The 71,274-nt window shown below is 44.6% G+C and overlaps 1 protein-coding gene and 1 pseudogene across 3 annotated transcripts; one reads left to right on the top strand and one right to left on the bottom strand.

Moving 5' to 3' along the window:
• Nucleotides 1–17,658: 17,658 nt before the first annotated feature.
• Nucleotides 17,659–44,230, top strand: HSPH1 (heat shock protein family H (Hsp110) member 1). 3 transcript variants are annotated; one of them, XM_019718529.2, is made up of 18 exons: nucleotides 17,659–18,508; nucleotides 21,009–21,066; nucleotides 22,223–22,363; nucleotides 23,088–23,210; nucleotides 24,676–24,775; nucleotides 25,867–26,000; nucleotides 26,394–26,638; nucleotides 27,233–27,461; nucleotides 28,824–28,930; nucleotides 29,182–29,315; nucleotides 31,389–31,591; nucleotides 33,235–33,366; nucleotides 35,976–36,113; nucleotides 37,401–37,526; nucleotides 38,725–38,832; nucleotides 38,929–39,048; nucleotides 42,484–42,645; nucleotides 43,364–44,230. In XM_019718529.2, exons 1-18 carry the CDS (start codon nucleotides 18,402–18,404, stop codon nucleotides 43,571–43,573), a joined length of 2,577 nt encoding a protein of 858 aa, XP_019574088.1. In that variant the 5' UTR covers nucleotides 17,659–18,401; the 3' UTR covers nucleotides 43,574–44,230. The 3 variants fall into 3 exon arrangements, with proteins under 3 accessions (XP_019574088.1, XP_019574090.1, XP_019574089.1); XM_019718531.2 differs by having other exon boundaries at nucleotides 17,856–18,066; XM_019718530.2 differs by lacking the exon at nucleotides 33,235–33,366 and having other exon boundaries at nucleotides 18,026–18,508.
• An 8,140-nt stretch (nucleotides 44,231–52,370) lies between these two features.
• Nucleotides 52,371–53,836, bottom strand: LOC141571254 (malate dehydrogenase, mitochondrial pseudogene; annotated as a pseudogene).
• Nucleotides 53,837–71,274: the final 17,438 nt, after the last annotated feature.

Here is a 71,274-nt window from a genome sequence, read left to right as displayed (position 1 = left end):
TGAATGTCATCAAAATGTCTTCCTTTCAGTATTTCCTTTATCTTCAGGTAAAAGAAAGAAGTCATTGGGAGCCAGATCAGGTGAGTAGGGAGGGTGTTCTAATACAGTGATTTGTTTACTGGCTAAAAACTCCCTCACAGACAGTGCCGTGTGAGCTGGTGCATTGTCATGATGCAAGAGCCATGAATTGTTGGTGAAAAGTTCAGGCCGTCTAACTTTTTCATGCAGCCTTTTCAGCACTTCCAAATAGTAAACTTGGTTACCTGTTTGTCCAGTTGGTACAAATTCATAATGAACAATCCCTCTAATATCACAAAAGGTTAGCAACATTGTTGCAACAAGTTCGCAAATTTAATTGTCAGACCTTGCGTGTGTGTGTGTGTGTGTGTGTGTGTGTGTGTGTGTGTAGACTATTAATCCCACTTACAGATTAGTAAACTGAGTCTCAAACAGGTCAAATACCAATAGCCAGAACTGCCTTTCACAGCAGTTTCTTTCCACAAAGCCAAGCCACAGCCACAGGAATAGAAGGGAAGGAAGGGATTGCCTAAAGGCAGGACAGAGGTCAGATCCATGGGGCTTGTTGGGGAGTAGATATTGGCTGGAGCACAGAAAGGCTGCAGGAGACTGACGGAGCAGTTAATGGAAATGGAAACGTACCTGAGGAATGGGTTCGGGGAGAAAAATGAAAGATTGTCATTACTGTTGTTATAAATTATAGCTCTACCCTCACAATAGCGATAGATTAATAGCTAACATTTCATAAACACTTGCTATATCCTAGGCATGCTACTATGTACTTTACATGCATTAGTTCTTGTTAAATAATATTTAATTCTCAAAACTGCTTTATTCCCACCTTTGGTTCAGGAGTGTGCCTGAGCTCAGTGAATCTCAGTGGGGTTCGCCATCCTCTTAGGGGTTCCCGAGACTCTTTCCGGTGCCCATGTTCACAAGGTTAAAACTTTTTATAACAACACTAAAACGTTATTTGCTTTTTGCCTCTCTGTTGAATTTCCACCAATGGAACAGAAGCAGCACAGGTAAGAGTGGTGTTGCCTTTGCACTAATCCAGGCAGTGGCAGCAGACTGTGTGCGGTGGCAACAACCGAGTGAAATTCACTTAAGGAGAGTCTGATGAAGCAGCACAAATTACTAATTGTTATTAAATGACACCCTTGAGCACACATCTTTTAGAAATTGTGTGTGGCAAAATGAGGTGTCGCATAAAAGTTCTTGCACTGTTTATCAAACCATGATGTCTCAAGGAACAGCAGTGGTGTGACTGCTTGAGTTACGACTTGAACTAGCTGGGTTTTTCACAGCACCCCATTTCTCAGGTGATAGGAACCCTGGCAGATAAACGGGTTATTCAGCATCATGACTGGGCAAATATTTTCTCAGAAGTAAACAAAGTAAACCTGTCTCTTCAAGGGAAACAACTGATGTTATGTGTTGCTAACAATAAAATTCAAGCTTTCACACGAAATTTGAATTTTGGAAAATTTGTATCTGCCATCGTGAGCTCAGTAGCTTCCCAACCCTTTTAAAAACTTTTAAAAACTTCTTGATGAGATCATGGTGTATTAACACATGTGATTTTTTTTTATCTTCTATAATGAAATGAGTCCAGATTTGGAAGAACTGTGTACTTTTGTGAAACAATATTTTCCAAATGGCCTATGTATGACATTACAAAACCGTGAATGGGTTAAAAAAAATTCCAGTCGAAGTAAAAGACCAATGGATTTTAACGTTGACACAGTACCAAAGTTCACTGACATGACTTCACATTCCACATTACAACTAACCTTTAAGAAACTCCCAATTGGGGGGAGGTGGGTGGTAGATGATGGTAAATGGGGCAAATATATGGTGATGGAAAGAGAACTTACTCTGGGTGATGAACACAGAATGTGATATATAGATGATGTATTACTGAATCATACACTTGAAACCTGTGTAACTTTGCTAATCATTGTCACCCAAAAAACTTTAATTTGAAAAAAAGAAAAGAAACTCGCAATTGTCTCGTGTTTTGGTGGAGTATCAAAGAATGTCCACAATTATGTGAAAAGATTATTACAATATCCCCCCATCTGTGTGGAGCTTGCTTGTCTTTACTTCATCTAAAACAACATATCCCAATAGATACAATGAAGGAAATGTGAGAATCTACCCATCTTCCATTAAAGCAGATAAAAAAATTTACAAAAATGTAAAATAATGACACTCTTCTCACTAATTTTTTCGTATGAAAAATATAGTATACTAACATGTGATAAGTTAATTATTATTGTGTTAAATGAATAAATAAACATGTTTCAATATCTTGGTCTTAATTATAATACAGCAAATATTCCTAGATATGACCCACTATATAAAAGTTCTTTAGGGTCCACAATAATTTTTAAGAGTATAAAGGGGTCTTGAGACCAAAGGATTTAAAAACTGCCAGCACAGGACCTAGAACTTGCAACTTGTAGGAACCGGTGTTCAAACTCTGATCAAATGCCTTCACTCTTACCCTGAATTGCTCCCTGTTTCATTTTAGAGTTATTTTTCAGGTACTAAATTTCCAAGAACCCTGTTTGGGGTCTCAGTCACCTAATGAAACCCCTAATCATCAGGGATTTAAAATAATAAGTGTCAGTGAGGTGGGCAAAGTTATGCTGCTTTAGATTACGAAGGCTTTCGTGGTCCAGCCGAGCCTGCTCCTGGCTCGGGCAAAACTCCAGGCCAGCTGTGGTGCATTGTCAGTGGCCTCCAGGCTGCCTGCCACCTCCACTCAAGATCTCCGCCTCATTACCGCAGGGGAGGGGCACGCTAGAGAGCCAAGCACCAGCAGTTAACGGCTTCCAGCTTCCAGCGACAATGACACTGTCACCTCTGCTGGGGTTTCAGTGCAGGATGGGGAAACAGCAGTCCTGCACAGCCAAGAGAGGAGAGTGGATATCCTTTCTCTGTGTCCCCACCCTGTAATACCCCATCATCTGCTCCAAAAAGCTGCTAGATGCCAGGAGGCATGCACAGGGTTGAGAAGCTAGCCTCGGCCCTTCAAGGACTCACAAATTATCTAGAAAGAAAAGATAAAACTGCAAGTGACATCATGTCACCTTTGTATAGCTCTACTGTTTTCTAAGCACTACATAAATAATTCTTAAACAACTTACCTAAAGGAGAAGTCCAGATGAATCAAACAGCTTTGAGGGTTCTTGGGAGAAAGAAAACCATGGCTTGGGTAATCGAAGATGGTTTCAGGGAGAAGGTGGGGATCAGAACAGAGGTCTTGAAATGGGGGAAGGACCCAAACTGGTAGAAATGGAAAAATGTATATAAAGACATAAAGTCAGTGAGGTAAGAGAGACGATGGCTAGACCACTATGGCTGCAGAAAAGGTATCGGATAGCACACAAGGTATCATCTGGGTGAGAAGGCAGGAAAGCTGTCTGGGGAGGAGAGGAGCCAGCCCAGGAGTGGGCGCTGGCCCTGGTGAGGGCTCGGGCCTGTGGGAGGACAGGACACAGCTGACCAGGTCCCCAGGAAAGGAGACCACAGGACCCTAAGGACTTCTCATTCATCGACAAGACAACTGTTAGGCTTTGGAATACAGACAGCATTTATTTTAATTGAAGAAGCTATATGATTTATGCCTCTCTTTTGCCTAAGAAAAAAATAAGAATGTATTTCCAACTTCAACATATATAAAATAGCTGTGGTGTGATCATGTCTTACACAAATAAAAATACAAGTTTCAGAAATATCATTTTCCAAGCTTTAAGTCAAGAGGGTGTTGGAGTTATCTTGCTTACGTTCAACTGCCAAGTTCTTTGGCTTGAGAGAGTAGACAAGTCCTGTTTTTGTGCTTCCCTGCTTTGTACACTGACATCGACTTTGGGAGAAGCAGAAGATAAAAGAGAAGAAAGAAGGAAACCCCAAACCTTGAGACACATGTTTTGCCTGTGCTCAGGGGAGTGGCCATGGCTCACAGAGATGCCCAGGGGTTGGTTGAGAATAAGGAGAAATGAAAGTGGGCAGAGGTGGTAATGGGAGAGAGAAACATTGCAGGCATAGCATTTAAAGGACCTCTGGGTGATTAGAACCAACATACTCTCCTTTCTATGACCCCTACAAGATTGTATCCCTCCCTTAGTCTGTTGAAATGTCTGAGGTTAAACCCTAGACTACATAATGCTAGAACAGAGTCAGGAAGCTGGGGCAAGACAACTGAGGCCTTACATACCAGGCTCTTCCAATAGTCAGTGGGGACCTACCATGTTGTTGAGAGGCCGACACTCATCAAAGTGGCTCATGAAGACTGGGGCAGAGCCCAGGATTCACTGAGAACATGTAGACAGAGGGCAGTGAGGCGGCTTGGAGCCTGTCGCAATAGTCCAGGCAGTAAGAGGCTGAGCTAGAACCTGGGCCGCAGAATTAGAAAAGACAGTGGATGCGAGAGTTATCATGAGGGACACATCAAGATGATTTAGGATTAACCAGAAGGAAGTAACACGGTTCTGGAGTCTGAGTGGCCGACAACTGTGGTTAGAGAAGTGCGCGAACCAACATTAGTTTAAAAGATTTTTGGGAGGTGGAAGGGTGGCTCAGTTCGTTAGAGCGCGAACTCTGAGCAATGCAGCTGCAGGTTTGATTCCCACATGGGCCAGCGAGCTGCGCTCTCTGCAACTAGAATGAAGTCAGTGAGCTGCCGCTCAGCTCCCAGGAGGCCAGATGGCACAGTTGGTTGGAACGCGGGCTCTCAACCACAAGGCTGCCAGTTCAACTCCTCAACTTCTGCAAGGGATGGTGGGCTCCCCCCCACCCTGCCCCCCGACCCCCCCACCCCCCCACCCCGACCCCCACCCCGCGCAACTAACAACAGCAACGGGACCTGGAGCTGAGCTGCACCCTCCACAACTGAAAATTGAAAGGACAACAACTTGACTTGGAAAAGCCCTGGAAGTACACACTGTTCCCCAATAAAGTGCTGTTCCCCCTTCCCCAATAAATCTTAAAAAAAAAAAAAAAAAAAAAAAGATTTTGGTGTTCTCTGCTAGACAAATTGCATCTGATGGGAGGGTGGCCCATCTAAACAGAAACGTTCAGTACAGACAAACACGAGAACCCAAACTGAGAGAAGGGTCAGTGACCGAAACACAGAATGGAAGTGAGCCCCTGAAGACCTGGAGTGAAAGTTCACAGGAGTCAGGAAGAAAGTGGCAAATGGCAGAATCCCAGGCACAGGGCGCCATCTTGGGGGCTGTTAAGATTGTACTGTTGACACGGAATAATTGGTGTCTTTCTCAACACCACTTCTCCAACTCCGTGACACCAGCATGATCTGAGGACTTACTCATGGCTTTCTGGCCTCCAGGCCTGGTTCCCTGCCCCTCCCCTGTGTCCACTCCTCGGTCCCTGCACCCCAGATTATTTCTGTTCTTTTCTCCTTAAATCATTCAGAGTGATTTCTGTTGCTCGCAACTAAGACCCTTGACGAGTACAGAAAGGCTGCTAAGGACGTCAAACCTTGCAGGTTGATCGAAAGGGCAATGGATTTCATGACTTGGTTATTCGTGGCTTTAGACAAATGGCTAATAATGGGCATAAAATGTTATTAGGAGTGGAAGAGAGGGAGTTCAAAAATAATGCTGACCTGACCACGTGCCTGAGACCAATACTGTGCTAACCAACAATAGGGATTTGGCTGTAGATTTCTGGAGGACTCATTATCATCCAGTTGGTAAAACTCTGAGGTCGTCTCTTGCTCAGGGCTACATTTTAGAAGTGATACAGGAGAGTTTTTGATTCTCATTCCTTCTTCCTCCAACAGAAGACGGTTATTCCACCACTCTCGGCACCGTAACTAGGAAGATTCCCACAGATTGACCCAGTGGGCAGGGGGAAGGTCCAATTGTCCAGAGACCACTGAGTCCCTTTGCCCCCTCCTCTCCTTCATATGGGGTAAAACAGGCTCATGAACTTGGCACACTAAGTCCCATCAGTGCCACTTCTCCCTTCCCCCATGTCCCCCCTGGGTGCAGGACTCTCTCGGCACTCCTTGTGTAGAAGAAGTGTCATATTTTTTCACACCTGTGAGAAAACACTGCCATCTTTTCCTTCTGACTGGCATGGTTCCCCGCTCTTCTGTCGGGCAAGATCACAGGTAAGACTCAGGACGAATGCTGCTCATTCGGGCAAGTTGTCCTGAGTCCTCTACGGCCCAGATCACATGATGCCTGCATCTGTTCGCCTTTAGCCGTGCTCTCTCAATGACTGGCTATGCACCACAGCTCCCTATATCATTTATAAATTATATGTGTGTCACTGTACCAATTATGCATATCTGAAAACACACAAAAATAGAAAACGTTAAAGTATGAGATAGAAAAATATAAAGACAAGTTCTAATGTTTTTTCTTGTCCCTATCTCCACCCCAGCCCAGCATGCACAATCCTTGCACGTAATTCTACCAGTGTTCGCAGCATCCATCACATCCATCACAATTCTGTTATAATTCTGTTTCTAAACCTGGTCTAATTTGCCTTTGTATCCATTCATACAGTGCCTGACAAAAAGTAGGTCCTTATAAATATCTGTTGAATTAACTTATGTAATATTAGAAATGGTTCTCTATAGTTTCAAGTTCCTGTAAATCCTCGGTAATGACAGATGGTAGCAATTGGTGTATTGACTCACTTATCTGAGCAACGCTATTTAAAAAGCAAGTGAATTACATTTTCATTTAAACTGTCCTGACACTTGTCTCAGTTAGGTTTTCCCTTCTGTCAGTCCTAGATTTATGCCTTAGGGCACCAATGAATGACAATCGAATTCCAGGCTTGGGGCTGATAAAAATCCCAGCTCTGGGCTGCTTTTTGATACAAAGTGTTTGGACATCTCCATCTCAGCTGGGACTGGGTCATTCATGTCACCGCAAAGAAGCCCAAAGTCCAGTGATTCGCACAAGTCTTGAATCAGAGATAAAAACAATAGGAATAGCCGCAATTCCCCTTTCTGAAAATTCTGTTCAGAGGCCATGCGAACGTGTTATGATGAAGTGAGGGAGTTCTGTGAAGAGGGCCTCGGGCAGCTGCCGGACGAGAACCACAGACACAATAGTACAGGTGAGCTGTTAGAACGCTGCTTTTTTTTTTTGGGGGGGGGGGCATCCTATGATAAGGAAATTGATGGCAGGCTGTGTGCTGTTAAAGGAGCTGTGTAGGGTTTGCGTTGGGTCTGGGGTAACAGACCCCCGTTCATCCTTTCCCCTGAGGGTTTATTCCACAATATCCTACAGCCGGGGACTGTAGCCCCGGCACTGCCTGAACAATGACCCCCATTGCTGGGCTGTCGTGAATCTGGGAGCGTGTGGCTGAGGCCATATTGGTGGTGAATGTGACTGAATATGGATTCCTCTCTCCCAGTGTAGTTGTTATTTATCAGCTGTTCCCAGTGGCTCTGCCTTCTCCCACAAGGAGCCAGGGTGGTGGTTCCGCAAGCAGTCCGCCATATGCCTTAAGGAGAAGTTGTCACTTCTCAGATGGCTCGTCCTTGGTGCGCTCTGGGCCTCAGTCCAGTCTGTTCTCACCGTTCTCTCTCAGCGGTACCATTGCAACAACGTCCCAAATGGTGACCCCGTTCCCACCCTCGCCCCCATGGCGTGCGCTGTACCACCCAGTGTGGTGACCACAGGCCACATAAGGCTGTTAAGCGCTTGCAATATGACTATTTCATATTAAGAGGAGCTGTCAAATAGACACCAGATTTCAAAGATTTAGTATAAAACAAGACATATAAACTACCTCAATAGTAATTTTTATATTGATTACATATTGTACTATTAAGAGTTTAAGTGTATTAGGTTAAATTAAATAGATTAAAATTATTTGCACCTGTTTCGTTTTACTTTTTAACGTGGAACATGTTTTTAGGTTATAGATACGACTCACATTTGTGGCTCACCTTCCATCTGCATTGGACCCCACACAGCATGTGGAGTGAACCTTTGAGCATCATGAATGTCAAGTCACTCCTTTAGTCAAAACTCCGGCGACTTCACACCTCACTCAGAGGCAAATGAAAGTTCCCACTGTGGCCTGTAGGGCCTTAGCTGGTCATAGACGATCCCGACGACTGCTCTGACCCTCCTCTGCCACTCCTGCCTTTGTTCACTGGCCTCCTTGCTACTCGCTGCACGTGCCAACCATGCTTCTACCCCAGGGCCTTTGCATGTCTTTTTCCCTCTGCTGAGAATCTGTCCACAGGATATTTGCGTCTTTTCTCACTTCCTGCAGGTCTCTGCTCATTTCTTACCACCTTATTTAAAGCAGGAATGCACACACACACACACACACACACACACACACACACACTACCCTGTGCCACCTGTTCCTTACTCTGCTTTAGTTTTCTTCATAATTCTTACCAGAAGCTGTCATTTTTATTTACTTATTTTGGTGGGAGGGAGGAGTTCAGTCTCCCTCTATTAGAATGTAAGCTCCATGAGGGCAAGGATTTGTGTGTGTTGTTCACTGCCGAAGACCGAATGCCGAGACTAGTGCCTGGCATGCTGTAGACACTCAGTGGGTGTTTGTTGAATGAATAAATGTCAGAGCAGTAAATGTGTGTGGATCCAGGAGGGAAAAGCCCAGATGGCCCTCAGATTGGCTGCTAGCCTAAGTAAAAGGATCTCCTCTACCACCAATGGACTTCTACACTGGGGTTTGAAGCAAAGCTTCATAGTAATGGAGTCTCTTTACCTGTTTTGTTCTCTATAGATATTCAAGGAGGTAGCTATGGCAGGACAGGACCTGGGGATGTGGGTGTCATCCAAATATTATCAACCTTAACAGCTCACAAAAATCTTTATGTGTGTGTGTGTCTTCTTCCTTCCTTCTTTCCTTCCTTCCTTCCTTGTTGGCATGACTAAAACAGAATACAGTATTTTTAAATTCTTAGGTAAAATCAAAAGCAAGCTACGAAATGCAAATAGCATAAAACCAGTCACTGTCAGGCTTGGGCTGTGATCCCACAATGTCTAGAATGACATCATGAGTTGATTAAAATTTCAGGAGGAAGGCCTGGCTTCCCCTGGCTCCAGCTTCCATCTGTCCCCATGTCACGTGTGCTCTGGACGTTACCTCATCTCCGGTTACCTAGATTGATCCTGAACAGTCTCCTCAACGCAAGGAGAACGTGGAATGTCAGCTTTTCCTATACAAACCCTCACTTTCTGGAGACATCTAGCTCACAGCTTATAGTCACTCTAATGCAGCCCTATGTCTTCCAGGCAGCCCCATCTCTGTGGGCTGTGCTCCCCCCCCCCCCACACACACACACACAGACACACATTGGACTCAAGACGGCCCCTGTGGGAAGATTCAGCAGCTTGGGCTCAACCAACAGGGAAACACAGTACCTGCAGCCTGAAGGCCCCTCTGGGGAGCCCCATAGGGGAGCCCGTTGGAACTCAGCCTGGCCCTCTGAGAGCAGCCTACAGACCCTCATGCCGCTGCTTCCCCAGCGGAGGGTTAGGACCTGCTCTCTGCGAGGTCAGACGGGGACTGTCCCCACCTCCAGTCCTGAAGCCTCACCAGGACTGGCCAGCATCAGATGCTAACCAGTGCCTCCACTGGAACAAAAATTCTGTTCTGTTCTTTGGGACTTACCCGTTAGGGATTTGTGGCTCAGGCTGTGCTTGAAGAAAGGAAAGGAGCTACTTAAAAGCACTTTGTTCGATCCCCTGGCTTTGCCAGCTCCCACACCCACTACCTCTGCCACTCCCAGCCACTGCCCCTGCCTTTCCCCTCCGCCCCTGTGACCAAGGCCTGGATTTTGGAATTTCACACCTGGCTGCACCACTTACCAGTGTCCTCAGGGAATTCCTGAATCCAGCTGAGCTTTCCTCCCACTTGTAAAATGAGGAAGACATAGAAGACCCCTACCTCAGAGGGACCTTGAGGGGCTTTCCTGGAAAGCATGCGTGCTGCCCACTTGCTCTCCTCTTTCCGGTGGTTGAGTACTGTGTCCACTTAGAGCTACAGGGCCCGACACTGCCCATGCCAGGATGGCCCACGCCAGAAAGAAAGCGCTCAGCTGAGGTGGACAGACAGACAGCAAGTCCTGACGAGCCCAGGGGAGCCCCTGGATGTGGCTGAGCCTAAACCGGAAGCACCCCAAAACTTCCAAGCCATGTGAATCGATGCATTCCCTTTCGTTTGTTTCTTGGTTGTTTGGGTTTTTTGTTGCCTGCGAATGCCAAAGCCCAAACTAAAACACTGCTTGTCCTGTGCTCCAGCTCTTCACTTTGGCGGCTCTGTGTAAGATTTTCCTGAGTGTCTGGCTCCCCTGGCTGGCAAGGAGGGTAAGTTCATGTTTCTAGGATCCTAGTTCTCTGCACGAGCACGCTCATTTCTGCACTTCACTGACACTTCGACTCCTCCTGTCTCCGATGTACTTGGCTTTGCTCTCAGCCCACACACGCTTGGACAGAGATTCCTTTCGCGTTGCCTGCCTGCTCGCCCGGCTGTGATGGTGCCATGTGTGCAGTGGGCCAGTCGAATCCCCTTACCGGTCCTGTTTGGGGTGGCCACTGGGTTTGTGTCAGTGGTATAGTGAGCGCCCAGATCCAGGGGGGCAGTGGGTCACCCTTCTTTAGAAGCACTCAGGACGCAAAGCACCATTTTGGAATTATTCTTAGGTTTTGCCAGCCAACCATGCAAACCAGCACAGACAGACTCCATCATACTTTTAAAAGCCCTGGCCCCATGAACTGGGCTCCTCCAGGTCACTCTGAATGAGGAAAGTCCAGAATAGAACAAAAATTCAAACCAGTATTCATTTTCATGGTGAAATTTGTCAGGGTATATTTGAAAACACAAAGGTTTGGCCTTATTGCTTTTATTTTATCATGATTCATTTTCTGGAGAGCCATTGCTGTTGCAAAAAGTCAACAAGGTCCTTGAAGACCTTATCAGCCCTTTAGAACTCAGAGACAGTCTGGAAACACATCTTGGGCATGTCCCCGTCTGTCGTGCTCATTCCTTCCTTGGGCCCTTGCTTTCAGGAACACTCAGCTGCCCATCCTACAGGTAAGGTCCCTCTGTTGTGTGCCTGCAGCCTCTGGCAGGGAGTGCAGTACCCTTCCTGCAACCTCCGCACCTCCACTCAGCTGTCAGTCACCTTGTGCCCCCATCCCACACCCTAGCCCAGGCACCCTGCTTCTGCTTCCAATAAGGTACTAAGCACAGTGTTGGCATTCCAATGATTACATTGGATTGTTACCTGTTTATGGGTGGTGTCCCCAACTAGATCGAGAAGCTTGAGGTGTGGTCTTCATCTCGTTCTTCTTTAAACCAAGTGCTTCCTAGCACAGGGCTCAGCCCAAAGTTTATTAAATGAATATATGAATTAGGAGGACAGGAGAGAGAAAATAGCATTTGTTGCCTGGATGCCTTATTGCAGCACTGTGGTGAGAATTTACTAAGAGCGCACAGGTAAATGACCTGGGGACATACCTAGCACAGCATGGATGTGTTTTTTGTTGACTGAATGATGGTGGAACCACATTCTGCAGGTGAAAATGCTGCAGCTCACAGAGTGTAAGCTGCCTCCCAGGGTCCCACAGTGACACTGAGAGCTGAGATGCAAGCACGGCCCTCTCTGGCCGCTAGGCTCTTGGCTTCACCGAGACCTGGCTGTGGTCTCTGGCTCGCCCCTCGTGCTAGCCCTCACCCCAGCAAGTAGGCAAACATTTTTGTTGTTGTTGATAATGATCTTTGAATCCATTGTAATACTTTTACATAATGGCTGTGCATGGGAGGAATTCCACAAATATTTGTTGGATGAACGGATGACTGACTGGGCTTGTGGAAACTTCCAGTGCTGTATAAAGGTGGCTGACTAGTCCGTTTAGTGCACCATAGGATGTTATTCCTTTAGGAAATGTACTAATATCACTATAGCTATTCACTAAGCAGAAACCTAATGTTATAAAGTAACATTGGAGAAAGGCCTTTGTAAGAACAATGTAACAGAAATAAAGTACCAAAAATAAAGTGTATCTCTCCAGGACAGTGACAAAGTTAAAATCTGTGGGATATTATTAAGATTCTCTCACCACAGGAAGGTGACATTTTAACCTCCCTGCTAAAACTGGAATCTCCGATTTTAAATCATCTGTGAAGATACTAACACAGATTGGACTGCGTTTTTGAAATCTATGGACTGTAGATTACCTGAGCAGTCATGCGCTGTGAGCAGCACGCACACTGACAGGCAGGTGAGGACACGTAAACAGGTCGGTGGTGTCTTACTGGGAGAGGACTAAAAGGAGAGTGGAGCCAATTGGAGGCATCTTATGTGACCAGGAAATTAATCACAGCAATAACCGCCATAGCTGCCATTTACATGCTCCCTTCTGTGGCAGGTCCTTTGCTTATGTTACATTATTTAATTAATTGGTCCCCATGCTACCATGATGCAGTAGGATTTCAGAGAGATTAGGTCATTGTCCCAGAGAGGCTGCAGGTGCCAGGATTTACACAGATCCGTCTGACTCCAGACACAGAGTCTACCTATTGTCTTGCCAAGTGTCAGGACAGACCAGCCCTGAGCCTTGCCACGCCCGTCATCACATTCCCAGGGCAGCCTGGGGTTCTCACCATCACAGGCACAGCCAGGCTCCTCTGCAGGAGTGAAGCGCACAGTGGGCTGGTTAGGCAAACCACTCAAGCTGAAAGCTAATGGCCATTTTCCTTATGCAATCTGTAAGGACACTTTAACAGCACAACAGTTTAGCCATATTGGCTTTGTTTTATTATGATGAATTTCCGGGAGACCCACTGCTATTGAAGACAGTTCCCAAGATCCCTGAAGCCCTCCCGGAAATAGCCCACAGCTCCTCACTCTGCAGCCCCCTGCCCCCATCCCCTCACTCACAGACACACTGGACTCTGCCTCAGGAGAGTTGTGATTCTGTTCTAGGACAAAAGAGATCCCCACAGACACAGAAGTCACAGTAAGGGCGGGCTTCCCGTACTTTCCTTTATCATTGTCCCAATGCTAATAACACTAGATTATACTCCTAATAACACTGGATTATACTCCTCCGCCCTCCGAGGCGGCCTCACCATTGGAAGAACAGTGCAGGGCCGGGGAATAAGGTCTCTGTCATAGTTTGTCCTAGGAAAGACAGGCACCTTTCCACTGCCTCGCAGCTGGGGGTGTCTTCGGCTGGTTAGGCCTCCCAGCCTGGGGGAGGCCAAAGAGAAACCGGATGGAACAAACCTGCAAGAACTGCTTAGCACTAGGCACCGGGAGCCCTGGATTTGCATTCTGGGACTTCGAGGAGACACACCCAACGGTAAATGAGAGGCTGGAGACAGGTATAGAAATGCAGGGTCAGGAGCTAAAGACAGCCTTTCCTGACTTTTCCTCCTGGGCTGACCCTGTCCCCTCCCGGCACAGAAAAAGGAGAATAATTTATACTACTGTCAAAAAGTAACAAGGGTTGATAAATGGTCAACTCCTCGGAATAGAGCCTTCGCAAGCACAAAATCACATATTTGTGGAGCCTGCTGCTTTTAAATGAAAAGTAATAATTTACAAACTTCCTCAGGAAAAACAGACATTTTACAACTTAAATAGTTGGTTTTGGGGTCCTTAGTCTGCAATATCAGCTTCCTAACGGTCACTGTGCTTTTCCCTCTCGGAGTTGGAGGGTACGTCTTCTCCAAAGCTGTCCTCATTCTCCTAACACAGCCTCCACCTTCTGTCTGCGGATGTAGACAGCAGATGGGAGGCACGTGCAATTATTTTGGAGTGCCTCCTCATTCAGAACTGGCAAGAAATAGCCTTGTTGCTATTTCTCCTTTATGTTGGAGAATTAAAACAAGCAACATTAATTTGCAGGACTCAGTCCTCATGTCTCTCTCTTTTCCACCTCACGCTAGTGGTCCACCACTGACAACTGTTCCTTTGTTTGCCAAGGGCCGACTTTGCAAGCAGGTAGCCACGTGAAGTATCCAGAAGGAGGGCCTCATCTCACCTGGCACACCTGAGGTAAGGTCAGTCCAACTTGCCCAATGACAACCAATCCTGAAAATGTTATTTATTCTGCCACGCCCACCCCACACAGTGGACTATTAATTCCTTTGGACTCCAAGAACCTAATATGCCACCCGACAAAGGCATCCGTAATAATGCTAACATCTCTGGAGCTCAGACACATCCTGGTTTTAGAATCTATCTGATATTAGAAAAAAAAAATACACCAACACTTTGGTGGTTGTTCCCCCACTAAAATGAAGGTGCTTCTTTCAAGAGGCCAAATCCAAACTGTCTGCACTGAAATAACTCATCTTTCTGTATAAGTACTTTAACTTACCCCATTATAGTTCAGAATAAAGAAGACAGGACAGTAACATTTCCTCCCTTTCCTTTTTCTCATATGTGTTGAAGAAACAAAGACAAGAGAAATCTATTTCTGGCCTATGGAGTTAGTTTTCAGAGTGAAAATCTTATGTAGGGCAACAATGATCCTGGTTATCCAAATACTGAATTTCTTTATTTTCTCTACTATCATAGAATTGGTAAGGTAACCATAAATGTAAGAATTACTTAATAATTTTCAGTAACTGTGCAAGCTTTCTAATTATTCGTTCATAAGTAGAGAAACTAAGGCAAAGAAAAGTGGCCAGTTATATACACTCGCCTGTAGGAAATAATTTATAATCGTAAAAACACTTCTCAACCACCGTCAAAATTAACTCCTCGGAACGGGCGGGGCACATCACAACACAAGCAGGTCCTGTAGCTAAGTGGGAGACATAGCACCCTCCTCAGCTGTCGGATGGCACACTGGCCAGAGTTGTCTGACTCATTCATAGCTACATCATCTGTGGTTCAGATACCAAATATTACTCTATTTACCTCAAAAAACCTGTCCTAAGATGATGCCCTTTTTGTGCCAGTTAAGCTTAACGAAAATCTCGTAGATATTACAACAATGGTTCTCAATCAGGGAATTTTTTTCCCTGCTACTGGCATCTAGTGGGTAAGGGGCTGGGATGATGGTGAACATCCTACAATGCCCAGGACAGTGCCCCTTGAAAGAATTATCTGGCCTAATGTGTCAACAGTGTCAAGGCTGTGAAACCCCGTATTAAAGGAAAGCTGGAAACTGTCTCTTTTACCCAATAAATTCAGATATAGCATCACCATTCAACCATGTACCAAATATTTATTGAGTATCTATAGGGTACTAGGAGGAAGAAAAATGAGCTCACTGCCTTCCTGAGCCATGCGATTCAAAGAAAGGAAATAAGTAAGTAAATAAGCAAGAGAATTGCAGATTGTGGTGTATATTGACATGGAAATAAATGAATTACAACAGAGAGTAACCGGGAGGTGCTTTAGATAATATAGTCAAAGATGACTTACCTTCCTGAGGGAATCAGAATGTTTTTGGTAGCAGATAACAGAAACCCCCAACTCAGTTTGGCTTAAACAATAAGGAAATGTATGGTTCACATAACTGAAATCCAGAAGTAGGGTGGGTCCCAGGATTGGCTGAAACCCTGGGCTCCAACTTCTATCCAACCCGAGTGCCAGCTTCCTCTTAGGAAGGTAGTAGGTGCCTTATAACGATGGTCCCTACAAACTCACCTGTCCCAATATATAAATAAAGGTGGACTGATTAATAAAGGAGGGTGGAGGGAGGCTACAAAAATGTACAACTCAGAAGCCAAGGCAGTATGAGTTGAGATAGGTGTGGTGCAGTACTGGCTTTTCTTGAATAATATGATTACTATTACTATAATTTATTGAATGCCTACTACCGTACTAGATGTTTTGTTTATATCTAATCTTCCCAAATTCCCAGCAAGATGAGTATTATCTCCAGTTTACAGATGAGGAAACTGAGGCTCTCGGAAGAATTTGAAGATTACATATATATCACCTAATAATGACATGGTTAGTGCTTTACATACATTTTCAATCATTACATGCATCCTATGAGGTGGAACATAGGAAGGTTTAGTAATGATCTCAAGGTCACACAGCTAGCAAATTAATAGGAAGTATATATGGCCAAGATTCAAGCCCATGAAATCTAATTCCAGGAGGTTCTGGTGCTCTCACAAGCTGCAGATATAGTGTATATTAGTATTGCCCCAGGATTTGAATTTAATCCAGATCTGTCTGGCTCCGAAGACCAAGAAGTATTTCTTTCCCTTTTCTGCACAAATTTCCTCATATACAAGCAGACCAAAAAAAAAAAAAAAAAAATTTCCAAGTTCTATATCGGTTCAAAAATGCTGTGAATCTATTGATGTTAATAAAAGATTTTGATACGCAAAAATAGTCGGGAGGGGAGTTTTTGTAAGACACACACACACACCCAATGATAGCTGTGTCTTTTGCAATTTAATACAATCACCTTTAGAATGTGACAATGATTGTCCCAATTTAAAGGCAAAATTAAGTGCAGCATTTAAATATTAAGCAGCTTGTCTAAGTGCCAGAACAACTATCAAAAAGCACGTAGTTTACTTGATTTGTAACAGAAACCTGGGCATTTGTCTCTGATTTAATCTCGTTATAATTGCCATACTTTTCAGGAGTTAGATTTTTGTGACTTTAGGTAACAACCCCTAACTTAACCCAGTTACACACATTTGAACTGTGCTTGTACCTGTGTGTGACTGAGGGAGTGTGAAAAAGGAGCTATCAGGTAAATAAAAAAATACACCGAGACTTGATAATGGCAGTAGAGTTCCACTTTTCTTTATGTTTGACTCTTTAGAGAAAAGTTAACAGGGACATTGCTTTTCAGGGTTGAGATCAAACAAGCAGCAAAACGTTATCTAATAGTCTATGGCTAGGAGCGCAGGGTGGAACAAGGTCTGCTCAAGTCAGAGATATCAAAAATAAGCAGAAAGTGGGCCGGCCCGGTGGCGCAGGCAGTTAGAGCTCCGTGATCCTAACTCCGAAGGCTGCCGGCTCAATTCCCACATGGGCCAGCGGGCTCTCAACCACAAGGTTGTCAGTTCAGTTCCTCGAGTCCCACAAGGGATGGTGGGCAGCGCCCCCTGCAACTAGCAACGGCAACTGGACCTAGAGTTGAGCTGGGCCCTCCACAACTAAGACTAAAAGGACAACAACTTGAAGCTGAACGGCACCCTTCACAACTGAGATTGAAAGGACAACAACTTGACTTGGAAAAAAGGCCTGGAAGTACACACTGTTCCCCAATAAAGTCCTGTTCCCCTTCCCCAATAAATAAAAAAACTTTAAAAGAAAAAAAAATAAGCAGAAAGTGATGCCGCACATGACTTCCAAATTACACTACATTCAAAAATGCTTTCTTAAAACAAACAAAAAAAAACCCTGACATTTTATCTCACAAAAGAATATTCTGCCGGCTGATAAATGCAAGAACATTTAACGCAAACCCTGTGTTTGTGATTCGAGGTTTAAGCGGATATCCTCCTAATTCACAATCTACCACTTGGGGTGTAACCTAGACAATAATACAGACAAACACAAAACAGAACAACGTGGCTGCTGGACGAGGCGCGCAAACACACTGGAGAGAAGCCGGCCTCTCGCGAGAGGACCCCAAGACAAAGCCGGCTCCCGGCACACACTGCGGCGGGGACTACGTATCCCAGCAAGCAAGGCGCCCACCACCTCCTCCTGGACTATGGTTCCCGACATGCTCCCCTCACAGCTGGTCGGCCTCCTCAGCGTCGGCGGCCTTTCCGCCCGCTCAGTCTCCCGTTAGAGTCTAGGGATGGGACAGCATCACCCACGAGCAAATTACGAAGATGACGATTTTCCCATTCTTCGTGGCCGTTGGACTAGGAGAGCAAAGAGCCTGGGGCTATGGCGGGCGGGCGTGGGCTCGTGGCCTGGCCGGCTGAGCCAATAGCGCCAGAGCGGCGCTGCTGCCACCATGGCAACGGCGGCCGTCCCCCTCAGGGACCAGGCCCCCATTGGGTAGAGAAGGCTCTAGAAGAAGGAAGCGGAAGTGGCACGTGGAGGGGCCGGCGGAGGCGCCGGTGAGTAAATGCCGCAGATTCTGGAAAGTTCTGATCAGTGCGATACATAAGGCTGAGGAGCTGGGACCTCCCCTTTTGGGTCGGTGGTTGGGCGCGGAGCGTGGAGAGAGCGGCTGCACATCCAGGCAGTCACCGGAGCTGCGGAGCGACCCGTGGACACTCGGCACCGCCTGCTCCCGGGTGACTTCTCTGCAAACCGCTACTGTCCCCTGGCAGCCGGGGCGCCCGAGTGACACGGGAGCGGTCGGACCCCGCGGCACCGCGCGCGGCAGGGCGGAAAGCAGCGGCGGAGGACTCGGACCCAGACCCGGGCGGAGGAGGACCGCGAGCCGGCCATGTCGGTGGTGGGACTGGACGTAGGCTCGCAGAGCTGCTACATCGCGGTGGCCCGGGCCGGGGGCATCGAGACCATCGCCAACGAATTCAGCGACCGGTGCACCCCGTGAGTGGAATCTGTGGGGCTGCTGGGGGAGGTCCTGGGCGGGAGGAGAAGCCCGGCGGGGGCTGCGAAGCGGGGGGACCCAGATCGGTGGGCTGGCTCCGGAACGCCGGGCGAATGGAGGGGCGGCGTGGGGGGCGATGCGCTTCTCGGTAGGGTCGGGGCCGGCCAGGCAGGACGCTTGCCCACGAACTGGAGAGAGGGTGTCTTCGGGGTCTGTGGGGCCACGAGAAGTCTGCGAGCTGAATCGCCCAGGGTCGTCGCTGGGCGCCAGGCTGCGGCCGAGCCCGCGACCGGGCTCTTTTCTCGGCGGGCTGGAGCCAGCGCCTTCCGCGTTTCCCCGCCCGGCTGCTCTGAGCCGCCGAGCCGCCCCCAGCCGGTCCCTTTCTCTCCGACCCTGTCTCCGCGCTCTGCAGGGCCCGGCTGCCAAGCTTCTTCCGCATTGTGAGTCTCGAAATGAATTGGAAGCTTCCAGAGCTTGTCTGCCGCTGCTTGTCCCCCGAGCAGGCCGACTGTTGTTAGCGACCAGAGTCACTTTGCTACAGGAATGTGCCTTGGTTACTAACGTCGTTGTCCTTGGTTCCTGGGATCATTATGAAAGATGGAAACGTCCTTTTTGCTCACTTAAGAGAGCTATTCAAGAGGAGTCCTAAACCGTGTTCTAATTCCTTTATTAATTTTGCACAATTTACATAGAGGAGAGAAAATAAAAATTAACCTACTTCGGTACTAGAACTCCTTAAGAGGATGGAGGTTGTCACTGAATTAAATGTTATATTCGACAGCAGCGTGGGGTGGGCAAAGGGTAACATTTCAAAAAAGCAACCTTTTCGGCGGGCTTATTTTCTGAGGATAATGTGTCTAGGAACATGCCTGCATGTGCGTTGGTAAAAACACCTGCTGACTTAGGGAAATCCATGTAGCTGTTTATTTTTCAATGCCTTAAACCCAAGATAAAGAGTATAGAATGAAAGAATGAGCCCAAAGGTAAAATGACTGGGCTTGTATCACCATTTGAGTGCAGATGAACATTTATGAAAGTGAGGGGAAGATTAGAAATTAGGCACTTGACAAACTGGTAGCATTGGGGAGACTATTATTCCCAGAGCATCCCATGATTCTACCTGTTTGCAAATCTGCAGTCTGTTTTCAGTTGTGCAGAAAGTTGTGTAATTGGAGTCTAGTAAGAAGACGGGCACCTCAGGCTTCCATGCCTAAGTGCACTTTGTATCTTTGTTCTCTTTGATCCAATAAAGGAAAAGTTAGCTGCTTTGCTCAACCGAGGGTAGGAAAAATTGTGTATGTGGCTAGAGTGACCGTGTGCAAATAAAGACAACAGGTACGCCCCTAAAAAATGTAAATAGGGCAGGGTTGGAGTTCCTTTTAATATTTTTATAAAATAGATATTTGACTGAATTGTATTGGGTACTGTTAATTTCTGTTTAATATAATTAATTTGAGTCCCCTTGGAAAATGAGTAAATTCTGCAAGTGTGTAGTTACTCTAGGCTCAGAATGATACTCTTGTTTTTTGAAGATATCTGTTTAGCCTTTGCTTGCACACTTCTCTGGCTTTTGGGATGCTATTTGGCACCTGCTCAGATAATCTAGGACTAGGATGTCTCTATTAGAGCAAATGTAAACTCGATTCATCCTGGTACTTCATGCCTTCGATATGTTCCCATTTTGTTCATCTTATTTATCACTACTCCTACCTGCCCTCCGATCTAAAACCCAATCCATCTACCTCCTCCTGACTTTCCTGTGCTTAACTGTGCTACGTTCCATTTCCATCACTGGAAGGCTGTCTTACAGTTACAAGTCACTTTTTGTCCCTTCAAAGTTGACTTAATGTAACTGATTATTCACTCCTTTCCCTCCGCGTTTGTCCTCAGTTCTGCTGTGGTGCTCTCTGCATCATTCTTAACTGGCTTTGCAAAGTAAAGTCTTCCGTGTAGGGACCCTCTTTCTAAGTTTATGCTTTTAAATTCCTGAAGCAAACTTAGGCTCACTTGAGTGGATTTATAGAAAACTTCTGATCCTAAAGAGGCAGATGGTATATAAGGACAGCAGTAGGAATTAAATGACATTTAGGTTTGTAGAACGGACTGAGAAGAAGAGGTACACCATATTTTTTGTTAATTGTGTCTAGGACCAAATTAATAATACCTTTAACTGTTCAAAGCATTTCAGAGTTAGTGTCCACCTCCTAATAATTGGGGACCTGGAGAATTGTATTGGTACTAGAGGTATTGGAAAATGTCCCCTGAGCCATGTTCAGACGAGGGGGGAGGGGGGAGTGTAGGACTGCCCCCCAGATTGGATTCTCAGAGTAGCAGTTAAGTGGACCCCCCTCTGAGTATTTGACCAAAGCTTTTGACTCCAAAATTGTACTGCACAAGTGCCCCTCCTTGCCCCAAACCATGTAGATTATTTTCTCTTGTTAAAAATGTCCACATTTATGCTTTTTTACTTTTTTGAAACATGTTTTGTATACCTTACAGATCAGTCATATCATTTGGACCAAAAAACAGAACAATTGGAGTTGCAGCCAAAAATCAGGTATGTTAGGAGAGTTCTGGCCTGTTTTTAAGGGGGATGTTTCAAAAGTAAAATCCCAAGGACATACAAGAATATGAAATATGTAAGCCTGTCATCCATTTGTGAGACTTAGTAATGTAATGCAAGTATTCTTTATGAGCCCTTAGATAGTCCTTGTTTCCTTCTGTTCCCTTTCTCTTGTTTTATTGAATAAGGTCTACTGTAACTTTCTAATCTGCCAATCTTAATTTTTAGTAATTTCTTTACCTTCTAATTTATGTAATTTATGTGGATTTTCTCATGACACTCATTTAAGAGTTAAAGATTCTAGAAGTCCTGTGCCTAAAGGTGTTTTCCGGGGTGACCGGTCAGCTCAGTTGGTTAGAGCGTGGTGCTAATAACACGCTGGTTCGATCCCCGCGTGGAGCACGGTGAGCTGCGCCCTCCTTAAAAACAAAAAAACCCTTAATTGGTTAGTGGTTACACAACTGCGTGTGTTTAACAATACTGAAAAGAGTGATTTAAAAAACAAAATAAAAATAAAAGTGTTTTCAAATTACTTAGTAATTAAGGTGGGACTGGGAGAACTTTTTGTCTCAACCTGTGCTGTCTTATGTGGTAGCCATTGCCTACTTGTGGCTGTCGAGCATGTTAAATGTGCCTAGTCTGAATCAAAAAGTATAATACTTGAGATTTTGAACATTTACAATGAAATAAACTCTCTCATCAGTGTTTCATATTGAGTACATGTTGAAATAATATTTTACATATATTGGACTAAGCTATTAAAATTAATTTCACCTGTTACTACTTAATGTGACTAGAAAATTTATATATGTAGCTCCCATTTAGGGCTCTACATTTGGGGATGGAGGGGAAAGTAAAAAGACATGAAATCTCTTTTGAGAGGCTTTAAGAAAGAGACTGAAAAAATTGTTTTAGATAGACAATAGTATTGCTGGAAAAAAAATAAAACCTGGAGTACTATATTGTGGCTCGTTGGAAGAAAAACAAAACAAAAGAGGAAAAAAGCAAAGGAGAGAAGAGAACTAGGCTCCAGGGAAAGTTATTTATATCCCCAGGGTTTGAGTTGTATAAGTGAGTTCTTGTAAAATTGCTGTAAGTAGTGATAGGTGTTGAAATTAGAAAATAATTTAAAATCTGATTTCTTTTGTAGCAAATCACTCATGCAAACAATACTGTGTCTAACTTCAAGAGGTTCCATGGCCGAGCATTCAATGATCCCTTCATTCAAAAGGAAAAGGAAAACTTAAGTTATGATTTGGTTCCGATGAAAAATGGTGGTGTTGGAATAAAGGTAATAAAATTGAGCAACCTTAGATTTCCTTAATGGGAAACAAATTTATCTGTAGAGAAGTAACTTAATTCTTAATGAAAATTTAACACAATTTTTTTAATTGGACAGTATGATCTTTTTATTGTTTTTTTAATCTAGCTTCTTTTAAACTGTAGGTATGTCTTTCATCTGTCTTTGAAATTTGTTCAAATGGTATATAATGATATAATTTAATGTGTGTTTCTTGTAACTTCTTGGCAATTGTATAACTTTAGGTTTTGCTTAGTGGTGTTTAAAAAGATCTAAATTGTGTTGTCATCTCAAATAAGTCCTTTCCAGTGCGGCCCAGTTGTAGTTGTTGGGAAAGCAATCTTGTAACACAACCAGAAATCTTTTTTTAAACTAGCAGAGACGTTCCTGTCCTGTGATCTACACAAAATAATATTTCTCACAGTGATTCATCTCTTTAGTTAGAGTGGAAATTTACTACCTTTTATAATGTTTTGATGAGTATTTTGAATAGGGGAAAATACGCTGTAGAGTTTTTTTTTCTCTTCATTTCTAGGGGGAAATTCTTGCTTCCTTCTTTTCTTTGCTGGCCTTTCCCTTTTTCCTTTCCTTTTCTCCTTCCCTGAACAGCTATAACAATAAAGATGTTCTGGAAAAGTATATAATAATGGAAGTTAGTATTAGCATGTCGCCTTAGGTACCACTATGTTTAAAACATCTCCTTTCCCCCACACAGGTGATGTACATGGATGAAGAGCATCTATTTAGTGTGGAACAGATAACAGCCATGCTGCTGACGAAGTTAAAGGAAACTGCTGAAAGCAACCTCAAGAAGCCAGTAACAGATTGTGTTATTTCAGTAAGTAGAATTCAGCAAGGCCATGCATTTTGTTTTAATTTGCCTGCTTTGTGTTACTCTTAAGTATCCAGTGTGTGAAAGCTGTTCTGTTACTAGAGATGAAAATTCTACAGGACTATGTTAACACAGTGGTCAGGAGCACTTTGGAGTAGGTTCCAGTGGTATTTTTAGCCAGAAGTTGCGAAGCTTCTTGACTGGAAATGCACGTCTGAATCTATCCTGTGGAACTTTTTGGAAATACAAACTGGTCATTTCAGGTGATAGTCTGATACTTAATGTACTGTTAGACCACTTGTATATTTACTTGGGAGCTTCTCCAAATTTCTCCCGTTGAGAACCATTGTAAGCTTTAAAACGTAACCTACTGATAGTGATAAAACCTAGATTTTTCAGCACTGCTAAGCCCACTACCTTCAATGGACAATTAATTGATAGGTTGTGGCCCAAAGCCATCTTTTGTTTGAACACCAGAAAGGTAGTTGTAAATTCTGCTCTCCCAAATGTCTAGGGTTGCTTGCTGATGTGCTGTGCCCCAGAATTGTCGGAATGGACTGACCGACAGCATGGCCTTAGCACTGCAGCAGACCACTGAGAGCCTTTATGGCAGTGTGGCTTCAGAGGGGCAAGGACAGGCTGAGGAGCAAAATTCCTCCTGTTTCCCTTGTACGGCAGAAGGTGGTCTACTAAAGGGATATGCTTGGAGAAATTACATTAATCTCTGGTAAAATTAAGTCATTAAGTTATAAATCAGTGGTCCTTTCTTTTCTTTAAATAACCTGATGAAAAAACTGATAAAAGCAGCTGATTTGAAAGATGCTCCTATCTCTACTTCTGAAGCATCTACACATACTTTGGGGAAAACGTGAAAGTCACAGTATTGTTTTCTCTTAGGCAAATCAACAGGCTTTGCCAAAAAAATGTCATAACAGGTCTACTGAATTCGAAGGTACCCCTTCCTCTATTAATGCTTGAACTCAACAAAGAGCAAAACTAAAGGGCAATGGCACGTGCTCGAATTAGCTCTGTATTGTCTTCAAGTTTCTGAACGTGTTACCTATAGTTGATTATATTTCACATTAAATGTTGACAGCATTAGCATTTCCAAATGTCAGTTGAAATTTAAGACTACTTTACAAATGGTATTTCATCCACATAAATGTAAAGCTTTCTATTAGATTTAAGTAACTGCCAATGTATTATGAATACTCCTGGCTTTTAAATTTCAGGTTAAAATTTGGTTATAATAAAGATTACTTTGATACTGTAATTTTAGGGCAATCTTTTCAAAAGTAGTTACTGTTTTGAAGGTTAAGGAACTTGCTAGAAACTAGAGCTCTATTTCTGTTTTATGACTTGGCTATGCACCGATTTAGGTGGACTATTTTGAGTTTGTTAAACGTGATTTTGAGAAATTTGTACACATTTTTGTGTTCTAGCTCAGTTATACTTCTTTTCTTATTTGTAGGTCCCCTCTTTCTTCACAGATGCCGAGAGGCGCTCTGTGTTAGATGCTGCACAAATTGTTGGTCTTAACTGCTTAAGACTTATGAATGACATGACAGCTGGTAAGGAAACACTGGAGTGAGTATGCTATCAAAACTAGAGTTAAGACACACCAGGTACTATTGCTAAACACTTTTTCATGTAGGTGTAGATACAGTCTATTCAAAAACGTGTTAGGTTCGGAAGCAAAAATGGCATTTTTTTAGATGGCTGTGTTTAATGAGAAATTGGCACTTTATCAGATTTATGAATCTGTTTTTTATTAAAAAAACACTTTTTCTGTGTACATTTTCTTACATTGGTTTTATAGTTAAGAAACAAGTTTTCCCCAAACCTTACGATTCTGGGTTTCACGACTTCCTTGCTTACAGTTATTAATTTAGTTAAACATTTTTTCTTCACATATTTCCCAGATATGTGTAGTTAACGATGCACCTCTGTCACGTATTCACTTCGGCTGTCCTTTTGCCAGGCATGGGGTCAGATATGGAAATAGTGGTGAGCAAAGTGGTCACTGTTATCTCCTGGAGCTTTTTCGGTTTATTAGGATTACAGGTGAACAAAAGTCAGGTACAGTTCAGTGTAATCAGGCAAAGCAAATAAGACTTTTTTCCCAGCATATTTCTAGTAGATTGTTTTAAAGTCTTAAATTTTCAATAAAGGTATGTTCTTAGGTATACATGTTTAGAAATAAAAGTTCAGAAAAAGCTAACATAGAATCTTTAAGGGAGGTCAGGTCAGTTATTTGCCTCAAATCTAAAAATAATTGGTAGGAACTGCAGTTGCTGTCGTTGTATATTAAATTTTTAATTTTTTTGGATGAGCAGTCTCCTGGCATTTTGTGGTTAAAATGTAAGTATTGTATAATGAGTCTGATATGGTTTGTGGTTACATGTCATTGTAATCGCCCCGTGTATGTCTTCTCCATCATGTCTCCCCACGCATTGAAAAGTGATAGAGCATTGTTCAAAAATCAGAAAAGGGAAAAGTGATTGATTTCAAGAAAATCTTACGGAGTCAGGTATAAAAAGAATGTTTAGCTTTAATTGTTTGAAGGATAGTCAGGTTTCCTGCATGTGTAATTATATTGGTAACAATGAAATTCTTAGGAAAATGTGAACCAAAGAACTGAAACATTTTTTTTTTTTTGTAGTGGCTTTGAATTACGGAATTTATAAGCAGGATCTCCCAGGCCTGGATGAGAAACCTCGGATAGTGGTTTTTGTTGATATGGGACACTCTGCTTTTCAAGTGTCTGCCTGTGCCTTTAACAAGGGAAAATTGAAGGTAAAGTCAGACGTTGGGACTAAGCGGTCAAACGTACTAAATGTGTTAAACTTGCCGTTACTTTGAGGTGTTGAGCTGTCTGACTCTGGTCTTGATGTCAACGAGGAACTGTCAATAAGGTTGATCTTGATAAAGACAATGTCTTGGCTCACTTTAATATTCTTGCTTAGGAAAGAGAAGCTTTTTAAGATCATCTATATAATCATTAAAAGTCAAAAAAATCTTAGAGATTATTCAGTATTGCAGTTGTAATTTGTGGTTCTGTTTCTCCTAACTGGCTTGGATTTCATGTTGTAATTTAAATTTGAGCCTATTGTTTGTTAATTGAGTAGCAATATTTAAGATTCTAGTTAAAAATATCAAAAATAACATTATTTGTTTTAACTAAATTAGGTACTGGGAACAGCTTTTGATCCTTTCTTAGGAGGAAAAAATCTTGATGAAAAGTTAGTGGAACATTTTTGTGCAGAATTTAAAACTAAGTACAAGTTGGATACAAAATCCAAAATTCGAGCCCTGCTTCGTCTGTATCAGGAGTGTGAAAAATTGAAAAAGCTTATGAGCTCCAACAGTACAGACCTACCACTGAATATCGAGTGCTTTATGAATGACAAGGATGTCTCGGGAAAGATGAACAGGTGTGTCTCGAATTCTGCCAGATTAAGTAGAAAGCGCTTGTTACTGAATCAGAGGGTTGGTTCTAGCTGTGGTGCTGTGTGCCTGGGCCCGCATTCCAAGGTTGTGTGCTGCACGCTGGGAAGAGTGGTAATGCCGTCAGAGCCGGGAGCACTTCTGCAAAGGGATTTTAGAGAGCTTTGCCAAGGGCCCTTACTGAAGTCTCTTTGGTAGTCTACTTTTTAGTATTTTTGGACCAGTAATTGAATAATGGGTTCACAAACTATTTCACGGAAACACTTTGAAGTGAATGGAAGTAAATATTCAAAGTAATGAGAGTTGGATGACATAAAAAGTTTAGGAATAAAATGGAAATATTAATATGAAAGTGATTCTTCCAGTGATTACCAGAAGAACTGATTTCTTCCCCATCCCCTTTCCGCACTTGTTTTGTATATTTTTTAAGAAAAGTTACACTTGGTCCATGTGGAATCCAGTGTGTCTGATAAAAAAGTGAAATTCATTGAGTTGATAGATTGTTTAAAAACAGTAGGACAGGATACTGGCCTTTGGGTAACTTTTCTAAAGATTTATAAAGTGTTCTCTTACCTGCCAAGGGCACAATTCGAAGAACTTTGTGCTGAACTCCTGCAAAGGATAGAAGTTCCCCTTTATTCACTGATGGAACAGACTCAGCTCAGAGTTGAAGACGTGAGTGCTGTTGAGATAGTTGGAGGTGCAACACGAATTCCAGCCGTGAAAGAAAAAATTGCCAAATTCTTTGGAAAAGATGTCAGCACGACACTGAATGCAGACGAAGCGGTAGCCAGAGGGTGTGCCCTGCAGGTACGGCCTTCCGGGCCATGCCCGAGACATCTCTACTTCATTTCATCTGAGGGGTCATGCAGTAAGCAGCCCCGTGCCTAAAACATACCACAAGGGAGTTACTGTGAAATAAATCCGTAAGGCTGTGGGCAGACGAACTTCAAGTATGGGCGATCCAGGAAACGCCAAAGAGCTGTGCAGCTGGTGGGGATTGGGAGTGGGCATGACTCGGGGGCTCACAGAACGCAGCAGTAATGTGACGCTCCAATTAGCTGTGTGGCAGGGACAGTTGTTAAAGCACGTAGGAGGGGGTTCAGATGGCACTCGGGTCTAATGAGTTGATGAGGGGGACGTTTGCAGGGTGAAAGGTATTAACAGGTGGTGTTAGGAAGTAGCTGCTCCCCCCTCCAGACTGATTTTAACCTTACAAAGTAAGACAGCAGCTCAGCGGCATGAAGTTTGTTTGGCAAAGCAAAAGCACCAAATCTGGCAGTTACTGATAAAATTATGCTAGTTTATATTTAGGATATTATAGTGAAATAAGTAGTTTAAAGTTTCAAGTTAACATGGCTTGAGTTTTGATCTGGTTAGCAGTTTTTTTAACATAAAAGCAAGAGATTCTGTAGACAAAGGTAATTAGACTACCCTTTAAAACTTAAAAAAGGAGAATATGTAGATACTGAGTACTACTTGCTAATTTGTTGTAACATCATTACCCATCGTGATTTGTTTTTGCTTTTTCCTTGATAATGGAGTATGCCTCCTTAACTAATTCCCAGAAACATTGGAGTTTATAGTTTGTTTATAAGAGTAGCTTCTTTTGGTCTCTTTTGAAGGATCCTATGCTAATCAAAAGTTAATTGACTTTTATTTTATTTGTGTATTTAGTCATTTTTATGTGACCAGTCTAAACCCACCTGTCTGTTGGGTGTTGTCTACCCCAAATTTGAATTTACCGTTGCTTCCTTCATTTATAAAATTACTTGAAATTTATGAACATTTTGGGTTTTATCAACTTTCTTGGTTTTTCCACTTTTGAAAGGCAATGTGGACAGAGCTGTGTATATGTATACATATTCAAACATGATGTCACTTGTCTTTGAAACTGCTGTCAGCAGGGCGTGTCTAAGAAAGACTGGTGTTCTTTCCCAAGCCCCTGTGAAACTTGCTAATAATTAACAGTTGCCATCCTAAGAATCATTACATTATGTGTCATTACAGTTATTGGCATACGATTCAGATGATAAATCATTTATGCTAAAGATTTATATTAAGTAATTTTGATTTTGACTTTAAACCTACCCATCCCATTTGAATTTTTATTTTAAAAGGTGAGTGAAATTATTCATGTGCTCATGCTAATACTTCCTTCCTTCCTTAAAGTGTGCAATCCTGTCCCCAGCGTTTAAAGTGAGAGAGTTTTCCGTCACAGATGCAGTTCCTTTTCCAATATCTCTGGTCTGGAGTCACGACTCAGAAGATACCGAAGGGTAAGTAGCAGAGATTAACTTTCAAATTACGTATTTTAGTGTAAAGAAGGAAAGTTCACAAATGACTTTGACAGCAGTGTGGTTAATTGCGGTTTTCAAGAACTAAACTTGTCAAAGTCTCTTCTTGATGTGATAAATGGTGATATAAATGGTGGGATAAACTTGATAGCAATTTTGGAATGCGTCTATTCTGTTTGTGTTGCACAGTGAGCCTAAGTACTTGATGCACTGCCTGCCTTTGCTTCCTCTAGTGTTCATGAGGTGTTTTGTCGGAACCATGCCGCTCCCTTCTCCAAAGTTCTCACCTTCTTGAGAAGTGGGCCTTTTGAGCTGGAAGCTTTCTACTCTGATCCTCAAGGAGTTCCTTATCCAGAAGCAAAAATAGGTAAGCAGTTCATCGTATTTACTCTTTTAAAGGGTTAAGTTAGTGTACAAACTTGAAACTTTCTTATTCTTGGCAGTGTTGAGTGTAACATAATTCTGTGTGAAGACGTTTTCAATTTAGATAATGGTGATGGAGAAATCTCTTTTGTTGACGATTGAACTGGCCTACAGAAATGAAGTGACTTACTAGTGCTCTGTCACTTCTAAGGATCTCTGTTTAGGGATTTTTTCCTGTTCTGATGTCAACTACATTTAGAGGATTACAACTTTTAATACTGACTTTTCCTCTAGGTGAAATGTTCCTTGCAGAAAGTTACTTCCAATTTAAAGCCTGTCTCAGAAATCATTGAAACTACTTTTTAAATGTACCTTTGTATTTTTAAAAGTGCACCATTTTTGGTACATTTTTTCTTTGAGAGGCTTGACACTGTTTTCATCTAGTTTGACCCACAGTAGCGCTGGAAATCTGGGAGAGCTGCAGGCATCTCCTTAAGGGGCCATATCTCCCAAGGTGTGGGTAAAATTTCCCGATGTTGCTAGATCTTTCCAGGACTCACTCTTGCCCACAGCTTTTCATAATGAAAGTGTTGGAAGGAGCCTAAGATGCTTCTGGCCAGTTGTGTGTTTTTCTTACTAAAGACTCAAAGTATTCTGACTCAAAGGAATTTTTTTTTTTTTAAGTGTGTTTTTCCAGGACCCATCAGCTCCAAGTCAAGTAGTTTCAGTCTAGTTGTGGAGGGTGCATCTCACCCTGGCCCATGTGGGAATCAAACTGACAACCCTGGTGTTAATGGGCATCACACTCTAACCAACTGAGCTAACCGGCTGCCCAAAGGAATTTTTTTTAAGTTTTTGCAGAAGTATTGGGAAGAAATTAGTTTGAGAAATTATTGAATATAGATTAAAATTTTAACAGGTTGGATTCTATGCATTCTGTCCCCATTGTGCTAAGGGTAAAATCCAAGCTCTTCAGCCTAGCACTAGATTTTTCATTCATCACAACTGACAAAACCTGCACATACTTACAGAAACCTTCTCCTATGAGCTCTTCAGCCTAGCACTAGATTTTTCATTCATCACAACTGACAAAACCTGCACATACTTACAGAAACCTGTCTCCTATGAGCCTTCTTGGATACCCCACAGTAAATGCCTTTTCTTTAAGTGGGCCTTAGGGCACTTAGTTCCCGAACTAGTGATGTGATTATTAATGAAGGTGGATTCCAACATCTGCTGCTGTCCTAGTAGTTAAATCTGTAACTTCTGTGTGTGCGTATAGCCAGCGCCTTAAATACAAGGCTGTTGGATGGTGCTTTGCACACAATAAGTCCAGAATACTTCGTTTTGGTTTCGTGGTCTCTGGGACCATGTGTGGTGGACATGGTTGGTCCCGTGGTTTTACGTGTTCCCAGTGAACACCAGCTTAGTCCACTGAAGCACGGGCAGGGTAAGTAGCGTGCAGCAGGCAGGCCACACAGCCGGGATCGGAGCTCAGATCGTTGGCCTCTGAGTCAGCACTGTTCACTCCTGCTCAGGAATGCTCCGGAACTACTCCGTCCTGCATAATAATTTCGGGCTTTGATAGAGGTTTTGAGCTCCCCTTTGCTATTGAAAACATAGGAAATTTGATTATTCAGTCAGAACAAACCATGCTCCTGAAGGACCCTGCAGGATTAGAATGCAGCACGTCCCCATACCGTACCGTCTGCCTTTTACTTGTTAACGGTTTGTCACATCAAGTTCCTGCTCATTCGTCTGGAGAAGTAGGATGAGAGGACACAGTGACAGCCAGTCATCACTACACAGTGTCCACGTCAGAAGCGTCAAGTAGTGGAGGTTTCATGGCAGATGGAGACAAATCCCAAGTATTGTAAGCATACTAGAGACTCCTAAGTCTCTTTTGACAGGTTATGTTTATAGTGTGTATACCAGCTGAATTAGAGGACTTAAATCTAATTCAGCTGGTAGAGGAAATGGGGAGATTTTGGCAAAATAATACTTTGAGCTTTCTTAGCCGCTGTCATCTTTACAGATGCAGATTCAGTTCTAAAATTATTGGTTTCCTTTTGTGCAGGCCGCTTCATAGTTCAGAATGTTTCTGCACAGAAAGATGGAGAGAAATCGAAAGTGAAAGTGAAAGTACGGGTCAATAGCCATGGCATTTTCACCATCTCCACAGCGTCTATGGTGGAGAAAGTCCCCAGCGAGGAGACCGAGCTGCCTTCTGTTGGCGCAGACATGGAATGTCAGAGGCCTCCTGAAAACCCAGACTCTGATGTAAGTCTGTGGGGGGCCCTAGAGTTTGAATAGGTAGTTGACTTAGTTCTAAGCTGGAAGGAAAGGTTAAAACAGGTTTTTCTTCATTTTGATTAGAATTTGGGGTAACGATAATAGCAATTGCTATATGATGGTAGTATACAGCTATCCAGCCTGGAATGTGGTGAATTGTGATTAAATTCTCTAGCTTCATTCGAACTGGCATGTGACAATTGGAGTAGGTAAAGTTTCTTTAAATTACAATTTAAAGACAGACCACATTTTGAAAAGTCAAATTTGACTGGTTAATAAAAAAGACTATTGCAAAAACTATTTGGTGAAATATATACCAAATATTAAAGTTTTGTTTTCTCTTAAAAAGTTACATGGCCAAATAGGCTTTGGTATTTCCAAACTTAATTGCTTTTATTTACATGTTTCATTATACTGTCGGAGGAAGGAAGAGACGTGTCTTTGTACAGAAAGTTACTGATTGTGTTCTTAACTTAGACTTCCTTTTGCCTAAGTGCTAATTTTACACAGTCAACAAAAGAACTTCAAGAAACTTTGAAATAGATCCGCTATTGCAGTTTATTTCTGGGTAATAATCAGAAATAGCTTAAATGAAGAGGCGAGGCAGGCAGTATAGTGTTTTAGTTAAGGTGGGAGAAAGTCTGGTATCCTGTGATCAGAGACCTCTGTTATTTACTTTCTAGAACACGAAAGGAACATCAACATCTGAGCCTCAGTGGTGTTCTCATTTAGAAAAGCCTCACTGGAGTGAGTTAGATAACCAGTGCCATGTACTTTCTCATTTGGCTCGGACACCATTCTAATGCCTGTTGTGTCAGTGTCTCAATACCTTCTGGATATACCGGGGGTGTCAAAAAAAATGTATACACATGACTTGTGTTCATCTTTTGTTATCGGTATATATTGATTACTCAGTTTTAGTACAGTTTTTTTCCTTTTCTAAAATGTGTGTACATTTTTTTGGTACCCTCTGTATATCAGGCGTGCCTGGCTTCTGAACACTTCAACATCTGCTAAGAATCTCAAAGCTCTGACAGAAAAAGATGAGAGCCGCCAGGGTGGGCAGAGAGGATTGAGGGTACTCCCATGTAGCATAGATTCTTTATGCTGAGATCTTTCGGCTGTAACTAGCTGGATCACAAACAGTGGGGACGTGGGGTCTTGTGTGTCTGAGCTGTCCTGATGGGCGCCCAGAGAACTGAAGGTGGCTGTTTCACATAACTGCTCAGTTCACTGAGACATGTCCTGGTGCAGGCTGGCTCCCGGTGAAACAGTTTCGGAGCCTGTTTTGGGGACAGGCCTAGAGTCAATCTATTACCTTTGGTTCTGAGAGTCAGTATCTACAAGGCTAGGTGGAAGTACTTAGCCGAGAGTCCTCGGTTGTCATCACATCAATCAACATGCCCACTAGTTATTTATGTCAACTACAGTCATTCAGGTACCTTTTTACAGGTTTAAAATTTCTAAGAAGTTTTCAGGTATTTTGTGTTCATTTTGCTTTATCCAGTATCTTTTCCCCCACCTGTTAAAATTTCAGAAATTGAACATACTGTCTCTGGTGCCCTGTAATTTTTACATTTACCCAAGTACACCTGCTTTCTACATCCTTTGTGCCTGGGCTTTCATTTCAGAAAAGTATCCAGCAAGACAGCAGTGAAGCTGGAACACAGCCCCAGGTACAAACTGATGGTCAACAGACCTCACAGTCTCCCCCTTCACCTGAACTTACCTCAGAAGAAAACAAAACCCCAGATGCTGACAAAGTGAGTGCTTCTTCTAGTTCATTCCATTGGACAATGTTGCAACGTGATCATTAATCATATCATTAGATCTGCAGCTTGAAGAGCAAGCGCCAGGTTATTTATTCTATGCAGGATTTTTTTGGTTAATTTTCCATGTGTGTTTCAACTAAAACCAGTTGCAGGGACTCAAGCTCAGCTAAGGGAATTGAATATTCTGCTTTAGACCTGAAGTTTTCTCTTGATTAACTGCCACTCCAAAACACGAATGCTTAGCATTGCTTGTTGCTGTGCCAGAGGTCCTGTCAGTGCAAGGAGCAGAAACACATAGCTCGCAGTGCTGGGCAATTGGTTTCCACTCGGGCTAGTCTGGTGATAAATACATGGGCTACAGGAGTCTAGGAAACCCTTCTCTCACATCACCTGTCAGATTTAAATAAACTAATTAGGATGATCTGGAAATAACCAGATTGCGTTTCAAAGTAATTATTCTTTGCCCTGCTTCCCAGTATGTACTGAAGCTAAATTAAAGAGTTCTGTCCCTTTAAAGAGGTTGGTTTCTAATTAAACCTTTAAAATTCATGGTCAGCTGGATATTGGGAGGTTTCCTTTGTTTCTCCAGATCACTCTGCTTTGCAGAACTTCATTCTTTGTGCAAGTTGCATGTAAATGGTTAACCTTTCATGAGTGGTTTGGTTTCTCTCGCATTCCGATAGAGTTCTTGACCCTCAGACGAATTAGGGACATGTTTGTTGGGGTCAAAATACGTTTTACACCTGGTAGAAGTTCCCAGTGTGTAATGTCCCCGTGTCCTGATCAACCCTGTGGGGTCCTGATCCTGGTTTCTGTCAGCTTCCTGTCCCATGGTGCTGGTGGGGCAGCACTGCCCTGGCCATAGTAACAGCTCTGTCATCACTCAGCCTGGAGCATTAACTGGCACGTGCTCATAGTCTCTGTCTGCAACATGCCGTTGGTAGCGTCTCATGCTCTTAGCTGGAGGTGGGGGCACCAGTGTCAGGCTCTGGGGAACATTCTCACACACCCCCTCAGAGGCTTCCTCGTGTGCCACGGCGAATGCCATTTTGTGACACATTGGTTTTGTCGGTAGTTGGTAGTTGGTTGTACTGCCAGGTAGTCTTATCCTGACTTAACTGCCACATATGAACTGCCATCCATTTGTTTCCCAAATATCTGTTGCACTCTGCTGAGTGTAGGTATCATCTGATCCCTTTATCATTCCTGTGGTTCATGTCCCCAGAACGTCAGTATATTGGGGGCTTCACCTGTGCCCTAGTGGGAGGAAGGCACAGGGACCGCAGGCTGGTCAACTGGACCATTGCCAGTGACACAGCTGCCAACACTTGGCAGATAGGGACTGCTAAGGAACACTGAAGCTGAGGTCCGGGAAACAAGTTCCCAACCCATGTCTGTCTTTGTGATTTTAGGCAAGCTGCTGACACTCTTTCAAGTCCCACTTTATTCTGTAAAGGGCCTAGAATTCTAACATACTTGATGGCTCCCCAAAGTGGCTGCGATGCTATGACCCATAGACCAGCCTCTTCCTTTTTTAGAATCCCAGCCAACTAGTGTGCCTGTGATACAACCCCACTTATTCTCTAATCTGTTTCCCACATTATGTTCTTTGTCACTTGTGCAAGTGGAATCCTGCAGAAACAGAAGTTCATAGAACAGGCTTGGGAAATTAGAGGCCAAAGGAGATGCTTACTTCTTTAGCCCTGTATTTATATCTTTTGAAAAATCTACAATAAACTGTTAGCTTTCTTTGCATCACCCCATTTGCTATTTTAAGACTTAGTCTTCTGATGTTGCAGAGTTGCTTATGAGAAGTGATAACGACACAAAGACACGTAGGAATGAGGATATACGTACACAGGGTGCCAAAACAATGTATGCACATTGAAGAAAGGAAAACTATTAAAATCGTAACAATATAAACCGATAACTAAAAATGAATACAAGTCACGTTTGACTTTTCCAGTTACAAGAGGTGTTCACAGTGGTTACTGTCAGTGTCTAGACACTTCTGATTACGGCGAACTACTGCTTCAGCAATACTGACCAAAGTGTCCATTTGTTTACATTCTTTTGGCACCCCTGGTATACACACACAAGTGTGTGTGTAATCTCCAAATTCAGTAGGAAATTTTAAAAGGCACTCGTCAGTGTGGTGCTAATTGTAATTAATGCAGGTATAATACTGGGATGTAGGGACTCGGGAATGTGTTACGGCGGTAGTGTTGATCTGACATTGGTCAGATTCTAGACTATAAGGATGTGACAATTTAATGTTTTTGATTTTAGAATCACAAACATTACTTAAAGGAATTAGAACGTAAAGACCTATGAAGCAAAAGCTTTAGCAGGAGAGCTTAATTTTAATATGAAAAGAGAAAAATGTCCTGGTGAATTTTCGAAGGAGTGTGGGGCTTGCTTGAGTGTGATTGCAGTCCTGATTTAAAGTGGGCGGGTGGGAATCAGATTTATAACTTCCATCTTCATAGTTGTAGGGGTTTTGGTTTTGCCTAGATCATCAGCAAATATGATGAGTTTTAATTTTCTGTTTTTTAAGGATTATTTAAGAACTTTTCCCTTTTTTTTTAAACCTTCCCAAGGCAAATGAAAAGAAAGTTGACCAGCCTCCAGAAGCTAAAAAACCCAAAATAAAGGTGGTGAATGTGGAGCTGCCCATTGAAGCCAACTTGGTTTGGCAGTTGGGGAAAGACCTGCTTAACATGTACATTGAGACCGAGGTGAGGGCTTGAGTTCAGTGCTTTTATCTTGGACTGTTTCTGGTTTGGACCTGTTGCCCATGTTTATAACAGATAATTGACTATAATTCTTTTCCATACCCCAAGTTTTATACACTTGTAGAGATTGGGAAAAGTCAAAAACGGTGGTTTTTCAGTTTAATATTCAAACGTTTTGTTTGTATGTTTGCATCCTTATTAAAGAGATCTGTACCATTCTGCTGGGTATAAAATCAATTGCCTGGGTTCTTGTGAAGAAACTAGATGCTAGTATGTCTGAGCACTGAGCACAGTACAGTTGGCAGGATTTCTTTAAAACACACTGTGCTCTGCAGTCTAGAAGATATGAAATAATTGAGATTGATTACCTTGACTCAGATGGGAACGTGGTGCTTGGAAATTCATTTAACAATAAATATAAGTAAATGGACTCTGAAGTAATTTATCCTTGATTTTAAAATGGTGGCAAAGTGGTCTGATCCATTGGCCAATATTATTCCCAGTATAAGACTACTGTATAACTCCATAAAAAAAAAAATTGGCCGGCCTGGTGGCTCAGGCGGTTAGAGCTCCGTGTTCCTAATTCCAACGGCTGCCGGTTGATTCTCACATGGGCCAGTGGACTCTCAACTACAAGGTGGCCGGTTCAACTCCTCAAGTCCCGCAAGGGTTGGTGGGCTGCGCCCCCTGCAACTAAAGATTGAACATGGCACCTTGAGCTGAGCTGCCGCTGAGCTCCCAGATGGCTCAGTTGGTTGGAGCGCGTCCTCTCAACCACGAGGTTGCCGTTCGACTCCCACAGGGATGGTGGGCTCCGTCCCCTGCAGCTAGAAACGGCAACTGGTCCTGGAGCTGAGCTGCGCGCTCCACAACTGAGACTGAAAGGACAACAACTTGAAGCTGAACGGCACCCTCTACAAATAAGATTGAAAGGACAACAACTTGTCTTGGAAAAAAGTCCTAGAAGCACACACTGTTCCCCAATAAAGTCCTGTTCCCCTTCCCCAATAAAATTTAAAAAAGAAAGAAAAAGAACAAAATTATGTAAAAGCCATAGATTATTTTTTTAGCATTAAATCTGAAACATGAAAACTATGTAATTTTTTACATAATGTTAAAAAAACACACACCTATTTATGTCTATTTAGAAAATGAAGAACTTCTTCGGGTTTTTTTGGAAGAGTTTTATGAAGTATAAATTAGAACTGTTAACACTGATTTTTTTGGTGTTAATTGTTGATTTTGTTGACAACAGAGTGTAAGTACTTAGCTTTTTCTGTTTCCTGACAGGGTAAGATGATAATGCAGGATAAACTGGAGAAGGAAAGAAATGATGCCAAAAATGCAGTGGAGGAATACGTGTACGAGTTCAGGGACAAGCTGAGTGGGCCGTATGAAAAATTTATATGTGAACAGGTATGTTTAGAACTATCTTTTTGTTCAGATAATTTCAGATGAAGTGTTTAATATCAAACTTGGCATTTAACCTTTACCAGATTATGTAACGAGCTTTTTGGAAACAAAACAACTTGAAATAGAAACTGTATAAACAAAGTCCTGGAGAGAGAAGCTCACTAGGAATGTGTGGTTTTGTTCTATCCTGGTTTACTCCAGTGACTGTAGTTTTTACCATCCAGGAGAAAGCCTATCAAACCTTTATTCAGAGTCTGTGACATCCACAGTAAGGGGACTAGAAAGATAAGTAAGAGAAAATTCTTGCTTTCAGAGACCTCAGGAATTTTTTTTTTCTTTAATGACTCTGGCCCCTTGGTTGTTCTGTCATTGTGTTGTCCCCTAAGACAGGTTCAGCCCGTCATTCCAAAGCTTATCAGTCACCGTGATTCCCCGTAGTTCCTGTCTAAGCTCACAAAGTCAGTGTGACTGTGAGTAAATCTCAGAAGCACAACTGTGAAGGGTGGGACTTGGGAAAAAATTGGCTGGATAGCAATCTGGGATGGTTGAGGGATTAATTCTGAAGTTAAAGCAATTCAAACTTAGGACTCTATTTTATTTCTAAAATCCTTGGGCTACTGTGTAATATATTTCAGTTCTTGACTGTCCTAATTCCTGAATTTGCTGCAGTTGGGGTTCTGAGGTAGAGATAACACAAACCAGGCTAGACCTGAGACTAGAGTAATGCATGCTTTATGTGAATTGAGTAGGAATGGGTTTTTCATGGGTTCACTAATTTAATTGTCAACTTGTCTAGTTTCCCTTTAAGTATTTGGTAGTTGTGGAAGTGAATAGACAGGTAAGATAAGACCTAATGTTTTGAAGAGTAGGGAAATGATTGTTCTTCCATAACAACATTTCAGTGTGTAAACTGTTCAAAATTGGACTCCTGAGGTACAATATCTTAAGTCAGTACGAATCATTTCCCCAAAATTCTCTAATGTCTCCGTGTGAAAGACAGAGAAGCCAAAGAATAACTGGCGCTGTCTCCTGTGAAGCACCATGTGAGGCTAATAGTAGAGAGTGTGTTGCTCCCTGACACTTCTCAGTGAAGAGAATCCAGGTCATCCGAAGGCCTTCCTAGAAATAAAGTCAGCTACTCAGTGGTTAACGCTTCTGACGATGGTTCTCCGTATTGTTGGCTCTCATGTTTCACCTACAGGATCATCAAAATTTTTTGAGATTGCTCACAGAGACTGAGGACTGGCTCTATGAGGAAGGAGAGGACCAAGCCAAACAGGCATATGTGGACAAGTTGGAAGAATTAATGGTAAGCCATCTTCTCCTCCTGGAAAGCAGTGCCTGTTTTTTAGACTAGAGAATTTTAAAATATGATTATGACAAACATTAATTTATTTTGTTTTAGAAAATTGGCACTCCGATTAAAGTTCGGTTTCAAGAAGCTGAGGAACGGCCAAAGATGTTTGAAGAACTAGGACAGAGGCTACAGCACTATGCGAAGATGGCAGCCGACTTCAGAAATAACGTAAGGCTGCTTGTACATCGTGAGGAAGTTAGCCTAGGTTTTACTTTATTTTTTTAATTATTTTTCAATTACAGTTGACATACAACAATATGTTAGTTGTAGGTGCACAGCACAGTGATTAGACATTTATATACTTTATGAAGTGATCACCCCAATAAATCTAGTACCCATCTGACACCACATATAGTTATCACAGTATTATTGGCTATATTTCTTGTGCTGTACTTTATATTCCCTTTACTACTTTGTAACTATGAATTGTATGTCTTAATCCCTTCCCTTTTTTTACCCATCCCCCAGCTCCCCTCCCATTTGGCAACCATCAGTTTGTTCTGTGTACCTATGAGTTTGTTTCTGTTTTGTTTGTTCATTTTGTTTTTTAGATTCCACATATAAGCAAAATCAAATGGTATTTGTCTTTCTCTGACTTCATTTGGCATGATACCCTCTAGGTCCATCCATGTTGTTGCAGATAACAAGATTTCATTCTTTCTTATGGCTGAGTAATAATCCATTGTGTAGATGTACCACTGCTTTATCCATTCATCTATTGATGGACACTTAGGTTGCATCCATATCTTGGCTATTGTAAATAATGCTGCAGTTAACATATGGATGGACATGTCTTTTCAAATTAGTCTCCTGGGTTTCTTCGAATAAATACCCAGAAGTGAAGTACTGGTCCTTCTTTGTCTTTTGTTGTAGCTTTTGTTTTCAAGTCTATTTTGTCTAGTATAAGTTTTGCTATCCCAGCTTTTTTTTCCCCCCTCATTTCTATTTTTATGAAGTATCTTTTTTCATCCCTTGACTTTCAGTCTGTGTGTCTTTCAATTTGAAGTGAGTCACTTGTAGCCAGCATATACATGGGTCTTCCTTTTATATCCATTCATCCAGCCCCTATGTCTTTTGATTGGGGCATTTAATCCATTTACATTTAAGGTAATTGTTGAAAGAGATGTATTTGTTGCCATTTTATTATTGATATTTTACCTTTTTCCATCTTAAGTCCCTCTAAGATTCCTTGTAATACTGGTTTGGTGGTGAGGAACTCATTTAGCTTTTTCTTGTCTGGGAAGCTCCTTATCTGTCCTTCGCTTCTAAATGATAGCTTTGCTGGGTAAAGTAATCTTGGTTGTAGTTGCTTGTTTTTCATCACTTTGACTATTTCCTGCCAATCTCTTTTTGGCCTGCAAAATTTCTATTGAGAAATAAACTGACAGTCTTATGGGGGCTTCCTTGTAGGGAACTAACTGCTTTTATCTTACTGCTTTTGAGAACCTCTCTTTGTCTTTAACCTTTGGCATTTCAATTATGATGTGTCTTGGTATGGGCCTCTCTGGGTTCATCTTGTTTGGGATCCTCTGTGCTTGTTGGATTTGTATATCTCTTTCCTTTGCCAGGTTAGGGAAGTTTTCTGTCATTATTTCTTCAAATAGGTTTTATAATTCCTTGTTCTCTTTCTGGTACCCTTATGCGATGTGAATATTGGTATGCTTGATGTCCCTGAGGCCTCTTAAACTATCCTCACTTTTGGGGGCATTTTGTTTGTTTTTTGCTATTCTGATTGGGTGTTTTCTGCTACCTTATCTTCCAAATCGTTGATTTGATTCTTTGCTTCATCTACTCTATTGTTGATCCCCTCTAATGTATTCTCCATTTCAGTTTATTGTAGTCTTCCTTTCTGTCTCCATTTTTATGTTTCCTGTCTCTTTGTTGAAGTGCTCCCTGAGATCATTGAGCATCCTCATAACCAGTGTTTGGAACTCTGCATTTGATAGATTACTTGTCTCCATTTTGTTTTTCTTTTTCTGGAGCTCTGTTGTGTTCTTTAATTTGAGACATGTTTCTTTGTCTCCTCATTTTGGCTGCCTCCCTGTGTTTGTTTCTATGTATTAGGTAGGGCTGCTGTGTCTCCCAGTCTTAGTGGACGTATGTAATAGGTGTCCTGTGGGGCTGAGTGACGGAGTCTCCCTGGTCACCTGAGCTGGGTGCTCCAGGTGTGTCCCTTGTGTGGGTTGTGTGTGCCCTTAGAGTTGGGCCTTGGTTGCTGTTGGCCCGTCAGTGGGCGGGGCTGACCCTCAGGCCGACTGGTTGAGGACTGGCCGTGACTACAGTGGAGGAGCTGTTGTGCCGGAGCTGACCCTATGGAGCAGGGTTTGCTTTAGCAGGGCTCTGGTTCCTGCCCAGTCTGCCCCTCGGGTGTGTCATCTGTGGAGGTGGTGGGTGGGGCTCTGGTGTGGTCTCAAGCTGAACATCGGGTGTGTTGGTTCTGGGGCCTCTTGGTTCTGGTGCAGGCCAGGGTCAGCCACTGCCTGTGCCCTGCCCGGGGCCACTTGATATGAGCTATACAAAGTGATCTGCAGGTGGCTGCCACTTGTGCTGGGCTTGGAAGTGCCTGGGAGAAACTAAGCTGTGAACTGGGGCCTGCTGCTAGTGCCGAGGTCAGAAGCTACTTGTGTGGGATTTGTGACCCTTTGAAAGATTTTAGGAAAGTCCTCAGAATGAGCCAAGACAGGCCGTTTGTATGGAAAAGCCACTGGAAGAGGCTTGGGTGGGCCTGTGCAAGTTGCCTAGGGCAGGGTCTCAGGGAATCACCAGGGCAGACAAGTGGCGTTAGTCAGGTTGATGGAGACTCATGTATGGCGGCCAGCTGTGTCTGCTCCCAGGGAGTGTGAGGGCTCAACAAAGGAACAATGGCTTCCACCAACTCCTCCCTCAGGGAGGAAGCGGCCCCTCCAGCCCAAGCCCTGAAGGTAGACACAGTTCAGTTCCTCCCCATTCAAGCTGCTGCCCCAGTGCTGGAGCAAGAGAATCTGTCAGCAAGTAAATTCGACTGTGGGCCCTTTAAGAGGAGCACCTGGACTCCAGCCGTCCTCAGCTCACTCAGCTAGAAGCTGTGGGGACTTCTCTGCCTGGTACTAAAGCCCTGGGCTGGGGGGCCTGGTGTGGCTGTGGGACCCCTTGCTCCTCTGGACTGGGGCGGGGGGGGGGGGTTCTATAGCTGAGATACCCCTCCCAATTTTTACCTACCACATGTGGGTGTGGGACCAACCCGTTTCGAGTCTCCGCCTCCTACCAGTCTTGAGGTGGCTGCTTCTGTAGGTCCTTGGTTGTAGGGCTAGTTCAGCTAGACTTCAGGTGGTCCTCAGTGATGGTTGTTCTGTAGTTTAGTTGTAATTCTGATGTAGTCATGGGAGGAGGCAGGTGCAGCGATTACCTGCTCTGCCATCTCGACCAGAAGCACCAAGCTAGCCTAGGTTTTGATAAGCTAGTATTTAAGTTGAAGAACCTTTGTTGTGAACAGATGTTCTTAAATGAAAAATTTGTTTTTGGTATTTAAGACTAGAGGTAGATTTTGAACTTCATGGAAAATTGGGTCAAATTATTACTGTTAAAAGCTAAATTCTACTGAATGGCTATGCTTTTTCCATTCAGGATGAGAAGTATAACCATATTGATGAGTCTGAAATGAAAAAGGTCGAGAAATGCGTGAACGAAATGATGGAGTGGATGAATAACGTCATGAATACTCAGGCCAGAAAGAGTCTTGATCAGGAGCCAGTTGTACGTGCTCAGGAAATTAAAGCAAAAATAAAGGTGAGTGTTACAGACTGTTCAATGATGTGTTTTCTTAGGGACTCAAGTTGCAATCATTTGAGTGACCATTTTTCCTATAAATCTTTCACCTCATCCTGATTGCCACCAGATTTCCTAGTTTATTATTGATACCACAAAATACGGAAGACCTGTGTTTCGGCAGTACATCAGATGGTGTTCAGTGCTGATGGTAGAAATAGCGTCAGAGGGGTTAGGAAATTCTGGATAATGGAGAGGACCCAGGCTGGCCTTTGATCAAGGGAGGCTTGGTGGGGGGGGGGGGACTTGAAGGAAGCTGGGAAGAAAACCAAGGAACTGCTCTCTGTCTGGAAGGTACTGAGACACAGTGGAGGTTCCAGAGATGTGGTCTGTGACAAGTTCCAGCTCTGTGCTCGCTAGTTCTTCTGATCTTGAGGTTAAGTTACATAACCTTCGAACCATTTTCCTCTTCCGTAGGTGGGGATCATAGTTCCTACCTTTTAATATTGGTGCGAGGATTAAATGAGGTAATATGTACTTAGCAAGTCCCCGACATGTCATTTCTCTTCGACCATGCTTTAAGCTATAGTTTTGAGCAAGTGTGATGAGTAGATGGAATCCTTTGAGATGTATAATTGGAGTTCTAGGGACAGTATTGGTTCAGGTGTATAGCAAAGCATTCGGAAATGAACTGGATGGATTGAGTCAATGTGATTACTGGTTTTGTTTTCTTTTTTAGGAGTTGAATAACACTTGTGAACCTGTGGTAACACAGCCCAAACCAAAAATTGAATCACCCAAACTGGAAAGAACTCCAAACGGCCCAAATACTGATAAAAAGGAAGACGATTTAGATGAAGGCAAAAATAGTTTTGGTGCTGAACCTCCACATCAGAATGGTGACTGCCACCCTAACGAGAAGAGTTCCGTCAACATGGACTTGGACTAGATAACATGAAATTGGGTTCATCCTTCCAGTAATAAAATATTTTTGCTGCAGTATGTGATTCTACATAACATACTGAGACTATATTTTCTTTTTTAAGGATGTCTAGAAATTCTGTGTATTATATGGAGAAAGAAAAAGCTTACGTCTGTAGTCTTTATGATCCTAAAAGGGAAAATTGCCTTGGTAACTTTCAGATTCCTGTGGAATTGTGAATTCATACTAAGCTTCTGTGCAGTGTTACCATTTGCATCACTGAGGATGAAATTGACTTTTGTCTTTTGGAGAAACTGAAACAGCTGTACTGCTTGTCCCGGGGCTGTGGGTAAAATCGATTGTTCTGCCAAGGTAGTTTTCTTGCATTTTGCTCTCCGTTTCAGCATGTGTGTGGATGTTGATAAACAAGACAGTCTGATTTCAGAAGGGCTTTCTAAAATTATGTCCAATAGAATATGACTTTTTGCTTTGATATTAAAAATGTATTGAGTAATGCAGACACTAGTGAAATGTGTTAGCATGCAGAACAAAAACTTTAAAATATCTCGTTACACAGTGCATCATCATGTGAAGGTGTAAAATGGAAGAAATGTGGATTCTGTTTGTAATTGGTATTGTGAAGCCTTTTATGAGCTTTAAAATAAAGTTTATCTTACGGTGTCATTTCTAAAAGGTTTTGTCACTGACTTAAAAATGGGATGGGGAGAGTGGTATAAACCATTGTAGCAGAAATGAAGTCACTTATGTGAAAACCAGTGTTCCTTTTTTTGCTGCCCCTTACATATGCTAAATGACAATAACTTTCTCCTGACACAAAAGTAGCATATGTTTATTACATTTAAAATTCAAAATACATAAATTTGAATGTAACTTATAATCCAACACCCAGAAAAAAAGCATTGTCTTATTGCATATCCTTCAAGCCTTTTCCTAATGAAAGTGTAGTGTCGTGTGTGTGTGTGTGTGTGTGTGTGTGTGTGTGTGTGTTGGTATGGGTATTACGTTACAGTGTGTAGGCTGCTTTTTAAAACTATACCAGGGAAATAAGTAAATTTAATCGGGTGTTAAACTTTACTGCTGTGCTGAGTTCCATTAAAGACATACATAAAAACATTTTTGACCATTCCTAGTATTGGATTAATAGGTGTTTCTTGAGTTTTTGCTCTTCTACATAATGCTGCGATGAGTCTTCTCTGGTAATTTTCCAAGAATGAAATGATAGTGTTGGGATGGGGTGAGAAGTCATACCCACTTAGGGTAGGTAACAGGAAGCCACATTGCCTGCTAAGGTGCGAGTCTGAGCACCTTCAACTGGCCAGGTTGCTGTAATGAGCCGGGGGGTGGGGGTGGGGACACGCTGGAGTGGGGCTAATCAATTTATTTAGCAATATGCAATAGCAAAACAGGCAATTAGTAGTGTGTTAATGACAGAAAGCAAAGGTCGTTAAGACTACACATTGATACCAATGTCACGTCAAAGGAGTATACATACAAGTTTAAGAGAACCGAACGCATGTTTACTATTGATCAAAATTCACTTGGCTAAATACACAAGTAACATCAGTAAGGAGTATCCAAAAGCAGTAATAAGCTCTATAGGATAGTAACTATTACAGTAGATGTCAAAAGCTCACCAAACGGGGAGCACAGCACTGGAAAAGTCAAAATCTTGCCAGGTCTGCAGCTGAGAGAAACTCAGGCGTCTCCCACACCGCTGCTTGCTAGTTCCCAAGAATGCTGCTGGTGTTGTCTTTTGTCATTGGAAGTCAAGGCGTCTTCTGATGTTATCAGTTGCAAGCTGTATATAAGTTTTCAAGGTGTTAACAATCTGAAGAATGTTGCTGTTGTTAGAAATTAGGACATCTGATGTAAGCTGCAAGGGGCACACAAGTTTTCTGAATGCTAACAAGTTCTCAAGAAGGCTAACCGTGGAGAACAATGGAGAGGCCGGGAACAAGCCAGCCCTCACCACGTTTGCGGCTGAAAGGACATCCCTCTGGTTTCATAAGCTGCATGTTGCTGGAAGTCCAGAATGTTAGAATGATGAGAAATCACCAATGACAAATGACCAAATGATGAAATAGTAACACTGCCAACTCAGGTCTGTTACATATTTTCTCAGATGTACCTCAGAGCCAAGTTTCTTGTTCCTGCCTCTGCCTCTGCCTCCGGGAATGGCCAGTTCCGGGAGGGTCCAGCAGTTACTGATATGAATGCTGTCCATCCCGCTGAAGGGCCAATTCATCCGGATAAGCAATATCTGCAGTTCTTGCTCGGGACCATCAGCCCAAGGTCTTCCAAAGCCTGGCAACGTGCCTGTCACGTCGTCCTGATATAACTTAGCTACTTCTTCACTTCATCTGCTGATGTGGGCGAAACAGACAGAACAAAAAGGGAATTTTCTCAACCCCTCATCAAGAATTTCTTCAACCCTAAGCTAACCATCACCTCACAACACGGACAGAACAACAAACGTCATCTCCTATCTCCCCTTCTTGAGAGAATAAGACCAAACAGAAAACCTCATCCCATGTCTTCCCTGCTCGGGAGAATGAGACCAAAGGGGGAATTTACTTAACCCCTGATCACAGCACAGAAATCACGTCACATACAGGAACAAACAAAAGCTAATAGACAAAAGCTCACATCAACCAATGAAGGCAAATTTTCTTCAACATCTTCCCTACAGTTGCCCTTACCAAGGGGCGATTTCATCTTTTAACTTGCCAGTCTATCATACCTGTTTAGCTACTATGGACCAGGTATCTCACATAGTTGAATGCTTCACCCAAGAAGTTAAGAAATTTACAAGATCACACAGGAAGCATCACAGTTGGGAGCAAACCTGGGCACTCCCGTTTCTCAGATGTTCAAGTCCACAATCCACACGGCCATTCGGCACTAAGGGACGTCTCACTGATACGTCTGGTGTGCACTTCAACATTTTAAATTCGCCTGTTTGTATTTCATGTATATTTTACTCTCAATTTGTAAAGTTGAATGTTGATTTTATATAATATGTTCTTATTAAGGTTCTTAACTGTTTATCAATATTGAAACATTTTCCTGCTTTGTAATTTAACTGTTTTACCATTTAGAAGCCTTGGATTTTTATGTAATCTGCCTCATGGTTTTTCTTAGGCTCTAATGCACCCTAATATATACACTAAATGGGGGTAATATATATACTCAAAGTAACCTTTGAGAGGTGAAAATAGGGAGGTCGCTATACAATTGGGAAGCTCATAAAAAACAAAAGACAAAGATTTTTAAAATATGAAAGGGAAAAGTTTTCTCCCCCTAAATAGTGTCTGATGATGGGGGTTGGGGTAGTATCAGTCTGGCCTAAGCCAGTTTTTATTAAAGGGTGGAAATTTTCGGCAGCCTCACTTTTCTGTAAAGAGAAAGCGATATTTCAAACAGTGGTGGCTATAGTTTGTGGATTCAGGATTGCATTTTTTGGATGTAGGAAGAAAATGTCACATTGACTATTTTATAATACATATATCATTGGCTTACACAATTGTGATGATATATATGGACCAATTTGGATAAATGCTCTTTTAAGCAAGCATTGAATTTCATGTGTAATTTTCACAGAAATTGTCACTTTATGACAATACTTCTAAAAAAGTCTAGTCACTTTAGTAATCAATAATGAACAGAATTGAACCTTGAGTCTAGTTCATGAATGTTGGTTATGTCTGAAACTGTTCTTGGGTAAAATCCCTGATGCTTCCTTGACTTTCATTGTCCTTGATTGCTCATGAAAAAGAAGTGACATGCCTGCCTCTCTACAAAATAGGCAATTGAGAGTTCCCTTCCAAGAGACCAGAAAATAAACTTGAGCAACTGTTGTCAGTGGTTTGCCTTCAGCAGCAGCATCCATGATCATTTTTCAAAATTACCGCTTGTCAGCTCATATCCAGACTTGTCTCGCAGTGGTACTTACTGTGAAGGAATATCTCACTTTCTTAATCAGCACAAAACAATTATGTCATATTTGAAATGGGAGGTTGAGTCTTAATATTTTTAACATTTGGAGCGAGCTGCCCTTTGTCCAAAGTGTGGAGGAGTCTGGTGGGCAGGCTCCCCGGGGCGGCTGCCGGCTGTAGCAGAGGCGCCGTGGTTTTCTCAGGGACCTAGCTTTGCTACACCAGGGCACTTCCTAAAAGACAACCAGTCAATATTAGTTGCTTCTGAGTCTATTTGCATGTGGTTTGTAAATCAAATAAGCACGTGTGACATATTTGAAAACTCTGGGATGATAAGCTTTTCCAGTCACTAGTGGTGTTATTTTCTCAGAATTGCCGCAGTATACCGTGGGCCCCCTAATTCTTATCCTACCTAAGGACAAGTGGCAGTAGGGTGCAGTGGAAAGAGCACCTTTTTGGGTAGGAAAGGATTTGGTTTCACATTCAAGGGCACACAGTGCTGTCTCCACCACAACCAGTATGGTTTGTAGGCAGATCGCCCGACTTGTCTGATTCTCCATTTCCTCACCCAAGTCTATGTCACATGACCTTGGCTGAATCACTGATGTGGACTCCCCTGCGACCGGTTTCTCAGCCTCGGCACCACTGACATTTGGGGGTGGGGGTGGGGACGGGCTGTCCCGTGCCTCCTGACAGCATCCCTTCCTGCCACCAGACCACCACATGCTACCCACCCGATGGCTGAGGGGGCCTCACGCTGGCCTCGTACAAAGGGAAAGAGGACAGATGGAGGAACCCAGAGACGTCGGGCCCAAACCTGGCCTTGCCACCTTCTTGCTGATGAACTTGAACAAGTTACAGCTCTGTTATGTGCTGGACGTTGGTGTCCCACCCAGACTCATGTGTTGAAGCCCTAAACTCAATGGGATGGCGCTGGAGATAAACCTTGGGAGATGATTAGGTTTAGATGAGGTCACGGGGAAGGGGCCCACGTGACAGGATTAAGGGCCCTTATAAGAAGAGAAAGGGACCAGAACCTCCTCTGTCTGCCATGCGAGAACACAGCAAGAGGGCGGCTGTCTGCAAGCTGGGAAGCAGCCCTCGCCAAGAACCAAATCACCAGCACTTGGCCGGCCTCCAATTTCCAACCCCTAGAACTGTGAGAAACACATGCCTATCTGCTGCTTACACCACCCAGTCTATGGCATTTTGTTATAGTAGCCGAGCTGACATACTCCCTGTGCCTCAGTTTCCCTGTATGTTCACCAGCCGGCGCCTAGGCACGCCAGAGGTGAGATGTGGGACCAGGAGCCTCCTGAGCTCAGTTTCCTCATCTGAAAATTTTGAGAAACAGTGTTTGTGTCACAGGGTTGTTGGGAGGGAGAACTGAAAGCAGAGAGCTATGGAAGCTCTTTAAACTTTAAGACCAAAGAAGCTTGACCATTAGATTGAAAAGATTCCCACATAGGACTGAATGGAGTATACCTTAGTCAGGGGTGGAGTTCAAACAGCATTTCCCACAATGTGTTCCTCAGAACACTCATCCCACCAGATGCAACGTAAGAAGGGGTTCCCTGGGCAAGTACGTTTGGGAAACACCCTCTCCTGGGGTTTCATGGGCACTTGAGAAAATTAAGGGCTCCGAGATGCACTGAGGTGAACAGGCCCATCTGATGGTCTTTAATCTAGCACTTCCCAGACTTTCTACTTCAGGGCACTGAGGGTAATGCTTGGACCTGTCACTGCTCCTGTTCTGATGGACAGGAGATAAGGGGAGCAGGATTCCAGCTGCAGAGGTGGGAAGGTGGGGGAAGCGGGCAGAAAGAGATGCTGAGTGAGAAATAAGTCGGGGTTTCACTGCTTTGCCCCATTTTCAAGGCCAGGCCAACAGGAGGCGTGCTGCACCTGGGGGTTGCTGGAGCTCTGCATGGTGGGATTTACAAGACGGGTTTTGTTTTGAAAGCGCTGACTTCCGGTAATGGCATTATTGGTTTAGGAAATTTCCCTGAGTGCCAGGATCATGTCTCGCAAAACCAAAGAATGGAAGCATGGACCAAGGAGAGGCAAGGAATTGTAAAAGAGGATAGCTTATTAAAAGCAAAGGGTTACAGCTCCCGAGTGGGAGGGGGTCCCGACTGGGTGCCCAGTGACTGAGGCAAAAGCTCTTATTTTTATACCTTCCCTTGTCTGCTTGGAGAAGGGAGCTGGCGCCTTCTAATGGAATTTGTCTGTCAGGTTTGTGCTGTTTGCCCACCATCCCTATCCATCAGATCTGCTCCTTTGTCCAGCCAAAAGGGATTTACGAGATAACTTACTAACCTCAGGGCAACATTATATTTTTGTCCTGGAGTGAATGAGCCATTTCAGAACCTGGAGTCTCAGGATATGGCTATGTTTGTTTATTCCACCAGGGACCTCCCTGTCTACCTAACAACATGGTAACTAACCTGTGTCACTATCTCCTCAAGGGATTAGTTAATGGAGGGGGCACTGGCGTCAGGAAAGCAGCGTTCATGCAGAGCCCTCAATTGAAAATAGTACCTAGTAGGCAGGCCAGGACCCCAGATTTAAACTGTAAAGGTTATGGTCCAAGAATCGAGGATTAAAAATGAATACTTCATTAAAATAGAGAGAAATCCACTGTTGAATGGTTTATAAAAAGCAGGGTAGGAAGAGGGGGTCTGAACAAGTTAGGCTGATTACTTAGGAGTTTCAGAGATTCAGAGACAGAGGGCTCAACCTGTTTGGGGGGCACATGGCTCTCCCCTCCCCTTTTAACAGCTGAGGAAATTAAGGCTCAGGGCTAAAGCTGTGCTCTGGGCTATTGGCAGGTTGGTGGCAGAGCTGGGGCTGGGACCTCTTGGTGCCTCTGGAGCCTGGATTCAGTGGGAAGCAGAAAACTTGGTGTCGTGCGGGAGATCCTGCTCGCTGCGCCATTTGTCGTGCGCGGAGGCCTTCTCGCCGCGCCCTCTTTCAGGCGGGGCGGCCTGCTCCCGCTCCCCACACAAGAACGCAGGATATGGTGAGGCCGGAAAGGAACACCCACGGAGCCATAGGTAGGGGAGCCATACCACCACTATCTCACTGGAGGCTGGGCCCACCGGACGCTGACCTGCCGTCCGCTTTTCCGCCAACCGACCGACCGACGACTCTTCTCCACTCTCTCCTCTGTTCCTCTCTCTCGGCTCTCCTCTTCCGCTCTCTTCGGCTCTGCTCGGCTCCTCGGCAATCCTTTGTAGCCGCAGCAGTTATACCAGCGGCCAATCGGCTAACCGGCCACAGCCGACGGCCAATCACCACCCGAGCCAGCACCCCTTCACGTGAGGCCAAGAGCCTGTAAACTACTCTCTGGGGCTCTGTCCCCACACTCAGGATTCAAAGTCAGGAAAGGAAGGAAGGGAGGAAGGAAGGCAGGAAAGAAGGGAGGAAGGGAAGAAGGCAAAAAGGTACAAAAGCAGGAAGGCAGGTAGGAAGGAAGGAAGGGACGGGAGGAAGGAAGGAAGGAACAGTCTGACAGTGTGAGGCCATAGGAGTCCATCCCCAGCCTTAGGAGACATGCAGGGGTCTGTCCGTGTACCCAGCACCCTCCTCTTGTCCTGCTGATGGCAGGGCCTGCAGGTCCTCATGGCTCTAGGAGAAGCAGACATTGTTAAAGGAACCAGTCCCCAGTGTTAGGCACGGCTGCAAGAATGAGTCGCTGGAGGAATGAGCCGTGGGAGATCAAAATTGGTCTATTAGAATTTATTTGGGGTATTTGAGCTGCGAGCAGTCAGGCTAGAAAAGACCATAACCTCCCTGAGCAAACAGGAGTATGGAGTTTTATAGGAGGGGTAAACGAGGCTGTTCCCCCTTCAATGCGTCAGGGGGTTTCCGTTGCATTGTCTCTAGCAACCAAGGGTTTTGGGGCATGACCGAGCCCTCCCGCTCCACATCCTGGCCCCCAGGCCTCCTTGGGACCTCCCAGGCCCACACACCCCTAGGAGATAAACAAAGTACAAAGCAAGACAACATCTGATGGTTTCTACATTCCAGGAGGCTTTTCCAGGCCTAAGGCAAACACAAGCTGGCAGGTACAAGGTACGGAGCAAAACGAGATGGCTTTTAAGATATAAGAAGGTTCCTGTTCCTGGCCTACATATAGCCTAACACCCAGCCCTCCTGGGGGGGGGGGGGCGAAATAAGTACTGACCCAGAATAAGGCAGCAAGTCCCTTTGCTGGGGACTTGGGACTTGAAACCCATGAGTTAGTGTGTCTGTGGAGCTCCAGCTGCACGACAACCTGGAGACGGTTTGGCCATGTTTCCTGCAATATGGAGAGAGCTGGTCTGTGGAGAGAGAGAGGGCAGAGATGCAGGAAGGTCCTGCAGGTGGCAGCTGCCTGGTCACAGGGCTCTGGCCCAGGACTAAGAAGGGTACTGTTGTGGGTGAGCGGATGCTGGAAGGGGCTGGGCTCACGCGTCTGCAGCTGTGGGCTCTGTACCTCAAGGGCTTTGTTTGCAAAATGACCGCAGATGAGTCCTGGACACTTACAGCCCAGTGAGTGGGGACAACTAAGGTTTCAGTTTTGAATTTTTGGCCCTGTGGCTTTGGGTAAAATACGTAATCTCTCTGCGGGTGTTTCTCACCTGTGGACCCTCCTTAGGCTGCTTCAAGGATGAGTGATGCCCATGATGAGATGAGTGCCGTCTGTGCTCTGTGCCCGGCAGCTGTGACACGTTGTAGTTTTTTGTTTCGTTTTGTTTTGTTTTTCAGTTTTAATGGGGGAAGAAATCACTGTATTTATGGAAGAGATTTTGAAAAAGAAAAATCAAAGCCTACTTTTATTGACCCACCAGTAGACTGACAGCAATTGGGGAGGGATGATAACATTAATATACTACTTATCATTAAAGCAAATAGAAATACAAAGGTATCTGAAATGGCTTTACAGTGACGTGATGCCTTAATAAGTCAAGGAAACGGATTGCTCACTAACTGCTCTCATTTCATGTTCTTTACAAACTCCTCTCCTTTCTTGATTGAGGCCTTCAGCTCAGGAATGGCGTCAGCTACCATCTTCTCTTCGAAAGGGGAGATTTTGCCAATGCCTAGGTTCTTCTCCATGCCCTTTTCCCCAGCTGCAATGGTGTGGGGAAATAGGGACAGTCCGTTTCTTGGGACTTCACAAAGGAACATTCGACAGTTCCTTCCTTTCCGTTGATTGCATCCACAAGGGAAAAGACAAACCAGGCTCCAGCATTTACCATGGACAGGGTGGCAGAGACTGCTCCAGCTTTAGCCTAGACCACCTCCGTGCCGGCCTCCTGGATGCGCCCAGTGAGGGCTGTCAGCTGGTCCTGGGGAAAGCCCACCTTGGGCGTGCACTGAGAGAGCAGGGGGATGATTGTTGTGTCCAGCGCAACACAGCAGTGAGGGTGCAAGAAGGGGCGGTTTGGGTTAAGGTTTTTAGAAAGAAACAGATACTTAATGCAGTTAAATCTCTCCGAAGGCCAGGGGTCTCTCAGTCTCAGAGGACTGGAGCCCAGAATATGGCCGACTGGGGGTTTTTATTGAATAGGTATGCAAAAACAAGAGAAAGCAACATTGTTTCTCACACGGTCTCTGAAACTCACACATCATAACAGAAAAATATTTATCTCAATCACCCTTTGTCAGTCAACAGCTGAAGTACGAGGTCCCACAATGTCCTAATTAAGGTATGTACCTTCTCAGGGTCAGAAGGGTCAAGTCTCTTATTTTGTAAGTTCTGTTGAGCTAAGTGGAGAGAACTGATCTTTGTTGTTTTTGTAACTTCTCTCACAAACAGGTGCCAGGGAAAAGGCAGAGCCAGCAACAGCTTTTCCCAGGCAGGGGGAAGGGGAGGCAAGGCCCCTTCCCATATTTTTCTAAGGCAGCTCATTGGGGGTCCCCACTCGGTTCCGCCTGGCTTAGGTTGTATCTCCTGTGAGATATCTTACCCGTCTTTGGCTGCAAACCTTCTTTTGGGGACCAGACAGAGAGACATAAGGTGTAAACATAAGGATGGAACAAAGACCCAGAAAGGCACAGTCTCACAGACTCTTCTTTCCTTGAGGAAAGACACGGGGGGGACAGTTGGCTAGGCTGTTGTGTGACTACAGATGATGGTCTTCCCGGCATGGCCACCGATGGCAGGTGAGTTGACTGGAGCTGGATCCAAACCCTTCAGTTCTGCAACAAAAGCGTTGACTCTTACCACCTCCGGGGTTGTCACCCCAAATATTTTATTGGGGTTGTAGACTCCGTGTTTTTTCTATGAAAGCTGGGATCTGAGGTGATGGAGAGTTTTCAATGTCCCTGGGTTTTCTTGTGCCATCGACTTAACCGTTAACCATTGGCCACTTAACTGCCTGAGCCTTAGTTTCCCTGCTGGTGAAATGGGGTAAAAACAGCATCTCTCCATAGGGGTGTCATTAGGCATAAGTGACATAATACAGCTAAGCTCCTACCCAAGGCTTGCCTGGCACAAAGTAAACTTTCAAAACTCAGCTGCGTGTTTGCCAGCAGCCCCTTTACTCTCGGCTGTGCTCGGCCCACCCGTGGCAGTTGCAGCAGCCCGTCAGCTCAGTGCTGTCCCCTCTCAATAAAATAATGGTTCCCATGGAAGAAAACACTCAAATACAACTTGTTCGCTTAAATCCAAGCTCTAATTGCTTTGGGAAGAAGCCCAAAAGTGTCGTCTGCAATCCTTCCTGTCCTCTGGCCTGTTGGTCAAAGCCAAATCTCACTCAGAGCGCTCCAGTCACCCGGGAAGTAGGACTGGCCGAGAAAAGGACACAGCAGCCTGGGGTCTTTGGGACTCAGGCAAGGAAACTGCTGTCTTGTCACTTCCCTGTCCAGCAGCTTCCCTCCTCTCTTTCTCCTGTTTAAAAAAATTTTGAATTAAGCCAATCCGAGCCAATGATAGATAAACCTGGCTTCTCCCCCAGAGCGGACACACAGGTGACCTGGTGGCACTGGAAGGTCCCCAGCTCGGGCACTCTCCAGGAAGGCAGCAGCCTAGGGGGGAAAGGACCAGGAAGTGTTGAGCCACACTTGGGGGCTCCATGCTGCCCCCTACTAAAATGTAAGCCCCCAGCTAGGCATGGCCCTACCTGCCAATGTAGCAGATTTCCACTGGCAAAAACGTATGCACGTTGACCCTCTGTCACTCTATCTACTTGATCTTCTGTCACCCACTCTTTCCTACCCTCCCTCCTGTTCATTTCTAAACACCTTGGAAAGAAAGCCATCTACGTCCACCCCTCAAGCCCCAACCTGTCATAGTCCTGTCCTTGTCCTGTCACCCTCCCCCTAACTGTGCCAGCCACTGGAACCACCACAGTGCCCTCAACTTCCCGTCTCTCTGGCCTAAGGGCCTTGCCTCATGCTCTCTCTCGCTCTTTAATTTTTAGTTGTGGTAAGATACACAACATAAACTTTACCATCTGAACTGTATTGTCTTTTGATACCCCTGGTTGTTCGCAAAGCGTGAAGGAATTCAAGAGGCACAGAAAAGAGAAAAGATGAGACATGTTTATTAAAGTCACGAGGTAGGAAACTAACGGTAGTGGCTCAGGGAGACGCTGCCCCATACTCTAGGCTAACTTTTTCTTATATAGAAATGGGTAGGTAACTTTTCTTACAGCAGGAGATGTGCCATCCCTCTGAGGTCCTTTGATTGACATATGTTGTTTATATCACCAGTCTCTTTCTGTGCATGCTCTTACCCAGAATGCATACAGAAAAGCCCATGGGGTGGGGGGAAGGTTTAAGGTTCATTTTATTTCAATTGTATTACAATAGAGCTAGAGTTCAAGTAATGGACAGGTTTTAACAGTTTGCGCACGTGTGAGGAACCAGTTAGAACCAATCGGGTCTTAGCTCCTCTTTTTAGGAGTGTTTGGAAATCTTAGAGTTATTTGTAGGGGATGAGCCTGGGGGGTCCCTGGGGAGGGGGTGCAGGCCTGGGCAGCCCCCTTTGGGCTTGCTTTTAATAACCCTTTTCTGCCTCATCATTAACCACTTTAAAGTGTCATATCTGTGGTATTACATTCACAATGTGTGCAAACATCACCACTACCATCTCCTGAGCTTGGTGAGGGGACCCAAGAAGGCCAGTGTGTGGCCTTGGGAACAGCACTCCTCACACAGTGGGGAGAGGCGCCCATTCACTCGCCCACCTCTCTGTGAGGCAGCCACGCCCCAGGGCAGGGACACTGGAGAGCACGCAGGGCACTGTGGTGCCCCAGGCTTTCCCAGCTTTGGGAGTCCAGGGCCTGGCCTGCAGGAGGTCAGGTGGCTGCACAGGGCTCCTGAGGGAGGGACAGAAAGGCCAGACCTCTGGGAAGCGCTCTTTTCCAGGACTTGCCTAAACAACTTCTCCTTTCCTTTGTTCTGCCTCTCCTGATCTGCCTATAAAACCTTCTGGCCATGCAGGGAAGGTGGGGAATGGCCTTTGGACAGGAGTCCTCCGTCCTCCCAGAATTCTGGCATGTTGTATAAACCTACTTTGCTTTCCACCAATCACCTCTTGAGTTTTGGCTTACATGCCTTGAGCAGCGGGACATTTAGCACGGTAAAAGAACCTGGGTGAGCCTGACCCAACCAGGGCTGCAAACACCTTGTTCTGTAATTTCACAGATTGGATTCCCATCAACAGGCCCAGGGACACTATCTAAGGGCTCAGGTCCTTTTTTTCTGCGCAGTTTTCTTGGAAGGAATTTGCAGATTGTTTTCTGGAGTACTTGCAGTCAAATGGAACAGAATAATAAACATCAAAGCACCTAATGGTTTCCTTACAGGAGCTCAAGGTCACTCGTGAAGTCTATTGTCTCACCCTCGCTCACCTCACCGTTGGAGAGCAAACATCATGGAAGTTATATGTTTTGATTTGTTGAGTGTCCTTCCTCCCCTCCCCTTTTCCTCTTCCTCCCCTTCTCCTTCTTCCTTTGCTCCCCTTCCCCTCCCCCTTCTCCTTCCTTCCCTCCCCTCCCCCTCCATCCTCCCCTCACCCTCCTTTCTCCTCCTTCCTCACTCCCCTCCCCTCCCTCCCCTCCCCTTCCCTCACTCCTCCCTTCCTATATCTGTACCTGGAGTCTGATTCTCTGTCCCTGTGCAGTAGCATCCAGCCCAGGTTTTTGTGCACATCAGCACACTCCCTTCCTTCCTCTCTTCCCACCTCCCTGCCCCTGTGCTTTTGTTTCCCAAATTGTGAGCCTATCAAAATTAATGAACTCATTTATTTTCTCTGTATCAAATACACACGGAAATTACCGTATTTCTAAATGGGCCGATAGTGCCGGGTAGTCACATCCGAGGCTCCTGAGAGCTGCCGAAGCACCTCTTTATAATCTGGGGGACGCTGATGAGAGCTTGGTCATGCAAACGTGAGAGACCTCTGACAAGACAGAAGGTTTCCTTGATCTATGCTTGCCCAGTCCCTTTATTTCCGATTTTGAACATGTTTGGGGCTCTAGGCAGAAGTCAGTGGTGAGGTTGCGCTGTGTGCTCGGTATTCTAGAGGCTGCCAAGGAAAAACCAGAGACATTATTTTGCTGGCAGAGCAGGTGTCCTGCTATGAGTTGTAACATAACCAGTGAGCAATAGCTCATGAAATGCCCTTCTTTTCCATTTGTTAAAGGGCATGAGTTTCTTGGAAATCCATATATTTCCCTGAGCTCTAAATCAAGTCTCCATCTACCAGGGACCCCTCAAAACCTCTTGCTCCAATTTTGATTTTCATCGACTTGGGCACTAACGCCATCATTTCTTCCTTTCACTCGTTAGGAAGCCCAGCTTTTAAATGTACTTCCTAATGGTGTGTAGGCTGAAATTTCAGTGTCTGTCTCTCGGATGTGGCAGTTGGGTTGCACGTGGTGCTGAGGCTCGTGTTCCACGGCTATGGACAGCAAGCAGCCTTTCTGTTGGCCAAAAGGAGGACAAAGTCAGGACACTGGGAGATGAGCTCCCACACCCCCGTAGCCAGCCCTCCTGGCTCTGGGCAGTAGCGTCATCTTGAGACATTTATTGTGGGTCCTGCCCTGACTCTTTCAGGCTGTGGTGTGGATTCCACGCTGATCTGCCTGCAAGTGACAAAGTAAACACAGGGCCTCAGATGTGCCAAGACCAAGCTTGGACTGGCCTTTTCCTCCACCACGCTGTCTGGCTCCTGCTCTCCTGTGTGTCTAGCAGGGGCGCCTTGTCCGGCACTGGGGGAGCAGGCATGCTCTGGAGGTGTGTCAGAATCTCACAGGGCACCCTGGGGTGGCTTCAGGAGGCAGGAGTGAAAGTATCCCAGGGGCCACTCCGCCCAAAGTCCCTGAAACAATAGACACATTAGTAAGTAGTAAGCATAGGATGGAAGGTAACCTGTCTTCTAATTAAAGCAAAGATTTGCTAGGTCTTCTTCATCCTTTTTAGATCAACTTTACCAAACTCAGTTCTGCTTACACAGATCATTAAGAAATCCTTCCAGGGCAACTGACCCAGGAGAATTGAGCCGGGAACGCCTCTGACAAAATGCATCCCCTGGTAAATAAATTACTCAATATGCACTACGAACATGCAGCATAGATTAAAAATAGTGCTAGCACCTGCTTTAAGAAACATGAACCAGGGAGACCAGATAACCTGCTGAGACAGGTACATAGCCTCTCTGAGAAAAGCCAGGGAGCCCCCTCAGCCTAGGTCTTTCCCACCACACGGTACCCCCAGTCCTGAACTGTTCCCACCAACAGAGGACCCTGGGATGACATGTTTCCTTACCAGACTCATTGCCTTCAGTCCAGCTGAGTCCTCTAAGTTTAAATGTCTTTGATTCTGCTGATATTTGTGAAATTAAGCTGATTTTATGGGATGGGATGGATTATGTCTCCACTACTCCAAATTCATATGTTGAATTCCTAACCCCCAATTAGATTGTATTTGGAGATAGGCGCTTTAAGGAAATAATCGAGGTGGAATGAGGGCAAAGGGTAGGGTCTGAGCTGATAGAATTGGTGTCCAGGTAAGAAGAGACATTAGAGGGCCCTCTCCCTGCCACGAGAGGACACAGCAGGAAGGCGCTGGTCTGCACTCCAGGAAGAGAGCCCTCACCAGAGCCGGACTGCACTGGCACCCTGATCTCAGAGCCCAGCCTCCTGAACTGCTCACATGTCAGATATGAAGTCCTGTCCTTTAAGCTGCTTAGTCTGGTATTTTGTTATGGCAGTGGGAGCAGACCAACACACTTGACCTCAGAGACTTCACGACTCAGTGTAGGTTTCATCTGAGGCCCTGACCTGGCGTTGAGGTGACGGCCAGGAGGACGTTCCACTTGCTCACAGTGTGGTCAAGGGAGACCCCGTCTTCTTCTCTCAGCTACAAACTACTGAGACAAAAGGGGAGAAGAGATGCCCCAAGGCTGCCCCAGCATGGAAGGCCCATTGGATCCATTAATTAAAGTTGGAATATCAAAGCCAGGTTAATCCTCTGAATTATTCTTGGCACCATTCTCTCCCTGCCTCCCACCACACCACACCTCCTCCACACCCCCCAGCTGCAGCCCCAATAAGTCAAACTAGTTGATGGATGATGGGTCTGGGGGTAAGAACCTTCTGGCCAGAATTCACGTCCTGCCCTTAGCCCTGACTCCTTTCAACTCCAGTGAAAAAAGTCTTACAGGTACTAAGCTTCTAAACTTACACTAATATACCAGATTCATTCCAGGAAAACAATCATCTGTTTACAAAAAAAATGTAAAATTTCGGATCTCTTCCTTTGCGCTGTGCAGGCAACATATACATCTTGTTTTCATCCATAGCAGAATCGTAACACAGCCTTCTTATTTGAATTCAGAGGGCTTCTGCGAGGGTCCATTTGATCAGAGCTGTGAAAAGTATTTTAACTCTAAAACGTATCATCCTCACGATGTCACCATGCTGACATGGGCCCACCAGAATGTCACATCTAAATCAAAGGAAAGAACACACCTGAGTATGGGGGGGAGTTAAGTACTGTGATGCTGGATGCTGTGTAACAGTCCATACCTGGCAGGGTCAGGTCTGGTGAATGTCCAGCAGGGAGAGAGGTATTGGCGTGCTGGTGAGAGAGGTACTGGTCTTGATACATTAATAAGTGTTCACTGAGACTTACTATCTGCAAGACCCCATGCCAGGTCCAAAGACGTAAAATAAAATAGGACCCATGCAAGGTGCTTTCACTATGGTTTCCTACACTGCTTAGGGTTTGGCAAGCATGCAGGAGTGGGCAAGTAATCAAAATAATTTTTCAAATAGCCTGGTAAAAGCTACGCTCCCAGTGCCTGGAGTAAAGACCAACGCAAGGCAGACCACTCCTACTTCTAAATTACAATTGCTCTTACTTCAGCCTGTACACTTCTCCTGTGGTGGGACAGGAAATGTTTAACCATAAGAGAAGTATGTGAATATTTACCTCTAAATTGGCTTTACAGAAATGTGTTTAATGGAATATTATATAGCTATTTAAGTATGCTAAATGTTAAGTATGCTAAATAGACCTAAATATGCTTATTTGAAAAGTTGTTTAAGTGGTACAAAGAAAAAAACAAGTCCTGAAAATTATGGCTGTTGTGTGTCTGTGTATGAGTGTGTGTGTGTGTGTGTGTGTGTGTGCGCGCGCGCGCGCGCGCACGCGCCCCGGTATATACACATATACATATATATGCACAGAAACTTTCTGGATGGAACTTCAAATTTATTACTAGGAAGCAGAAATGACAGTTTAGGTGGTAGATGAGGTCAGAGAAACAAACACTATTTTTAATTTTCCATTCTTACATGCTGATTGATTTTTCCCCCTAAAATGAGCACTTTCACAATGTATGAAGGGTTTTAAAATCTTAAACATATTTTGTTATTATTTAAGAATTATGTATCCAGAAAAATTAGAAAAGATAGATTTCCAAAAAAGAAGAAAATAAAACATATCTATAACCTCATCTACAGAGAGAACGTTTGTTAAAACCTTGGCGAATATCTTTCCAGACTTTCATATACTTCTGTGTTTTAACAAAGGTAGACTCATACTATAAAAATGTTTTGCAATCTGATCTTTTCCATTTAACAACTTCATCATGAATATTTTCCTGTGAATACATTTTTATATATGGCATCATATTTAATGACTCAATGATATTCCAATGTATTACAGCATCATGTATTTAACCAATTCCCCTTATGATGAGCACCTAGCTTTTCTCTATCTTCTCTCTCTCTCTCATAAACAATATGTTGATTCACAACTAAATCTTTGTGCACATTTCTTATTCTTACGTTCATCCAAATCCTCAGAAGTAGGATTGCGGTTCAATCAGATACTTATTGTCAGCTTGCCCTTTTGATAGTGTGCGCCAGTACCCGCTGTCCAAGAGCGTGTGAGTCTCCATTTTCCTGTGTCCTTGCCAACGTTGAGTACTTTCATGAAAATATTTTTCTCTAAATCCATCCTTAAAAGGTTAAGAGACCTCTCCTCACTGGCACAATTTAATTTTACCAACCAGAATATTAAACGAGAACTGTATTTAACATGAAGAGCTCATTGCTAGCTCTTGGGAGGCTGCACTCAGGTCCCCACAGGCCATACTCCCTGATGTTGGGGACACAGAAAAACTTTCCTGGTCAGCCACGCTGGCGAGGGCGTCCCCTGCTGTCACCTCCATGCTGTTTACTTGGGCTTTGTCTCTAGACTGAAAGACACATGCCCATCACAGACAGACAGACAGGCAGGCAGTCAGACAGACTGACAGAGAGACAGACACAGTCCATCACAGACAGACAGACAGATGCTCACTCACACAGAATGTCTATCACAGACAGACAAACAGGCAGACACACACACACACACACACACACACACACACACACACACACCACATACACAGGGCCCAGTACAGACACACACACACACACACAGCTTATCACAGACACACACGCCACCCACCACAGATGAAGCTTACCTGTCAGACAACATGTGAAGTGCTATATCCTATTTATAGTAAGAACCAGGCTCTCTGCCTGTATTAATCTACAGTGAATAGACAGGCTGTGCAGATAAATAAAGCTGAGGGCTTGGAACCCAGCAGAGTCCCCATGTCACATATCCAGCATGGTGTCAAAAAAGTAAAACAAACAGAAGCATGGAAGTTATTTCCAATCCACTGGCCAACCTACAGGAGCAAAGTTTGCAATGGGACCAGCCCCACCGAACAGCCTCCAGGTGACAGAACCTGGCAGGGGAAGCAAAAGGAGGGATTGCTGTGTTGACGCTTTGCCCAAGGGCTGAGCTCCTGGGGGTTAGAATGGACAGGAGAAAGAATGGACGGCCAGAGGGAAATAGCAGACTGCGGGAGAGAGCTGGGAATGCTGAAGGACCCCTCCTGGGCAAGCCGGGCCTGGAGCCTCCTGTCTGAGAAACAGCAGCACTCTCACCTCGGGGCAGCTGGCCATCAGGAAAGCAGCGGCTGACTCCAGCTTGGCCTCCTGAGTCTTCAGGAGCCAAGGCAGGAAACACTTTGTTCTGGGCCTGGGGAAGAAGGAGTGTTTTGTTGCTCTCCCTGCACAGCTCACAGCTTTCTCTCACCCTCTGCTCCAGCTGCCCATGTCACAGAGCTGACCTGGGCCTGCAGCAGGTGCCATTCACACAGCAGAGCTGGTGGCCTCTCTGGTCAAGAACCAGCCCAGTTTGTTAGTGGCATTAAGGCAGATGTGACAGCTCCAGGGCCCTGGTAGCCCAGGGCACCCCAACATTGCCCTACGACTTAGGACTTTTGGAAAGAGAGGCATTAAGAACTTGGTGTGGGCCGGAGGGAGGGGCTGGGAGAGCTGAACCCAAGCAGGTCGGGCATTTGGGGGCTTAGCCTGGGACCCTACAGGGACCTCCCAAGAGGTCCCCACTCCCTAGGAATTCCTGAATTGGAATAAAACCAGGTAACCTTTATATCACCTTTAACATTTACCAACACGTAAAACCATGTTGTATCACATGGTATTGAATTATTAGTCCCATGGTCAGATGAGGAAACGAAGACTTAGAAAAATGAAAGCTTGGCTCAAGGCCTTGAGGATGCTCATTCTTTCATTCCCTTGTTTTTTATCAGCATCTGGTAAATCTCTAGTAGGAACTAGGCATCGTGCCGAATGCTGTGGGAAGAAGGGGAAGCAGAGAACTGTTGATTCACGTGGGGGGTGGAGGCCTTGTAGTATGTGAAGAAGGGAGGGGTCAGAGAAGGCTTCTCATGGGAAGGAAGCTGTGTTGGACCTGGAATCTTTAAATGGGGGGGCACTGGGCAGAGGGGCCACTCTAGGCAGAGTTGATGTCAAACCATGATCTTCACAACACAGCTAAGGGTTGGAAGAACCTCCCAACACAGCTCCCCACCTCCCGGGCTTCCTCTCCTCCTGCTGGACCTCGAGCACCATCCACACAGGGCCTGTCTTTTTTTTCCGCACTTAGCTCGAATCTGCCAAGAGTGCTTAGTACATAGAACTGCAATATTTGCAATTGAATACAAATCCTACAAACCTACTTAGATGCAAACCTCCAAGAGCCACAGAGAACGTTGCTACTTGGATATTGGGAGTGTGGCAACTGCCTCTCTTGACCTTGAGTCTGCGGGCTCCGTGGTTATATCGCCCAGGCTGGGGGTGAAGCCAATGGTCTTGTGTAAATAGGAGCTGTGGAAATAATGGTGTTTGTGCTGCTCCCATGTGTCTCCACCGTGGGGTCCCCTGGGATTCAGGCTGTCAATCGTTCAACAACTTCTTTCTGGCCTGATTCTGTGCCTGGCACTGTGCCGTACCTTTAAAATCACAGTGGACACAGCAGACTCAGGCCCTGCCCTCACGTGGACCATGATTAGAGCCAGGGTTGTCTGCTTAGTGGACACTTTCCATGTGCAAGCCCTGAGCTAAGCATTTTCTCAACATGACCCTACTCAGCAATCACAACAATCCCAGGTAGACATTACACTCCCGATTTTACAGACAGTGACCCTGAGACTGTGGTTTAGAGAGAACCACATTGCAAAGTCCTACATCCAGTATGTGGAGGGGCTGACATTCACACCCAGGTCTGTTTGCCTCCAAAGCCCATGCCCTCCATTTTGGGCTTTCCAGTTGTCTTTGGGGGACTGAGGGGTCTCAGAGGCAGGATGGAGGATCACGCACATGGTGTGTCTCTTGCCTGGGTCCTCAGTCCCAGTGTTCTCCCTCATATCTGGATGCATGGCTAGTGATTTGGGCTAAGTGTTACCTTACTCTCAGGTTATCGGGCTTTGAAGGTATTAACGTAGGGGGCAGGGTCTGGGGAATTGAGAGAGGGGAGGCACAGACAACATAAATTCCCTTCACTAAGAATAAAATACCTTAACCAAAAAAGTGAAAACTTGTACAATGAAAACTACAAAACACTGCTGAAGGAAATTAAAGATAGAAATAAGTGGAAACACATCCCATTTGCACAGATGGGAAGAATTCATACTGTTAAAACATTAATACTACCCAAAGTGATCTGCAGATTTAATGAAATCTCAATCAAAAGTTTAATAACATTTTTTTGCAGAACCAGAAAAATCCATCCTAAAATTCACATGCAATCTCAGGGAGGCCCAGATAGCCAGAACAACTTGAAAACAAAGAACAAAACTAGAGGACTCACACTTCCAGATTTCAAAACTCACTACAAAGCTATAGTAACCCAAACAGTGTGGTGTTGGCATAAAGACAGATATGTAGACCAATGGACTAGAATAGAGAGCCCAGAAGTAAATCCCATATATCTATGGTCAAATGATTTTTGGCAAGGGTGCCAAGACCATGGAAAGGACCATCTCTTCAACAAATGGTGCTGGAAAAACTGGATACCCACATGCAAGAGAATGAAGTTGGATCCTTACCTGACAGCATATGTAAAAATTAACTCAAAATGGACCAAGGACCTTAATATAAGACCCAACACAATAACATTCTTAGAAGAAAACATAGGAAAAAACTTTACAATGCTGGATCTGGCAGTGATTTCTAGGATATCAACACCAAAGGCATAACTAACTAATTAACTAACTAAATAAATAAAAATCGGACTTCACAAAAATTTTAAAATTTTTTGCTTCAAAAGATTACCCACAGAGTAAAGAGGTAACCCACAGAACATGAGTAAATATTTGTAAATTATATATGTGATAAGGGATTAGTATCCAGAATAGAGAACTTCTAACACTCAATACAAACACATACACACACACACACACACACACACACACACAACTCTATTCAAAAATAGAGGCCATTTCTCCAAAGAAGACATACCGATGGCCAATAAGCATATGAAAAAATGCTCCACTTCACTAATCATTAAGGAAATGCAAATCAATCAAGCCACTTGAAGCCATTAGGGTGGTATTATAAAACAGACAAGAAAATACATAGAATATAACATACACTGTGAGGATGTAGAGAAATAAGAACCCTTGGGCACTGCTGGGGGGAATGTAAATCAGTACAGTCCCTGTGGAAAACGGTAAGGCAATTCTGTAATATGCTACCAGCTGGATGAATCTTGAGGATATTAGGCTGAGTAAAAGAAGCCAGTCACAAAAGGACAAATGCTATATGATTCCACTTATATGAGGTACCTGGCGTAGTCAAATTCGTAGAGACAGAAAGTGTAATGGTGGGTGCCAGGCACTGGTGGGGAGGGGTGTTAGTGTTTAACAAGTACAGAGTTTCAGTTTTACAACATAAAAACAGTTATGGGGATGGATGGTGGTGATGGCTGCACAACAGTCTGGATACATTGAATTCCACTGAACTGTACACTTAAAACTAATTAAGATGGTAAATTTCACGTGGTGTGTATTTTACCACAATAAAAAAAGAAGAAGAAAATAAAAAGCTTTAGTGAGCAGGGAGCTCACTGATTTCCTGGGTTCTAGCCTGGTTGCAGTCTCTTGGTCTCTTTCTTTCACTCTTGAATTCTTCCTGTTTGTTGTAGGGGAATAAGTTACCCCCGACATAAGGAAGAGGGGAGCTAACACGGTGAAAGGTCGGCAGGAAGAACCTGTTTTCAGCTCATCCATCTTTGCTTGCTCAACTGCCTTTCTCAGCTCCCCTCGCTACTGAGATGACTTCAGACTTCAGAATAACTATCCAGATGGTTTTCCAAATAAGACGATGACCTCTTAACCAACCCCGTGTGAAGAGACCGCCATGTTCTGGACTGACCTTCGAGAAGAGACAGTGCTGCTCTTTTTTGGAAGAATGAGGCGTTTTTATACATTTCCATCTCATTTTTGCAATTTTTGCAATGCAGACATAGTATGAATTCTTGGTAGCTATGGCTGGCTTAGCATTTTAGGAGCAGAAAAGGAGTTTCTCAGAACCAGCAGTCACATAACCGTAAGTAATAAATGCGGCTGCAAACAGGGTTTTAAATTAGAACTGCTGGCTGAAAGGTCAACACTGCATTCTTGGCTGGTGACTTTATTTTCATTTTAATGGCAATGAAAATAAACCTTTAGAAGGAAATGCCACCACTTTTCCCCAAAGATTTTTAAAATGCTAAGTCTCTCTCAGAAAGAGCTTCATAGAGGAATCTTTTTATATATAGTAAAGGGGGCTCGGAATAGATAGGATACTAAATCTACAGGTAAAATTTCTTTATAATCCCACAGTGTCCAGTGGTTTCAAGTTCTAACCATTGCCCTGCAGCATCTCTCAGGTGCAGGGAGGCTGATCACATTGCTGTATCATTATTTTGCATGTGTCAGGTGTGCACATCTTGTCTCTGAATTTAGACTGGGTCCCTTAAGGGCAGCACCAGGCGTCACATCTCTCCTGATCTCCTCCACGCATGTGCCCCAGAGTTGTGCCCACGGGAGAAGCTTAAAGATATTTTCTGATCAAATGAGTTATTAGACCTATTCCTTGGCTGGTAAGTTATCAAATGCCTAAAACAGGAGACTGTAATGTGGGGCTCATGGCTCTCTAAGCATTTGCTGGTTGGGCCTCAGGAGATGTAAGAATTCCCCAATTTTATGCAAAAATGCCCAATGCTTTGTGTCTCCCCTGTCGGGCTCCATGGGCGTGAGGCAGTGGACTCCCTGGCTGGTGGCAGGTGAGTGTCTGCAGACTGCCCCGCAGGGAGGATGAGCCTGGACTGTGCAGGTAGGGAGAGGAAGCTGCTGGGCTGTGGTCCTGCCAGTTTTCCAATCCAGCACAGCCAGCAACGAAACTGATGGATAAGTGGAGCCTCCATTTGTCTCCCACATGTAGTTTTCAGATGGTTTAGGACTTGGAGGGAGAGGGGCGCGATTAGTGGCTCCAGCACCGAGCCTGGCACAGAGCAGGAGGTCATCACTCGTGTTTGAATGAATAAGTGAATGCATGGGCCCATGACCACATGAGCAGAGAGAGGGGTCCTTGAAGAAGTGGGACAAGGGCAGAAAACTCAGGGGGAATGGGGTGCAGGGTGGGTGTGGAAAGGTTTTGCTATCGAATATACAAGTAGTAAGACCCAGGTGGGCGGTATAGGGGGATTTGGGCGACGGGAGGACCCTGGAGCCAGGAGCCAGCAGGGGAGGCTGGTGATGAGGGTGGCATAGAGCTCTGTGAAGGCACACAGACGAGGGACGCAGCAGGAGACGAAGTCTGATCTGGGCTGGGGGAGCAGACTTGCTAGCAGGTGAAAGAAGCAGTTAGGAGAGACCTTTGTCTGGATAAAGCCCGAGGACCTCTGCAGAGGACAGAGTCCTTCACATGGGCATTGGGAGAGAAAAGGGCTCCCTGGAGATGGCGGCTCCCCGTGACATGGGCTTTGATGGACGGGTGCCCGGGGATGTGGACTGAGCTAGTTGAACTCCTAAGCTCCCTCCATCCTTCAAGTTAAACCTGAAGCCAGGCCAGCCCCCATCCCTGGGAAGCAGTCCAGAACGGACATGTCTCAGACAACTGGCAGGACACCAAGCTTGCTGGGGTCTGCGCAGTGGCCGGGAGCCCGCCCCTCGCCTACGTCTCCACCTTCTGCACCATCAGAGGGGCTGGGGGGGTCCCAGCTCGCAGTACATGTGGCCTGAGAGGACCTTCCACGTGATCATCTCCCCATCGTAGCTGGAGGTGACAAGAAGCAAAGGTGGGCACTGAGCTACACAGAGGGTGTCGTCCTGGTGCCCGCAGTTCTCAGAGAGAGACAGAGAGGCACAGAGGAAGAAATAGAGTCCCCAGCCCCCCACAGCTAACTTCCCTTCCTGTCACCCCTAAGAAGGAGGGAGCAGAGGGGGTCCCTCCTTCTGTGCTGTTCCCACCAAGGACTCCCCTGGGTCCCCGTGGCTCAGGCCAAGGACTGGGGACGTGTCCATGCAGGTCAGCCAGAGGGCTGCCACATCTCCTCAGGTCAGCTTTACCACCCGCCCCAGGGAAGTGCTACTCCTAGCAGCCTCCTTACCTCCCCACATTGCTGGCAAGAACATGATTTGCAAAAAGGCCTCTTTGGGTCTGAAATGTTGATGGAAATGCGACAACAGAACCCAAGCACTGGCCAAGGTGATTTGGTTTCCCAGCAGCCTCAAGTCTAAATTCCAGAGCAGCTGTCCCCCAACTCCTTTCCCATAGGGCACCCATCTGCCCCACTGTGGCTTCCACGTGTCCTGAGGAACTGAAACCACCTACTCTCCTCCAAAGAAGGATTTTCGGATATGGACCCTTAACAAAGCCAAGAAACCAAAATGTTTTTCCTTTTGAGACCAGTGCTGCAGAGATCAAAGTGTCCCTTTCACGTTTCTCACTGGGTGCAGTTTCTATGTGAAGAGAATTGCTTTTCTTGGCGCTGGGCAGGTACTTTTTCTCCCTCGCCCTCACAGCGTCCTCGAGGACCTCGCCAAGATCACGTAAGATGCCCCTTCTGCTTGAAGGCAGCTGGGAAGGCGGCACTGGATGACTGTTGTAAGAGAAGGTCAGTGGCTCTGTCCTTCCCACAACCTTCGCGGTCTGTGAGCACTGATATCTGGGCTCCTCCTGTGCCCCCCGCCACTGCCTGAGTGAGATGGACACACCTTAGTATGACTTTCAAGCTCCAATTTAACTTTCCAACCTTATTTCCTTCTGTACCTGATGTCCAGCCCCTCAAACTTCCCACAGGCCTTCCCAACGACATGCTTCTCCTGCTTCCAGACCTGGCTTGAACTTTCCTTCCCCCTCATCTAATGCCTTTCCCTACCTTGACCTCCTGGAAAATCCCTAGTGATATGAAATATCCCTTATGATGTTAGAGCAAAGTTAGTACTTTCCACCTCTGAGCTTCTCTGCAGTTTATACATTATTATATCATCTGTCACATTGTATGATTATTATTTCCTTAGTTTATCTTCTCACAGACTGTGGGATTCTAGGCCGGGAACCACGTGTTATTCCCATGTGTATCTTCTGTGCCTATCCACTAAGCGCGGCACGATGAAACTGTTTGAAAAATAAGTGTTGAACAAATTGGTAGTTGAATGAATAAATATTTGGATGAACTAACACATCCTGACGCTTGCATAACTTCAGCTCTTGCACTGGCCGTGCTTCCCAGGGGTATTTTGTGCATGACTTGGTGTTTTCGCTAATGATTCACTAACCTGCCAGCTCCGTGAAGGTAGGGACCGTGTGATGACCTTTTGCACTGCATCTTTACAGAACAACACACACTTGGCACACAATAAGAATTTGACAAATTCTGGTTGAATGTGAACATATTTATTGGGCAGCTACTATAACCCAGGCACTGGACTGGGTCTTGGGAATGACTTTATGGGGTTTGTATTCTATTGATTTGTGCCTTTGCAATATTTACAGGGAGCATAAGACAGGGTGGTGGGACAGTGGCAGATGGTACAGTGACCTTTCTTTCTTAACACTTGTTTTATTGGCTTGCATCCAGACAATTTTGAGGGAGGTCATTCAATCCTGGGAAGCTATAGAAAGTTGGGGGCATTTTGAATGCTGATGAGAATCACAAGAAGCCCGCTGGTTATGGGCCCCTAACTAACCACAGAGCAGCAGGAGCGTCATCTCTGAGGCTCCCTGGCTCCCCAGACATGGCGCAGTATTGCACTCCAGGCAGAAGCAGGAAGTGGAGGCTTCTTTGAGGAAAGCCACGCCCTCCACATCCTGGGCTGCCTTTCCTGCACTACAGGACTCCCGGCTGGATTCATGGATTGCAGCATGGATTTGCTCCCATGACCTCACACCCCAGCCTGAACACGGGGCCATCATTCTTCCTGGAGCTCAGTGCTCCTGGCTCCACCTGGACCTCAGTCGTGAATCTTGCCACAGCAGAGACTTTTGAGATGCTGTGACAGCGCAGGCAGGCCCAGGAGAATCAGGGTGCACCCCTGAGTGAAAGCGACCCTCATCATGTGCCATTGTTTGGGTTGCGAGCCAGACAGGGCACCAGGACTCACCAGGTCATCCTGCCAGTGTGGCTGCGGCTTCCAGAAGTGATGAAAGTCACGTGGTGCATCCTGTTCCAAAGCCGCACAAGCAGTGAAACGAGCTGCCAACACATTTGCCACTTCAGAGAGAAGGCGTTGGCACATTGCATAACCCTGCCCCTCACCCCAGCAGTGATGTAGATTTTCAAAATGTCAAAGCAAATTCCCCTGGTGCCAGTGGGAATAAAACGCAATCCACGTCTGACGTCTGGGTGATTGCACTGCCGCAAATCATGTGTCAACTGACAAGCTCTCCGCGGATGGTCGGCATAGCTTTGCCTCCACAATAAGACTCATAGCTGTTGCATGTGCAAAACAAAAGCCATCAGTCCCAGAATCTGTAATGCCAAAGGACACATTCAGCGCCAAGACGTCTCAGTCAGCTCTCAAATCACCTGAGGATGCAAAGCTTAGGCTCTGCGTGAGATTAATAAAGAACTTTCGATGTTTAAAGACTTTTGGGCATCCGTGACCATTCCGCGGAGCAAGCAGGGGAAATAAGATGCCACAGATAGATTCAAATCTTGGTTGTAGTCAGCACTTTCAGCTTCCCTGTCTCTTCACCTCTTCCCCATGTCTAAGCCATCCAAAAGGGATTTTCTTTCCTAAGGGATGCTGATGGATGGCATTTTATCTTGTCTTTCCATTTCGAGAGGGACTAAGGCATAAAGACAAGGCAGAAGGAAGAAGGAAAAAACTAAAGGGCTGGGCAATTGACAGAATGGGTAACCTTCATCGGGGTGGGACAGGACTGGGAGCCCCTGCACGAGGGGAGGAGGGGACATGGCCAGCCTGTGCGAAGCGTCAGAAAACCAGGCAAGGCTTGGAGAACTGCAGGAGCAAGGCACACGCTGCTTTGGATTCATAGGGAAGGCCCTCTCCGCCCCTGGTGGCTTTTCTAGACAGAATATATATTTCTTACAAATCACGATATCACAAAGCTAGCACTTTGTGATATCATGATTCATAATAAAAAGTACATAGTCTGTCCCCATTTCTGGCACAGAGCTCCTAAAACCCTTTGGAATTTCCCACATGATGAGAGCACGGAAGCTCCACACCCCTTCCCACATAGCTTACCCTTTGCATCTCTTCCATCAGGCTGCTCCTGAGTTAGATCTTTTTATAATAAATTGGTAATCTAGAAAGTAACATGTCTCTCTGAGTTCTGTGTGCTGCTCCAGAAAATGAATCGAATCCAAGGAGAAGGTTGTTGGAACCTCCGATCTATAGCCAGTTGGTCAGAAGCACAGGTGACACCCTGAGCTTGCTACTGGCATCTGAGGTGA

Source organism: Rhinolophus sinicus, linkage group LG04 (assembly GCF_036562045.2).
Source record: "Rhinolophus sinicus isolate RSC01 linkage group LG04, ASM3656204v1, whole genome shotgun sequence".
Taxonomy (NCBI): domain Eukaryota; kingdom Metazoa; phylum Chordata; class Mammalia; order Chiroptera; family Rhinolophidae; genus Rhinolophus; species Rhinolophus sinicus.
Note: the sequence above shows the minus strand (reverse complement) of the source record. Positions and strands in the feature narration are given on the sequence as shown.

Coding starts and splice junctions, on each gene's coding strand:
- HSPH1 (XM_019718531.2), top strand. CDS start 17,891: ATGGCGGGCGGGCGTGGGCTCGTGGCCTGGCCGGCTGAGCCAATAGCG. Junction 27,462..28,823: donor CCAGAGGGTGTGCCCTGCAG/GTACGGCCTTCC, acceptor CCTTCCTTAAAG/TGTGCAATCCTGTCCCCAGC. Junction 33,367..35,975: donor AAACCCCAGATGCTGACAAA/GTGAGTGCTTCT, acceptor AACCTTCCCAAG/GCAAATGAAAAGAAAGTTGA.